Genomic DNA, 72089 nt, shown 5'->3' with positions numbered 1-72089 from the left:
TACTGGTTTTTTTGTCTGTCTGGATTTTTGGTTTTTGTTTGGGGGTGTTGCTTGTTTAGTTGAGGGGGAGGAAGAGAGAGAGAACATGAAGGTGGGTGGGTAAATAAGTGGGGAGGACCTAGGAGGAGCTGGAGAAGGGAAATTATGATCAAATATATTGTATGAGAAAATCTTCTTAGGACCTGCAGAGATAGTTCAGTGCTTAAGAGCATTTGCTACTTTTCAGAGGACTGGGGTTTGAGTCCCAGCATCCACATGGTAGCTTACAATTGCCTGTAACTCTATCTTCAGGGCATCCAACACCCTCTTCTGACTTCCTGGGGCACCTACACATGTGGCAGGTACACACACACAAACAAACAAACAAATAAATGAATAGATAAATAAATAGATAGATAAATAAAATTTAAAAAAGAAAAATCTTAATAAATAAAATAATATCAAATACTGGTAAGGGTGTGGAGGACTGGGTCACTTCATAACTTGCTAGTACAAATGTAAAGTGGTCCAGCCACTCTGGAAAATAGTCAAAACTAAAATATGCATTAACCATGTGACTGAACATTCCCACTGGTAAACATTTATCCCGAAGAAAACTTTGTCCAGAAAAAAACAGTGCTGCTCACAGCAGCTTTACTTGTAATAGCAAAATTGTAGACACATCCTAAATCTATCTCAGTGGGTGAATGATTGGACAAACTTCCGTACATCTGTAGAATGGAATAGTGTTTTGCAATCAACAGGAATGAATTATTGATATTTTAGCAACAACTTGCATGGACCTCAAGCTCATTATTCCCAAGCTCATTATTCACAGTGAAAAAAAGTTAACCTCAAAAGGTTATACACTGTATGATTCCATCCATATAATATGCTCGGAATAACAAAACCGTAGAGAAGAACAAATTAGTGGTTGCCAGGCAACAAGAACAGGAGGCCAGAATGAGAACTACATGCAAATGCAAAATTCTGAGACAGTATTCCTTAGTGATGATGGAACATGTCTGTCTTGATTGTGATGATCAGTACACAAATCTACACATATGATAAAATGTACCCTCAAACCCACACAAACAAATATAGGTTTAAATGGTGAAAACTAAGCCAAATATGGTGGCACATGCCTATTATCTGTACACTCTGGAGGTTGAGGCAGGAGGATTAGAAGTTGAAAACAAGCCTTGGCTACATATCGAGTTTAAGGCCTGCCTGGGCCACACGCAACCCTGTTTCAAGAAAACCAAGTAAAACAATAGTGGAAATTGAATATCTATAGTACAATGAACAGTAGTTAACTGTTTACAGTCATATTCAATTTCCTGGTATTTTATATTACATTATGGCACATAGGATGACTTGCAGTATTTTTGACACTTCCTGTAAGATTTCTTTCAAAGGAAAGAAAATTATAATTCTATGAGTTTGTCATTACAGTGAGAGAGATAAAAAGCATAAAAGCTCTTGAATTATTACATAATTTTTAGATTTCACTTAAAAATGCTGTAAGTGCCGGGCGGTGGTGGCGCACGCGCCGGGCGGTGGTGGCGCACGCCTTTAATCCCAGCACTCGGGAGGCAGAGCCAGGCGGATCTCTGTGAGTTCGAGGCCAGCCTGGGCTACCAAGTGAGTTCCAGGAAAAGGCGCAAAGCTACACAGAGAAACCCTGTCTCGAAAAACCAAAAAAAAAAAAAAAAAAAAAAAAAAAAAATGCTGTAAGTACTTCAAATATAAACTTGTTAGGCAAAGGATGTAGCTCAGTGGTAGAGCATTTGCTTAGCATGTGTGAGACCCTGGTTTCCATCCCCAGCAAAGGAAAAGAAATTATTTATATATATGATTATATATATGATTATATATGTGTGTATATATTCTATAAATATATATATATATAGCATAGAACAGTAAACATATTGATGTGCATACATTTCTGGACAAATGTAAATTACCTGTCACTGTAGAAGCCTTAAGACAGTGCCTTAGAGCATGAATGAGCAAGAGGAGCTTGAGAGCAGTGGACTGGAAATGCTCTGACAGGACATTTTCTGACTTTCTCCTCTCTCTGGTTCAATCTAATCCTCTGTCTTTGTTTTGCTTCTGTTGAGGGTACATAAAGGTTCATGAATTATACATTATATGATGATAAAATACCGTTCTTTGTCTTATTAAATGTTTGCTGTTTTGAATTCTATTTGTCTATTATAAAAAATTTCCATAATGCTTTCTTTTCCCAGAATCTGCTTAGTATAGCTTCCCAAATTTTATTTGTACCCTTTGCTTGTTATTTATGTGTGTCCTTTTCTTCCTTCTCTCTCTCTCTCCCTCCCTCTTTCTTTCTTTCTTCCTTTCTTTTTCTTTCTTCCTTCCTTCCTATCTTTCTTTCTTTCTTTCTTTCTTTCGAGTCATGCTCTCATGTAGCCTAAGCTGACCTCAAACTTCCTATATGGCCAAGGATGACCTTGAACTACTGACCCTCCTGCCTCCACTTCCTAAGTGCTGGGGACACAGGCATGTGCCACCATGTCTAGTGTTTTGTGTGTGCATTTGATAGAGGACAAATAACTGTATGTTTTCCACAAATGAAAAATCTGGCATTGTTTAAGAAAGAAACTTAAAGCAGGGTGGTGGCACACCTAAAAGCCCAGCATTGGGAGGTTGAGGCAGGAAGTCCAGAAGTCTGAAGGCAGCCTGGACTACACATTGAGACTCCATCTCAAAAAATATAAAAGAAGAAAGAAGACATTTTACCCTTTTTTGGGGGGGCGGGGTTCGAGACAGGGTTTTTCTGTGTTGTTTCGGTGTCTGTCCTGGATCTCACTCTGTAGACCAGGCTGGCCTCGAACTCACAGAGATCTGCCTGGCTCTGCCTCCAGATCTCCAGTGCTGGGATTAAAGGCATGCGCCGCCGCCGCCGCCGCCGCCGCCGCCGCCGCCGCCGCCGCCGCCACCACCACCACCACCCCCACCACCACCACCACCCGCTCATTTTACCCATTTTTAAAAGATTTTGAGAATTTTGTCTGTGTGTATCTGTGTGGAGCTATGCGCATATTGAGTGCATGTGTCCAGGAGAGGGCATCAGATCCCCTGGGGCTGGAGTTACAGGCCTGAGTGAGGTGCCCAACATGGGTGCTGGGAAACTGTGGGAGAGCAGCAAGCACTTTTAACCAATGAGCCATCTCTCCAACCCCAAGAAATTTTACCCATTTGTTTTATTGTGACAACTTACTCTTTCACGTAATCTCCCCCCCCCCCCCGCCCCATGTTCTGTGTCTCATATGTGTTCATGACGTTTTATTTCCTTTTCCATCTTTTACTTTTACTAGGATAATCCAGTTTTCAGTGGTCTGTTTTTCCCCTCTAGTGACTGTTTATACACTACTTTCATTCAACATTATTTTGCTCAATTTCTAATCTTTATTTGTATATTTCAAAGTATACTATTTAGGGCCGGGCAGTGGTAGCACATGCCTTTAATCCCAGCACTTGCAGAAGCAGGCAGATCTCTGTGAGTTCGAGGCCAGCTTGGGCTACACAGCAAGTTCCAGGACAGCCAGGGCTACACAGAAAAACCTTGTCTCAAAAACCAAAAAAAAAAGTGTACTATTTAAATTAGTTATGAAAATTGAAAAATACCTACATTTACCTCCCAGGCCCATTAAGACATTTGTCACACTCACTCGGGCATCTAAAATTTTGTTGAAGCATTTTGCTTGTGTTTGTTTGCAACAAAGCTCTTTGGTTTGCTAGATAAGAATATTCAGTAGCCCCAGAAACATTCCTTAAAGAGATTATGTTTTTAAAAAATGCCTTTGGGGTCAGCAAGATGACTCTGAAAAAGACACCTGCTACCAAGTCTGACAAGAGGAGTGGAATCTCCGGGACCCACACAGCAGGAGAGATCTGACTCCGGCAAATTGTCCTCTGACCTACAGGTGCGTACCATGGCATGCAGGCCCGCTCGCAAACACACACATTAAAATGTAACACATTTTTAAAATGAAAAAATAAATCCACCTTTGTAGTTTTTTCAAAAACAAACCAATTGGCCACTTCCATATGGTCTACTCCGACCTCTCTCTCTCTCTCAGCCCTAGTCCGTGCATCATTTGGTTCTTTTCTTTTGCCAAGATCTCAGTCTTACTTCTGAAATCAGTTACTGAGTTCTCCAACTTTGTGCTTTTTCAAACTTCTTCTGACTATTACAATTCCTTTGCTTTATCAAAGAAATTTTTGAGCTCATTTGAAAATTTCTACAAAAAAACCTTTCTGGGGTTGGGGCTGCTGGCAATCTTTTCACAAATTTTGGGAGAAATGACATTTTATTGTCTATTACTACACTACAAAATAGCTCAAAATTTAGTAGCCTGTAACATCACCTATTTATTACCTCACAAATCCCATGATGGTTCAGGAATCTGGGTAGAGTTCAGGGCCTTCCTACCTCAAGATCTTTGGCTCACAAGGCTGCAATCAAGTTGTCAGCCAGAGCTGAGGAAAGGCTCAGCTGGGGGGATTCCATACTCTTAGAGCAAGATTATCCTTGCTGTTGGTTAAAAGCACGTGTTGCACTGGGCGTGGTGATGCACACGGTTAATCCCAGCACTCGGGGGCAAAGGCAGGCGGATTTCTGAGTTCGAGGCTAGCCTGGTCTGCAATGAGATCCAGGACAGCCAGGGCTGTTACACAGAGAAACACTGTGTGTGTCTGTGTGTGTGTGTGTATGTGTGTGTGTGTGTGTGTGTGTGTGTGTGTGTGTGTGTGTGTGTGTGAGAGAGAGAGAGAGAGAGAGAGAGAGAGAGAGAGAGAGAGAGAGAGAGAGAGAGAGAGAGAGCACGTGTTGCTCTTGCAGAGAATTTGAGTTTGGTTCCCAGCACCCACATCAGGTAGTTCACAACTCCAGGGGATCTGATGCCTCTGAGGGCACTGCACACACCATAACACCATGCATGCTGTAGATTTGGTGAGTGCTGGAGATGTCCTAGTTTGCTTTCTACCCTATGATAATCACCATGACCAAAACCACCTTGAGGAGGAAATGGTTTATTTCAGTTTACAGTTCCACACACACTCTACCACTGAGGGAAGCCAGGGCAGGAACTCAAGCAGAGCAGGAACCTGGAAGCAGGAACTGAAACAGTAAAAGCCATGAAGGAACACTGCTTACTGGCTTGATCTATGACTTGCTTTTTCATACAACACAGTACCATCTGGGGCCTCCCACACCAACCACTGATCACCAAAATATCCTCACAGAACTGCTGACAGGACAAGCTGATGGGGTCATTTTCTCAATTGAGGTTCCCTCTTCCAAGACGTCTCCAGCTTGTGTCACATTGACAAAAAAAAAAAAAAAAAAAAAAAAAAAAAAAAAAAAACCCTAACCAGTCCAGCAGTCAAGAAAATGGAATGCTTTTCGGAGGACCTGGGCTCTATTCCCAGATTCCCAGGAAGCGCATGGCAACTCACAACTCTCTGTAACTCCAGCTTCAGGGAATCTGATACCCTCCTTTGGCCTCCTCAGGCATTAGGCAGGTATGTGGTATACATACATACATTCAGGGATAACATTCAATGTAAAATAAAATAAATAAACCAAAAAGGTATGCTTAAAGGTGTTATTCCTTGCTCACTGTTGGCTGGAGGAGGAGGCTCATAGTTCCTTGAGCCTCTCTGTAGAACTGCTCACAACATGACAGCCAGCTCACCTAAGAGCCAGCGTGTGACAGTGAGCGCTCAACAAAGCCACAGCCTCTTTGGAAGCCTGTCTAGGAGGTGACACTCCATACTTGCTGCCTTCTGTTCGTTGCAAGCACTTGGCTACATCCAGTGCACCCTTCAAGAGAGAGGTTGTCCAAGGACCTGAATGGCCAGAAGGCAGGGTCACTGGAGGCCATATTGTAGGCTGTCACCAAGATCTCCACAATGAGACTTCAGTTTAGGAACACATCGTATTTACTCTGACCATCTTTGATGTTTTTCATTGAAGTGTTACGGTGTTTAGCCTCCAAACCTTCTACACTCTAAGAATTATGTCTAAGAATTTGGTATTTCTAGTGCTAATGCAAATGTTAGTGTTTTAAAATTCAATTTCCAATGGTTTGTTGCTATTGTATACAAATACAATTAATTTTTATGTATTGACCTCATAACCTGTGACTTGATTAAACCCATATACTGGTTCTAGTAGCCTTTTTTGAAGACACCTTTTTAGGTGTCTCTACAGTGACTGTCTGTCTACAGAAATGGGGTCCTTTCTTCTTTCTGATTATGTATCTTTTCATTTTCTAGGCAAGGACTTCCTGTGTGGGCTATTAATCGCTATTCCTTCTTACATAAGAGGGTCCTTCTAGAATGACTTTTATCCTTCTGGGATGGGTTTTTGGAAAGCTCTTTCAGGGGCTGAATTGCTACAGTGCTTGCTGTGTAAGGTTGAGGGCCAAATCTGCATCCCTGGCCCCCACATAAAAAGCTGGGTGAGGAAAAAAAAAAGCTGGGTGAGGTAGCATGTGCCTGGGACTTCAGAACTGGGAGGCAGGGACAGGCGGATCCTTGGGGGTTAGCAGCCAGCCAGTCTACCTGAATCAGTGAGCTTCACGTTCAGTGAAAGATGGTGTCTCATAAACTAAGGTGATGAACCACTGAGGGAGATACCGGACATGGGCCTCTGACCTCCACGTGCACAAGTTTTCATGTGCACACACACACACACACACACACACACACACACACACACACACACACACATTAATTAAATAAATGCATCAAAGTTCTTTTAATGATGTCTGTTTACGGCTGAAAAGATCTTTATTATGCAATCCTTCATGAAAGTTTACTTAATGGCTATAAAAGGCTAGGCCAACAGTTCTTTCTTTTATTGCTTCAAGAATCCTGTTTCATTGTCTTCCAGCTGTCATTATCATTGACTTGTCTTCAATGTTCTGAAGTTTTATCACTCCGAGTATGAATTATTTTTATTTGTCATACTTCGGACTTCTTTGGTTTCTACATACGAAGTGTCTTGGGCTGGCAGCCTGAGTTCCGTCTCCTGGCACCCACATGGTAGAGAGAGAGAATTGACCTCCATCATGTGTCATGGCACATGCTGCCTATGCACGTGCGCGCGCGCGCGCGCACAGACACACACACACAAATAAACAAATGTAAAAAAGAAATCAAAGACTAAGGTCTTCCATAATTTCTGAAACTCTTTTTCTTTGTATATACTGTCTTTCCTCTGTTATTACTATCACTTCCTCCTAGAACTCCAATTGGAACACAAACTGGACTTCTCACACCATGCTCATTTCTCTTAACCTCTGATTCATATTTTCTATCATTCTGTCTTTTGTCTTCTGTTGATATTTTAAAACTATATTCTAATTCTCCAGGTTTTCTCTTTGGTGCTTATAGTATTATTGTGAGTTTCTAATTTAAATTACAATTTTTAAAGACTTGGTTTTTTTTCATATGTGTGTACATGCACATATGCCGTGTGTGTGTGTGTGTGTGTGTGTGTGTGTGTGTGTGTGTGTGTGTAAGTGCCCTCAGAACCTAGAAGAGGGCACCAGATCCCCTGGAACTAGAGTTATGGATGAGTGTGATCATATGGTGCATATCTCTGTGCCTAGCTTATTTCACTTGGCATAATGACCTCCATATCCAACCATGTTGCAAATGGCAGGATTTCATCCTTCTTACTACCCCTGAAACATTATGTGCATAAAGCATTTATCCATTCATTATTCAAACGGTTAAGACATATATTAAAAAAAATGGACCTCTGGCTTCTTTCCATTTACTGTCCATTATGGATAATACTACAATAAACACAGCAGTGCAGAGGCCTCTTCAACATACTGAATTCATTTCCCTTAGATACACACTCAGAAGTGGGATTGTGCTATCATATGGTAGCTCAATCTGTTCATTTTTGAGGCACCCACACTGTTTTTTATAACAGCTGTGGAAATTTCTATTATCTCCAGTAGTGTGCAAAAGGTTCCCTTTTCTCCCGCATTTCCCCCAGAACCTCTGGTATTCTAAGGAAAGTGTGATGATAGCTAGTGTTCAGTTTTGTTACTTTTTTTTAAACTCTTGTTTTTCTGATTTTTTTAAGAAAAAAAAATCTCATGTAGCCCAAGCTAGCCTTGAACTCACTTTGTACCCAACAACGACATTCCCCCACCCCCGCACTCCTGATCTCCTGTCTCCACCTCCCAGCACTGGAATTACTATTTACTTTATGGTGATTCCTTCAAGTCAATAGAATCTGTATCTACAAAGACTTGGTTTCCAGTCTGGTAGTTTTCTGTGGGGCCACACTGGTTTTGGCACAGGGTTATGTTGATCCTCCGAGACTGCGGTTTCCATCTGTCCACATCCATGGGAGAGGGCAAGTGCTTGACTTTTCTTGGGCATGGGCTTTCGTTAGCTGAACTTCCCAAGGGTGTGTTTTGTGTTTCCTGCCTTCATGTGTGATGGGATGGGGCTTCCTTTTGTCCCCTTGAGTTACTATGGGAGCACTTTGGCTGCACCCCAAAACCCAATTAATATGAGTGTTGATTAGCAAGGGGAGGGGAGAAAAGTCTTGTTAATTTTATTGGTATGGGGAGCATCACAAGGGCAAAATCTGAAGCAATGAACACCACATTTGTGCTGGCATGACAGGACACTTTGGGCTCCAAACATTACAAAAGCCCATCAAGTTGGACTTAACATATAGTTCGCTTTTCCTCACTTAATATAAGATCTGCAGCAGATGATCACTGCTGTATCTGTCCTGGACCCATAACAACGCTCAGTCGGTAAAAGAACTTTCAACTAAGCCTGGCAATTGAAGTCTGACCTCCGGCATCCACACAGTAGAAAGAGAAAATCAACGCCTGAAAGCTCTCCCCTGACTCACGCACAAGCACACACGTGTGCACACATGCATACATGCACATATGCACTAAATAAGGGTAATTTTCAAAAATCGTAGGCTTATTTTTATTTTACATGTATGTGTGTTTTACCTGTATGTATGTCTGTGCACCACGTGTGTGCCTATTGCCTGAGGAGACCAGAATAGGGATTAGCTCCCCTGGAACTTGAGTCCCAGATGGTTGTGAGATGCCATGTGGGTGTTGGGATTCAAACCTGGGTTCTCTGAAAGAATAACAAGTGTTCTTAACCACTGAGCCATCCCTCCCAGCTCCATTAATGTAATTTAAAGGAGAGAGAGAGAGAGAGAGAGAGAGAGAGAGAGAGAGAGAGAGAGAGAGAGAGAGAGAGAGAAGCATTTGGTCCCACCCACCCCCCTTTTTTCCTATCAGGAAAACAAAAATGCTTTCTCTGGTTAGGTATGGCTCAGTATGTAAACAAGCCTGCCACCAAGGCTGACAACCTGAGTACAATCCCCAGGCCCTGTGTGGTGAAAGGAAAAAAACCGACTCCAGAAATTGTCCTCTGACCTCCACACACACATATATGCTTAAGCATATGTGCAAACACACACACACACATACACATACACACACACTAAATCAAAGCAAATAAATCTAATGATGATAAGCAAAAGGCTCCCACTTATTAAAAAAGAACACAGAAAGCCTCCGGTAGACTTCATATGTCTCCTTGACTAGAACAGGACCCTGTGGCCACTCTTGGCTGCAAGGGAAGCTGGGAAAATGGAATTGACATTGTCATCATTTTGTGCCTGGAGCACTGAAAACTGTTGCCTTGAACAATCTCTGAATTCTGTCAGTGTAGAAAATAGGGAAGGATGTGCAATATGTCATGAACAGTGCTCTGCTCCAGCACTGACTTCTCCAAAACTATTTTGAATAACGACACCCAGACATAACACTCAAACAGCCCCATATTCCTGGACAGTGGGGCTATTTCCTCTACTGTACAGTAGTAAAATCCTCGTCAGTTCTCAGTCCTAATGATAATGTTTCTGCAGGTTGAAATGCTAACTATGTCATTTCTGGCATGGCAATTGTGTTTTTAAAGAAGGATTTTGATAGAGATTACAGAGATGTACCTGAGAGAGGTTCTATCGAGTTATATTCCTAAGAGCAGTGAATAGAACAAAATAGTTCCCCCACACGCTTCTTGACACTGGGGATTACTCCTCTTCCTTTTCTTCATCGGTCTTGTATTGTGGGGAGAAAAAAGGACCTTGCTCTCATTTGCATTTTTATTACTTTTTATTCATCATATTTATTCAAGGTGTTTTCCCTTTTGGTTATGATTCAAAAAGGGAAATAATTTCAGCCTTTGGGAACTGACTGAGATACCAGCGCTGTCTCTTGTGCTGTAAGGGTTAATCACAGCATCAGCCTGAGCTGTTCAGCTAAAGCTCCTGCTTGACACTGTCTCCTTGTCAAAGCATGAAGTGTATTGATTAATAGTGTCTCTGTGTAAGCAGGAGTCCAGAGAGTTTCAGGGCAGTCTGACCCAGCTAGTCAGCATTGTTTATTGATAACAATGAGATTGAAGAGGTGCACCTGGGCTTGAAGCGCTATCCCTCTACACTTGCCCCCCAACTTGCCTCTCCTTCCTCAGAGACGGAGATCTCCTGGTTCCATAGCAGGAATCTGCCTATATGACTAGCAACACAGAAACACCCTCAGCAAAGCCTTCATTTGAATCTTCCACTTCCAAAGGATGCTCTCCACACATCAGCGGGTCCTAATCCAGGAGACATCTGGCCTGGCCTTTACAGATAACAAGGCTGGGAAAAGCCAGCATCTGGCCTCTCCCGACGCCCTGCTGGGAGTTGTCTGCTATGATGGGTAGCCTGACTTTCTTACCATAATGTGCCCTTTCTTTGTGTAGATATTTGAGGGGTTGTAAACGTGGGATTTAGAGGAAAGATCATTCTGACTTTTTGGTGCAAGGATTGAACTCTTGTGTATGCTAAGCACAAACTGCCTCCAAGCTGCACCCCCTGCCCTGAAGCCTATTTAAGCATTACTGCTGGAGCAACTCCATTCAGTTTCTGTAAATGCTGTGTGGCCACCAGGAAAAAAGGCATATTGTCTGCTAGATGATTTCTTTCAAGGACGCTATTAAACAAGACAGAAGAACCATATTATTAACTGAACCCCCATCATACATTGCCTTTCTACATTTCAATGCCATTTTACTCAGGTTGTTTTGGTCTTGAATTCTACCAGTTTAAATATTTTGACCTTTGGTTTCGTATAATTTGCATCTGTTTTGTATATTTTCCCATTCTCTTACATTGACCTTTGTGTGACAGTGTGATTCTTTCAAATACCACAGAATTGACTTTTCTAATGTAATCTGTAGGGTTTTATTTTTAAATACATTAAATTTATTTTAATATAAATTGCATTTATATTTATCATCAAAACTGCTACATCGAGTTCACTATGTTTTATCCCTTTGCTACTTTAAATGATTCCCTACCCTTTTGTTTGATGAATTTTTTTCTCTTATACTTTTTTCTTTGTTTTTATCAATCATCTTCATTACTCAGGAGGCCATAGATAATTCCTTTTGGAGTTAGTAAGTATGTTCTTTAAGCCTTCTGAGTCTGGGAACAATATATACAAGATTTACAGACTCTATTTGTGTGTGTGTGTGTGTGTGTGTGTGTGTGTGTGTGTGTGTTCTTGTGTGTAAAGGTAGGTGTGCAGACATAATATGATGAATGTAATAAATCATATCATAAATATAGTTATTGAATGAATACTGCAAATGTAATCAGTGAATACCATAAATGTAATTAATATTATGAGTGTAATAAATAAATATCATGAGTATAATTAATATCTTGAATGTAATTCATGCCACTGAATTGTGAACTTAAAAATGATTACAATTGCAAATATGTTCATTTAAAAAAAATGAGGTGGAATGTAATCACCACACATTATATGTGTATATGAAATTGAAGACAGCGATGTTCTAAAATTGAAAGTGGTGATGGTGTCATGGGCCGATGAGGATGCTGGACTAAAATCTACCTAATTGTGCAAACAGGCAAATTGTATACTATGTGAATTATTTGTCAATAAAGATTTTATAAAACATAAAAAAAGGCAGGTGTGCATATGCCATGGTTTGAGTGGAGGCTAAAAGATGACTCCTTGTGGTGTTAATCCCCACCTCCCACTTTATTTTAGAGAAGCGCTCCTTGCGCTGGCTCGCTCTCTCTCTCTCTCTCTCTCTCTCTCTCTCTCTCTCTCTCTCTCTCTCTCTCTCTCCAATTTTCAAAGACTTACTGACCAATAGAATAAACTCCAAAGAATCAACATGATAGCCAGCATGCAGATGAGAATTATTTCTTAGTTAAGTGGCTTCTGAAAGACCCTTAATTACAAGCAGGTTAGTGGTGAAATCTGTAGTTTGGCAGTTGGGACCTTCATCAGTTTGCTACGGTCTACATTCACCAAGCAGAACTTACACTGCTCATGAGGATCCAGTTTGTTCCAAGGCTCTTATTCTCCCTATCCCAACTGACACGTGGATTGAACAATGCCACATAACATGCTGCCCCAGTACCTCCAGCTCCAACAAATACAAAGAGGGGAATCAAGCTTGGACGCTTCTTGGCCCAACCCAACTGACAGTCTAGAGTAGCGTGTCTGCAGAAGAGACCTACGTCCATAGAGAGCAGAACAAGCCGAACAGCTTCTGCAGAGACAGGGTCTCTTGTTTGTCTGCATCGGGCTTTGTGTGGGTTCTGGGGGTTTGAATTCAGGTCCTTACACTTTCATAGCCATAAAGGCACCCCTACACCTCCTTGGTTGGTTTTTTAGAACAGCATTGTGCTGTGGGATGGTCTGTATGTCAAATGTGTTGCTGATTGGTCAATGAATAAATCACTGATTGATCAGTGGCCAGGCAGGAAGTATAGGCGGGACTAACAGAGAGGAGAATTGAGAGAACAGGAAGCTGGGTGGGAGAGACACTGCCAGCCGCCATCAGGACAAGGAAGATGTAAAGTACCGGTAAGCCACAAGCCACGTGGCAAGGTATAGATTTATAGAAATGGATTAATTTAAGCTGTAAGAACAGTTAGCAAGAAGCCTGCCACGGCCATACAGTTTGTAAGCAATATAAGTCTCTGTTTACTTGGTTGGGTCTGAGCGGCTTGGGACTGGCGGGTGAGAGAGATTTTCCCTGACTGTGGGCCAGGCAGGAAAACTTTAGCTACAGCATTGCTGTGTAATCCAAGTTTCCCTTTATGTTGCAATCCTTCTGCCTCAGCCTCCTTCAGTGCTGGGATTATAGAGATGCGACACCACTCCCAATTAAAGTACTTTGATAGCAAAAAGGCTATAAAAACCTACTAGATCATGGCAAAATATCTCAGGAGCCCACACAAAGAAGTTTCCAGAAGCTATAACTGCAGTGACGGGAACATTAGTGTACATAATTGGAGTGGGCCAAGACACAACCAAGTTGGAATCTGTGAGTTGATAATATTACCAAAAAAGGAACCTTTTTATTGTTCATTAAAAAAAAAACAACTCCATCGTTTTCTTTTAGAGACATTTATGGCACCGCTAAATAAAATATTTAATCAGAACAACAACACTTTTTGATGCTGGCAATTGAACCTAGGGCCTCACATGCTGAAGCACAAATTCTACCATAGAGCTATACCCCAGCCTCGTAGCAACAATAATTAAATTTTAAAAAGCACCCCCAGCCTATATTGCCTGTTTGTCAGCATTTTAAAAATGAAATAGTACCCTTTGGTTCTTTGCTGTTCAGCCAAGTTGAGTTCATACTTTCTTCCCACCCTCTTCATTAATAAAGTTTTAGATTTAGATATGGATGAATTATTTGGACTCTTAAAAGTGCCTTTGTAGTTTTCACATGACTTCCCCAAGTTTTGAACATTTTTTTTTTATCCTTCATTGTTGTAGCATATTTTTGCTGGATTCTTTTCAAGACATGTGAAGCAAATGTTTTTTAACCCTGGCAACAGAGACAAGCAGAGGGCTCAGAGGGTCGGGCTGTCTGTCTAAGCTCCCTGGAGACTCTGAGATAAGTTAGTCACAACATCTCCCTGACCTTTCGCTTCTCATCAGTAGGCCATGGATAGTGAGGATTCCTGTCTGCTAGGGTTCTAAGTTGAGGGTGGATGACGCAGTACATGGACCAGCACTTACCAGCAATACCGGTCACACGTCTAAAACAGGCTAGCTATTATGAAACTGTGGAATATAATTTGACAGACCTTGCAAATCAGACAACAGCTTTCTCCCAAAAGATGCGACTCCATTTTCCTCTGGGAGCTCCTGCTGCAGAGAAGTATGTGAAAGCAATGCTCTCTGAGTCCTGCGAGCAGAGTGTTTGCTGTGTTGGAGCCCACCTGCCTTGCATTTACATGCTAGCTCCCTGACCCACTAGCCATGTGACATTAGAGCAGCTGTTCATCCTCTCTCGTCATGACTGTCATCCCTGGATCCCACACAGTGAAAGGTGAGAACCAACTTCCCCAAGTTGTCCTTTGACCTCTACATGTGTGCCATGCTGTGTGCATCTATACACATACACACATAAATAAAATTTCAAAGGTGGTACATGTGAGTAGGCCGGAGGACAACTTGCAGGAGTCGCTTCTTCTGCCTCATGTGTCCTGGGGATTGAACTCAAGTTGGCAGGCTTGATGGCAAGCACTGAGCCATCTCACTAGCCCAATTAAAAAAAATTTTAGCCGGGCGGTGGTGGCGCACGCCTTTAATCCCAGCACTCGGGAGGCAGAGGCAGGTGGATCTCTGTGAGTTTGAGGCCAGCCTGGGCTACCAAGTGAGTTCCAGGAAAAGGCACAAAGCTACACAGAGAAACCCTGTCTCGAAAAAACAAAAAAAAAATTTAAATGTTGAAAACTGGGGAGGCAGGGGGTAGGGAGCATAAGGGAAGGTTTTATATTTTCCATGCAATTTTTCTGGAAGCAAAAACTAGGAGCCTAAGCAATAAAGTCTACTGGTCAATAAAAAAAAAATTTTTTTTTAATGGTAGTGAAATGTCGCTGCATGTGGGCAGTCACGTCTCCCTGGAGTGCCGAGTCTTTCATTCTGGAGATACCATCTTCTGAAGCCCAGGGCTCTCTTCTTTGTAAACTGTCATCATCATTCCCGCTCTGAGCTGGAACAGTGAATGCCCCTATCTATGCTGGTGGCGGCTCTGTGTTCTCCGTATCGCTCATCTCTTTCATAATCTTCTCTACCTCTGAAAGCTGCAGGCCCTCCCGGCTTGGCCTTGGGCAAAAGTATTAATAATAGGATGGTGGACTCCTTATGCTGGGCCCAGCATTCCTGGGTCTCTGTGGCACCAGGGAGGAATCTAAGTCGCCCCCACATCACCTGAGGGAAGGGGTTCTGGCCTTTTCCTGGCCTTCATTATCTCTGTAGCAGCAGCTGCTGGCAGGTAAGTGCAATGTGTGACTCATCAGTGACAAGGCTCCTTGCTTGGTGGGGTGGGAGAGAAGCCAAACTCTGCAGGATCCCAGAATCCCATGCTGCTCAGAGCAGCAGCAATCTGGGGGCCTCTCTGTGAGAGCTGGCTACAAGGACAGACGCCCCCCTCAGGCCAGACCTGGACCCTCTGTGTTCAAAGAAGCATGTTTATGGCGGCCCATGACTGTGTGAGCATCGAAGTGTGCGATGATCTGCTCCAGAGCACAGGCACCGCTTGACTTTCTGTTCTTAATCCTTGTTTTTCTACCCAGCCAGTTATCTCATGGTAAAATCTCCAAGTGCCTCGGCAGACCTAATCATGGACTGCTCTCTCTCGATTTTCATGGGAAATTCCCCCTAACATAGTGGTACTATCAAAAACTGCTCAGTTGCCAGGAGTCTTGTATGCACAATTCAGACTTCATTGGAACTTTACCTCTCTTTGAGTACCTACCATCCAGGGCTTGCCTCACATTCATAAGGATTCCCAAACTTGCTACAGCTCTGAGTGGCTTCTCTTTGTTCTATACATGAGAACCATAGATTTGAATACCTTCCCCGATTGAAGATGAAAGTCACTTTGTTCCTACTGGCTAACCCTGGGCTACTTTTTCCTCCAGTATAGGGTCAATATTACCCAACAAGAAGAAAGCATTCATGACTAACACTGGTCATTGTGAAGCATTGGTCTGACTGATCTCATCTTAGACCCACCGTGATCCCCTGAGGCAGGTTCCAAGATTTCCACTTAGCAGATGTGAACACTCAGTTTGGACTAAGAAATGAGCCCTTTCTTTTTAGGAGAGTACTATTTTGTTGTTGTTGTCATTTTTTCGAGATAAGGTTTCTCTGTGTAGCCCTGGCTATCTTGGAACTCGCTCTGTAGACCAGGCTGGCCTCGAACTCAGAGATCCACCTGCCTTCGCCTCCTGAGTGCTGGGATTAAAGGCGTGTGCCACAGCTGTGTGGCCTAGGAGGGTACTATTTTTACAGTGGGGAAAAAAATCATTTGTAGCATGACGGGTAATGGGGAGATGTGTTACACTGTTCTGTCCACTATGTTGTCCCCTTTCCGTTCCTGTCACAAACACTGGGATAATCTACTTAGAAAAAGTTTGTTGCGTCGTGGCTTCAGAGGTTCCCCGTCTATGACCATGTAGTTCCACTGCTTTGGGGCCCGTGGGGAAGATAGTCACCATGCCAGGAAGCAGCTTGCAGCCAGCAAGTAAACAAGGGAAAAGGGGGAAGAGAGCAGGATCCCACAAGTCCTGCTGAGGTGAGCCCCCCAACAACCTAACCTTCTCTCACTAGGTCCCACCTTTGAAAGGGTCCACCACCTCCCAAGGGCTCCACGCTGTGGAGCCAACTTTACTTTTGGAGAATATTCCAGACCCAAACTAAAACACCTATGTAGCTGAGTATAACCTTGAACTTCTGATCCCCCTGCCTCACCTTTCTGAGTGCTAGGATTATAGGCATGGTTTATGTGGTGACAGGGATCAAAGCCAGGGCTACGTGCAAGCCAGGGCTACGTGCAAGCCAGGGCTACGTGCAAGCCAGGGCTACGTGCAAGCCAGGGCTACGTGCAAGCCAGGGCTACGTGCAAGCCAGGGCTACGTGCATGCTAGGCAAATACTCCAACAGCTGAGCTACACTCTCAGTCCCAGCAATCTTTCTTTAAAGACAGGTTTTCACTCTGTAGCCCTGCAACTGGCTATATAGACCAGGCTGGCCTTGAACTCACAGAGATTCGCTTGCCTCTTCCTCTCTAGTGCTGGGATTAAAGGTGTGCACTACCATGCCCATCCCCAGCAATCTTCTAAAACTATGAAGTAGTTTTGACTTTTTTCCTGGCTTGAAAGTAAAATACTTTTCAGGAATATTTTCTGCGTCTTCCATGTTGACAGACACCACTTGCAGCCCACATTGTTGCTGCTAATGCACCTTCCCTTCATTGTAACTCTTTTCCTCTTCTTCTCTAGGCCAGTGGTGGGACAGCCTTCTGTGCCTCTCAGTGAGTTATGAGAGAGTCTACTTTATGCTGCCGTCTAGACTCACTTCCTGCCTAGCTCACCATTGGGATTATTCTATTTCCATCTAAAAGACAGTGGGTAGTGCTGGGTAGACGGCTCATCAGTTAGGAGCACTTGCTGCTCTTGCAGAGAACCCTGGGTTCAAGTCCCAGCATCCACATGGTGGTTCACAACCATCTGTAAGTCCAGTTCCAGGGGATCCAATGCCCCTTTCTGACCTCTTCAGGCACCTAGCACACGCATATGTGCAGAGAAAACACTCACACTTAAAATGAATAAAATCCAACCAAAAAAACTAAGAAAAAGAGAGAGAAACGGGTCTAGCTACAATAAGAGACGAATCTCATAGTGTGGACTGTTGGGTCTAAATGTTGAGGCTCTAACTGCTCAGGCCTCTGCCCGGGGAAGGCCAGGTCTCAAACAACACAGTTGTTGGAGTAAGAATGGCACACCTTACAAAGCTTTCCCTCTGCCCTTCCCTTTCATGTCGTATTCCATAACGGGAAGTATGGATTTCTTTCTGTCCAACTCCAGTCGCCTTCAGGTTCACTTCAAGGCTGCTCACAATTTCACACTGTTCTCCGTCAATCTCACTATTTTGATGGGTTTCTATGGAATATTTTAGTGAAAGTTATGAAGTGTCTTACTGGGGGTTGTAAAATCCAATTTTCCTCATATACTCTTTTAACAAAGTCATCTGTAGCTCCATGGAATATCCATGAATACATTTTGTTGTTGTTGTTGGACATCTATCTGCTCCCATTGTTCTTTTGGTGAGGAATTCGTCATTCCCAAAGCAATCCATATGCTTCTGCACTCACATTTACCCACGAAATTCCCTTTGGCACAAATCCTCTGCATGTTTGGCCTTCAGCAATTCAAGAACAGGATGTTTCAACTATACCACCTTGTTTTAAGCCTGAGGACACTGATTTCATTTTTTTTTTTTTGGAGACAAGCTCACTCTGTTGTCCTGACTAGCTTAAAACTTTCTATGTAGACCATGCTGACCATGACCTCACAGAAATCTGCCACTGCTGCCAGAGAGCTGGGATTAAAGGTGTGAGCCGCCACATTTGGATATTTTATTTTTAACTAATTGTTAAACTTCTTTTTTTTTTTTTTTTTGGTTTTCGAGACAGGGTTTCTCTGTGCAGCTTTGCGCCTTTCCTGGGACTCACTTGGTAGCCCAGGCTGGCCTCGAACTCACAGAGATCCGCCTGGCTCTGCCTCCCGAGTGCTGGGATTAAAGGCGTGCGCCACCACCGCCCGGCCTTAATTGTTAAACTTCTTATGTGAGCTACTTTGCTGTCTCTAATTTTCTGTATTTGAAAAATCTCGTCAGCCTAAATTTTGTCAAGATGTGAGTGACTCATGACAAAATGGAGCAGGTGGTAATGGTGCTACCATACCTGTAAGGGAGGGTGGCCCACTTGGAGTGGGCATGGGACACACCCAGACACCAAGTTCTCAGCACAAAGGAGATTTATTACCCCAGAGGTGCAAGCAGCAAGCAGCAAGCAGGTGTCTTTACAGAAGTGGGTTTTAAAGAGAAAAGAGATGGCGAAGTCTCTGCTAGGGTGAGTTGGTGAATCCTGATTGGACATGTTAGATAAATAATGAATTTTGATTTATTGGACCTTGGTGTTTGGTCTCAGGAATGAGTCAGTGGCCAGATGAGGGATTAGACCTAGGGGGCTAGCTTTAGGAATGTAATCTAACAGTTTAGCAAGGTGGAGTTTCTCCCTAAATTTAGGGCTTACACTTCTAGGCTAGGCTGGAAACTAGTAAGCCCCAAAGATCCTCCTGTCTCTACCTCTGTCAGAGCTGAGTTTACAGAAATACATGGAATGCTTAGGTTGTTACGTGAGTTCTCGGATCCATATTCCTGTCTTCATGACTGAAGCAAGCTTCCCTGCCTGTGGAGCCATCTCTCCAAGCACCTCCTATTCCATCTCCTGTCCCACCCTCCAACCTTCACTTCCTGGAATGGTCTCTCCAATTAATCATACTTTAATTCTTTTCAAGGGAGTCCAAACTTAGATTAGAAATGCAACTGTATAGTTTTTGCCACTATTTTAACTTCCATTATTTGAAAATTTTATACATTTACAATGTAGCTTGGCTATGTCCTTGCATTGCCAGTTTTACTGTGTTGATTTTTACCAACTCTGTACTATTTTCCATTGTCATTTGTTTTTAAATTCTTAAACATTTGTGTTAAAATGAGCCTAGGTATTTTTTTCATTCAGAACGAATTTTGCTAGGCACTGTCTCATGTTATTTCTGCCAGCAGTAGAATACATCAGAGTCAAAGTTTGAAATATTCACCAAGTAGGCTAGGGCCAGGGTGCATGCCTCAGTCAGAGCATCCTGCCTTGTATGACCTCCCAATGCACTTTTTGTCTTTCTTCCCTTGACAGCCTTTTTCCCTCATATCTTTCCTGTTGAGAAATCCTATTTAATCTGCATGACCTAGTGAAAAGTCAGTCGTGCATGACCAAGTATAGAGTTCTTCCTCAATGGCAATTAAAACCCTTGAGCTCCCACAACAGGCTGCTTTTTCTTCTAGCACTTTCTATTTTCAATGATTTTTTTGTTGCTTACATTCCCTCATTAGCAAAGTGGATCTTGGGTTATGGTGGCAGGTGTTTTAATGGGAACTGAACCTAAGTCCTTGCTCATGCTAGGCAAGTGCTTTACCACTGAGCTACATCCCTGGTCCTTTTTACATTTTGAGACAGGCGCTCACTAAGTTGCCCAGGCAGGCCTTGAACATGCAGTCCTCCTGTCTCAGCATGTCAGTAACTGAGATCACAGGCCCGAGATCACAGTTGCCCTATCCCTGAACCTGATGTAACTCTTTAATCCTAGCACTTAGGACACAGAGGCAGGTGGATCTCTATGAATTTGAGGCCATCCAGGTCTACATAGAGAGACCCTTTCTCAAGAGATTAGTGGAGGTAGGGAAGGAGAGGAAGGGAGTGGAACTAGAATTAGAATTAAAATATAAATTTCATCTAGTTGGTATCCGATTATTTCTTTTTGAAGTATAGCACTCAGTACCAGTGAGGGGGTATAGCAGTCAAGTCATAGCCAATATTAATATGGGTATAATACTCTACAATTTTCTGGAGCCAAATCCATCAATATTTGTGAGGGACTGAGTCATTGGGGCCATGAAAATATGGCTCAGTGATAGAACTCTTATTCGGTATGCATAAGGCCCTGAGTTTGATTGCCAGCACTGCAAAAATAAGTAAATAGAGTAGTGTGCTCTAAATTCCATTTTCAGAAACCACTTTAGGGAAATACTCAGAAGTTTGGATGCCCGAAGTATAGACACAAGTCAAAAGAACTTTCAATTTGTGACATTTGTGTGGGGTGTGCATGTGTCATGGCACACATATGTCACAGTACACCTGTGAGATGAAAGGACAACTTGTATAATTAGTTCTTTCCACCAGGTGGGACCCAGGGATCAGCCTCAGGCTGTCAGACTTGGGACAGCCAGCATTTTCTAGCTGAGCCATCTTACCAGCCTTGAAACACAGCACTTTAAAGTGTCGTGGGTACTACTGGGGGCAGGGTCAGATAAATTCTAGTATAGATTTCAGAACATCAACCAATCATTAAAAATATTTTCAAAGAAATGTAAAGGCTTAGGAAATTGTTTCTAATAAAATTTTATGGGGGGGGGACTTAAATCTTTGACACATCCACTGTAGCAGCTTTTGGGGGGAGGATTAGCTGAGCTTCTTGTTTGGCCAGTCTGGAAGTCCTACTCCTTGTAAGTTGTACAAATTAATTATACAAATTCTTCCCCTAGAGGGAGAAAGTGGGACCCTCCTTGTGAAATGAACATCTCAACATGGTGTCATCTTGGCCAAATATTAGTGTCACAACCTAGAATCTGCCTGGACCTGCAGGGGGTAGTCCTACTATGTAAACCAGAGTCCCTATACTAGAGATTATTCTCATTTTGTTTGTATTTCTGTAGCTAAGCTTAATTTTTTTTTAAGAAGCCAGGTAGTGGTGTCGCACACCTTTAATCCCAGCACTCGGGAGGCAGAGGCAGGCGGATCTCTGTGAGTTCGAGGCCAGCCTGGGCTACAGAGTGAGTTCTAGGAAAGGCTCCAAAGCTACACAGAGAAACCCTGTCTCGAAAAACCAAAAAAAAAAAAAACCTTAAGGATTTATGTGTATATTTTCTTGCATCTATGTCTGTGTATCATGTGTAACCCGTAACTGTGGCTATGGATAACTGTGAGCCACAGTGTGGGTGCTGGGGATCAAATCTGGGTCCTCTGTAAGAACAAGTGCTCTTAAGCACTGAGCCATGACTCCAGGCCCTTAGCTAGACTTAAGAGTATTCTGTGATCCAACGTTTAGTTTATATGGATATAAACAAAAATCAGAATGAGTCAAGTAAACTTCTCTGAGCCTTTAGTAATTAAAATATTAAGTCTGATAAGGTATTTCTCTAAGAAAGAGGAATGGTATTATGCATTGTGTCCCAATATTACTGAGACCAGTGAACACTTTCTTACCCCACATTTCATGAGACATGTTCTACCAAGCACGTTTTGGTCTGTTTGACTTGGTATTTGGGCCTAAATCAGGAATACTGAGATGGCAAGGGAAGTATCTGCTGACAACTGGGATAGCCTTCCAGACACGAGGGCAGTGGTAGTAGGGATGGATGGAGGAAGTCCTCAGGAAGTCACTCTTGGCAGACATGCTGTCTAATACAGCTCTCCCTTCTCAAAGGGCGCATTTTGCTGGTATTCCTCCAATTTTCTGGGTTCTATTTGTATTGAGAACTTACCATGTGCCAGATATTGTCAGATTCTTGGAAGACAGAAAAGACAGTATCTGTCCTTAGTGCACAGTTAAGGGTATGATGCAGAAGGCAGTTATCATCACATACAGAAATGGTGAGGTGTAGGTATCCACAAGATGCCATTTTAAGACTGAAGGATAGAAGTTTTTAAATGATGAGAAAATGTTTGTTACCAGGATGGTTTATGAAGGCCAAGAAAGGGTGAGCCAAGAGGGAACTGGGTGTGGGGTGTGGGTAGAAAGGCAATGAGGCTGCTTGTGGAAAGCATGTGGCTTGCATAGCTATATAGTATAGGATATAAGGCACTGAACAGGGTGTTGGGGTGCAGCTCAGTAGCAGAGCTGCTGTCTAGCAAGTGCAAGGTTCCATCCCCAACAGGGAGGGCAGGTCAGAAAGATGAAAGGCTTTACATGGCACACTAGTGAGTTGGGACCTTACTCCCAAGATGAAGGGCGATTATTGAAGAATGTTCAATCTCAGAATCAGATTTCGCTTTAGAGAGCTCTCTCTGGCAGCAGTGTATAAAAGAGAATATGGAAGCTGATCAGAAACACAATTCAGGAAGTCTAGTAGGAACCATCAGGGCTTGAACTAGACAAGTATGGCTTAAGAAGATGGCTGAGAGTTGAAACGTGGCACAAAACCAGTGTGATGGCAGACCTGTATTCCCCACACTAGGAAGGCTGAGGTAGGATCATCCAGAATTCAAAGCCAGCCTGGGACACATAGTGAGACCGTCTCAAAAACAAAAACAAACAAACCTGGAGATGGGTGAGAGAACTCACATATTGGGTGAGGACAATGCAGATTTCTGCCTTGAACTACCACAGGTAATGGCAGAGCTACATCCATAATCCAGGCAAAACTGTGGGCCAGATGTGAGAAGGGATGCAGTACTTTGAAAAATAAATGTCCCCCAGTCTCAGGCATTTGAACACTTGGTTCTCAGTTGGTAGTGCTGTTTGGGGAAGTTCAGGAGGTGTGGCCTTGCTGGAGGAATTCTTCTGTTCTTGGGTGGGCTCTAAGAGTAAAAAGCCTGTGCTCCGTCTAAGCTGTTCTCTTCTACTTCACGCTTGCATTTGAAGATGCGAACTCTCAGCTTCCTACTCCTACCACTATGACCATGCTTGCTGCCATGGCCCTTGGCTACCACGGACTCTCATGCTTCTGGAACCATAAGCCAAAGTAACTTCCTTAAGCTGCCTTTGGTCATAGTATTTGATCACAGCAATAACAAAGTAACTAATACAGGAGATAAACATGTTCCGTTTGCTATGCCACTGAAGGACATGAGGAATGTTCAGGAGTTGGCTCAAACCCCAAGTTGAGAAATGTGGATTTGCCAGACAACAGAACTAAAGTTTGAAGGGAAGCTGTAGGTGTGTAGGAAGTGTGTAGATAAAGAAAGCAGAGCTAAAACCCCAGGAACTGTCACCTCTCACTCCTCTAACTCCTTACAGCACTTGCCTGTCACCTACATGAACGTGCCATGCTGCAGTGAACACTGAGCTCAGGGTTTACTGTGAACATAGTAACAGTAACAGCTAGCCCTGAGGGTCTTTTCATTCGAGGCAGTAAGAGAAGGTGTTTATATGCAAGGAGACTATGATCTAGCCACAGAGAAAGAATTCTGTACTACACTATTGTGCAAAATGAACGAAATCAAGAGACACAAATGGGTGGAGTGTAAAAGAGGCAACTAACTCACTGGGTGGAAATACAAGTTTCAAGGGGAAGGTGTGTTATTTTTCCATTGCTGTGATAAAATACCATGACCGAAGAAAATTATAGGAATGTTTTGAGCTTACAGTCCCAGAGGATTAGAGTCCATGGTGGCAAAGCAGAAGGAGCAGGCATATGGATAGAGCAGAAGCTGAGAGCTGAGGGCTTCCATCTCTATCTACAAGCAAGAAACAGAAAGCTCACTCAAAATGGCAAGTCTTTTGAAATCTCAAAGCCTGCCATCACTGACATACTTTCTCCAACCAGACCACACACCCTTGGGACCAGGTATTCAAATGCCCGAGATTATCGGGGGACATCCCCTTCAAGCATCACAGGAGCATCTGAGTTGGGCTTCATAAATTAAGTGGGCTGGCAGGGAAAGGGAAAGACAATTTGAGGCTGGAGATGAATACACTGAAAGATAACAACAGAATGTAGCAAGGATATAGGAACAGAGTGCAGGAAGTGATGGAGAGAAACGCTGGAAAATGGTCTGAGTGAGTCAGGTCCTTTGGAATCCTGCTGAAGTTTCTTAGGACTTCATGTGAAAGAAGGCGTGTGTGTGCATGGACACGTACCCAAGACTTCTGCCTATTTTCTAAGTTAAGGAACACCTTTAAGAACAAGAAGGAGCCGGGCGGTGGTGGCGCACGCCTTTAATCCCAGCACTCGGGAGGCAGAGGCAGGCGGATCTCTGTGAGTTCGAGGCCAGCCTGGGCTACCAAGTGAGTTCCAGGAAAGGCGCAAAGCTACACAGAGAAACCCTGTCTCGAAAAACCAAAAAAAAAAAAAAAAAAAAGAACAAGAAGGAAACATCAGAGAAAACCTAAAGCTCACCAACTGCAGTTGAGGGCCGTATATGCCTTTTCTCGGTTCTAGTATTTCTATTCTGTAAAACTGAAAAAAATCTTGTTAGTGAATCTTTAATTACTTGGCTTTATTATATCATTTGCATTGCATAGAAGAATATAAATAATTTCACTCTAATGCTCTCACTTGATGCTCTTCTGCTGAAAACACTGGTAGAAATCACACTTTTCTTGGCATGTTGAAGGATAATAAAGTATACTATTTATTAAGTTATTAGTGACTTAAATGTGAAAGATTAAATAAAAGACTAAATAATCAGATAAAGACTTAGTTTTAAAGATTAAAAATATTTTATTTAAACTTTTCTTCATAAACACTTTTAACTTTTTTTCAATTTAAAAACAGAATGGATAGCATAAACATGTTGAATAGATTATATCCACGGCTTGGGAAAAATTACCTGACAAAAAAATGTAAAGGCTTTCAAAACAGGTATAAAAGGCAAACCTTAAATTATTCTAAGATTTTAATATCGGCCCTAGGATCATTTGACTACTGGCCCCAAAGGTACCTAAAGGTCGAAATATTTTTCTATAGACAAAGTATGCCCAAGAGTATAGGGCATATGCAAATTAGGTAGAAAAGAACCTTTCTGATCACCTCTTAGGAACAACCCTTTCAGAAAACAAACACCCAATCCTTACTGATATACTGATTAGTAACTTTCAATGCAGTTGTTCCCAAAGAAGTCAAAAGGAACCCAAGAATTCTAAGAGGGAACAAAGCTGATGGCATTCTCAATGTTACTCACGTAATATTGGGAGTTATACTGATATAGTGAAAGGATAGGATTTCCATGAATTATCTATTCCAGTCCATGCCTAGGGGGTATTTGAAGTAATAAACTCTCAATAAACTAATTTTTCAGGACTTTAATTTTAAGATAAATCTCTTTTTAGAAGATATTTATTCCCAAACCGACTCTAAATGTAATTAAACAAATGTATGGTCTCTCAAAAATGTTCAGAATACCAAAAAAAAAAAAAAAAAAAAAAGGAAAACGTGGTAGGCAAACAAGCAAACTGGCACTGGCAGTTTCACTGCCGTACGGCCCTCAATTCTTTCTAATTTACACTACTGTCTATGTTGTTGTACTTCAGTCTAAAACTTTTAAATTATGTATTCTCCAAAGAGCTAGTCTCTTTTGAGAGATAGCTTATAAACTGAAATAACGATTTATATTATAAACTGAAATGTTATGACCTACACCCACATATACATATATAAAAATAGTCCCACAAAACGTTTGACATGTTTTTATGCAGCTCAAATAATTTGTTATAAAATATTTTAAAGCTTAGTTTCATGTAATTAAGACAAAACTCTCCATTTTACCACTTCTTCCCCACACAAGTGTGTGTGTGTCCTTTACTGTGACTCAAGCAAGCTTCCCAGAATGAGGTGTCCAAAGGTGCTGCTTTAAAAAAGATAGGAGAAGGGCTCAGTAAGTATTTCACAATTAGAGTAACACTCACACAAGGTAGAGCAATGAGGAGGACACAGAAAAAGCTATCAAAGAAAGTTAATCATTCTATAATGCTTTGCCTTTTAGAAACCAGTAGCATTTCTTCCAATACAAAACCTTCAACATGAGAATCTTGTATTTTATGAAAAGGCTGTAGTGCAAGGATTTTCTTTAACATCAAAACTTAGAAGGTCAAAGACATGTAAGAAAATAAGTGGTGCCAACTAAAATGCAATTAAAGAAAACTGGCTACTTTTTGTGAAGTCTAGTATTTAAAATGTAAAGTAGAAGATAACACATTTAAAGATCCTAACAGTTAAACCATATAGTTTCAAACCACTTACTGAGCTTTTCCAAAATAACTGTCTTGTTCATATACAATGCATATAGACAAAGTGGTTCCAAATGAAGCACAGAAAAGCTTGAAAAAACTCTATGAAAAATTTTCATAGTTTAGTATAACAAAAATAAATCTCTTGCAGCTATTAAACCATAATTTTAAAAGGGAATGTAAGTTATTTGTTGATTTATAATCTAAATTAGAACTACAGTTTCCTCATACATTCAGAACCCAAGCAATATCAATTAGTCTTAAAGCTCAAAACTGATTACTGCTAAGATTATAGTCAGACATGACTTACGTGATGCTGAACCCAGAATTAGTTCAAGTTAAGATTTCATGAATTTTCTGAAACAATCGTTGACCTTGGCCTTGTATCTTCAAAATGGAAGACCAAGAATAGTCAATTGTTTATGCAGATGTTAACCTACACAGGACTATGAAGTTGATCAAAGCAATTAAAGAGAACTGCCACTGGAGTGTAAAGCCTTTGATACGGGTACCCTGTCTGATATCCTTTTCTTGGTCATTGCCAACAAAAGATATCAAGAAAAATAATGAAGACATTATTTTCTTTAAAGAAACAGATATAGGCCGGGTGGTGGTGGCGCACGCCTTTAATCCCAGCACTCGGGAGGCAGAGGCAGGTGGATCTCTGTGAGTTCGAGGCCAGCCTGGGCTACAGAGCGAGTTCCAGAACAGGCTCCAAAGCTACACAGAGAAACCCTGTCTCGAAAAACCAAAAAAAAAAAAAAAAAGAAACAGATATAAAATTCTAAGTATATTAGAAAAAAATTTGATGGATAACCTAATTTATAGTTTCCAAAAGCAAAATAATCAAACTTATTTTTAAAATAAAAAAACCTTTACCCACATTCTAAGGGAAACTCAAATACCAAATTTTATTTTCAGAAATCAGAAATAAATGAAAGGCCACCTAATGAAAATGGAAGAATCACACACAAAAGAAGCCACTATTTTGATTCCTGAAAGGAAAAAAAAAAGGTTTCTTTAGAAAGTATACCTGACACTTTCTAAAACTCTAAAACCTCTGGTTTTAGTTTTGAAAAATCAGGCCTTATTCACACTATGAACTGCGGCATGGGAGGAGAGAGGGGGAAGAAATCAAAATCTTCACATTTCCATGACTTCACACTTTCATTTTATGTTCAATGGTGCCAGCAGCAAAAATAAAACAAAACAAAGTAACTACAAAAATTTATACAACAGCAGCCATAGAAAAGGCATTGCAATATTGCACCAAAATCCACAGATCTGGCAAGCTATGCCAGTATAAGATTTAATCAGCTACAGACTGCTCATGAGAAAATGGCATCAGTTTGAATAATCCACTCACAGATCACTCTTCATTTTGTCAGCTATATTTCTTTCCTTCGCATTTGAAGAGTTGAAATGTGCAGTTGATCCTAAACTATTTATTATAAATGCCTTTAAAACAGCTATTCAAGAATCATTCCAAACTTTCTGGTGACTATCCTTCATGCTAGTAGCTTCCAGAAACTAAAAAGACGCTGAGGGTTGATCTATCTCTCTAGTGCCACTGAATATTTTGTACAAACTGATCAAGCAGATATAACATTATAACTAATTTCTCATCCCTCAGTCAGAACTGAGTTCAAACTGTGTAAGAGTTGCTGCTCCACATTCATCACCTGCAGCAGTCTTACTGAATAGAAACAATGGGAGTTGCACTTACTTTTAAGGGGCTTTTACTTAGGAGTCTGGTATTACTTAACTTTTCTTTAAAAGTGCTTGCATGCTGCAGGGTCAGAGCTTGACACAGGCCACTCTGATTCTCACTAAAACAGGGTAACCAACATTAAGCAGACTGCAAAGAAAAATATTTTCAAACAAGAAAAAACATCCATTGATATGAAATATTAATCTTTAGTTTTGAAAACAAAATGTAAAACACTAGTTTTTTTAAATCCATACATGTTTCAGAAATATTAATTTAAATTTTACTGAACCAGTATGGACTGAAGATAGACTACTTTGATACTGAATGAGGACTCCAGTTATTTTAACTTTCTAAAAACATTAATACATTAAAGACATTACATCTAAATTTCAACAAGTATGGCAAACTGTATGTGCAAGTGCACTAGCTTAAAAATATAGACTCCTAACCACGCATAAAAGGATGTGTCTTATATATTTATACGATGGATGTGAGTATGGATATGCTTTCACTAACACAATGCAGATAAGAGAAGGCAGCTTAGAAATAGTGTTCTGATATAAAAAACTTTTGTAGAAAATTTAAATTTTTGCATTTTCAGCAAAAAGCCATGCAAAAAGGTCAAGAGTTTTAAACTTTTAACTAATAAACCAAAACATATAGCAGACTAAAATAATGTCCAAAAGAGTTCAGATAGAGAGGGACTGAAATCACATCCAGTGACACTTACTGGGTCTTCTCTTGGAAGATGCACAAATCCTACACTAACATCTGAAAGAAATGTTTAAAGCAGAAAATCAACTTCCCAGGTAAGTGGAGCAGTGAATAAACTGCTTCTGGAAGTAGTTTCAAGAGCTAGCGCTTTAAATGAACTTATTGCATGAGTTTGAGGCCACTGAAAGGAAAAGAAAGATGCTAGCACAGAATGAAAACTTACAATATTCGACCAATGGCTTTGATAGTAAAACTGGTGAGGTTTTTCTTTATGTTTTAAACTACTTTATCACAAATGCTTTATTTGCCTTGTTTTTTTATGGGAGAAAGATATCGTCAGTTGCAACGCCTAACCTCATCCAGTACATAGTCCGGAAAGTGTAGGTTGCACACCTGCAAACCATCCAGCTTGCAGGGCATCCGAGGGTACTCATCTTCCTTCCACTTATTTTCATCTGGGTCAAAGGTGAGAATGGAATCACTATAATGACCATTATAACAAAGGCCTCCAAGGACCATTATCTGTTTGTCCAGCACAGTCACACCATGGCCACTTCTACCAATTGGCATGGATGCCAAGATGGTCCACTGATCAGTATCTGGGTTGTACACCTCTGTGGAAGGGCAGCCCTGAGATTCAAAAGAGGCCCTCAAGATCACGCAGACACCACCAAAGACATAAAGCTTGCCGTTATAAGATATCATCTTGTGAAAGCATCTGGCATAATTCATCTTGCTCTTATTCTCCCAGCAGTTGGTGACTACTTGAGTTCTCCTGGTCCGCTGTTCTATGGTCCCTTCTTTACTGGGGTCAAACACACATACTTGTTTAGATGTGGAAGATGAAGTGATTCCTCCAGTGATAAACAACTTGTTATTGAGCACTGTTCCCTCATGTCCGTATTTGTTAACTGGATAAGGATCTACAAATTCCCATTTATCATTAGTGATATCATATCTCTCTGTTGAGTAGAAAGTCTCATCTCTTGTTCTGCCTGCCACAGCATAAATAAACTTCCCAATAACACCAACAGCAAATTCTGAACGGGGTACAGACATGTCTGCCATGCGCAGCCAAGAATTTTGTCTTGGATCATACCGGAACACTTTCGAAGAGGCATGGAACTCGCCATCTGGGCCCAGCTCTTCTCCCCCTAACAGGAATACAAAATTATTGACAATAGCAAGACAGTCGGGCCTGAGAGGTACTTGGGGTCCCTCCAGTTCCCACCAGACTCTTGGTTTCTTTAGAAGAAGTATTTTACTATTAACCATGCTATGTCCAATCATTCCTCGGAATACTGTAGTTTGAGGTTTGGCAGAACGAATACGGCTTGATTTCATGTCTAGCAAGGGCTGCTGGTGAACATTCTGGAAGTAATTCAATGCTTGGTCAACTTCATAGCGCAGCTGTCGAGAGTATCTATAAAATTCTGATGTTTTAACCTAGGAATACAAGTAAAAGAATTTAACCAAAAGAGGAACCGTGAATGTAAAACAAGCTATCAATGCCTACTAAGATGATCAAGATATTATCTTAAGACTCCTTTGCTAAAACTGCTTTTCCTGACAAAATTATTTCCTTTGTTTTCTACAAAGCTTTTTCATTGTGTTTCTTTTTGTAACTTGCATTTATAATCACGTACATATGCTCCCAAGCCTTTAAAAGATAACAATCTCTTTTTAAGGTATAATTTTTAAACAGAACAGCATTTATGAAAAAGTCTCTCATAAGACAGTATTATATTAGGCCCTAGACTACAAGTGGGGATCAGGTAAAACAAAACAAAACAAAAAAAAAAAAACAAAAAAAAAAAACAGGGCTTCATAGTAGAAAAGACCACATCTGCAGTTTTCTTTCTCTTTCTTTCTCTCTCTCTCTCTCTCTCTCTCTCTCTCCTCTCTCTCTCTCTCTCTCTCTCTCTCTCTCTCTTTCTTTCTTTCTTTTTCTTTCTTTTTTTCAGTTTTTTCAAGACTGGGTTTCTCCATGTAGTTTTGGTGCCTGTCCTGGATCTCGCTCTGTAGACCAGGCTGGCCTGGAACTCACAGAGATCCGCCTGGCTCTGCCTCCCAAGTGCTGGGACTAAAGGTGTGTGCCACCACTGCCCAGCTGCAGTTTTCTTAGCCAATGATAATACATACCATAAAACAAGTTCAAGTGAATCATTTGGAGAGTTATGGTAGTGAGTTAGTGAAAACTTTACATACATACACAATTCCCAGTAGGTTTTTGACACAGACTTAGTATGACATCAACAACTCCTGTAAGTAACAATTCAGCAGGCAATAGGTCAACTTTTCCTTTCCGTTTTTGAAAGTACAACTACCTTAAGATGACTACTATGAAGATCTTAGGAAGCACTTTTAAGTGCTATACTAAGCACTATTGGGAGATAGAAAGGTAAGTGTAAGAAGTGGCATATTTCCTCAAAGAATTTAGGATATATTTAGAAAAATGAAAGCATACATAAATGGGCCAAGAGAATCAGTTGACAGGTATAAAGTAGTATAGCACATCTCTGTATAGTAGCACTTTAGATATAGGTGTAAGAACATATCAAACCAACCTAAAATACCCAAGAAATACTTCGTAAAAGAGGATGCTGGAAATCAGCAGGGAAAAATTCTGTTTTTAATGACAAGGATGCAGTAAGAGGATCTTATTAAATCTGGACAGGAGAACTAAAACAGTATGGAGAGAGAAAATCTCTAAGATGAGGGCTAGAGATGTAGCTAAGTAGTAGAGTACTTGCCTACTTTGTGGCAAGGCCCTGGGGACCTTCTACAACACTGGAAACAATTCTACAGATGACTGTGACTAATTTGACACTGAACAGAGTAGAAAAGTGAGAACTTTAATGTGATTTGTGGGTTTAAACTTGAGGCATCACATGAGTAGTGGATTATCAATATGAGAAAAGCAGCTAGGCTTTGGGAGAGGTACTTAACTCCCTGGTGGGAAAATTGCTGGCAGGGTGCTGAAGGAGGAAACTTCTAGGAGCCTGTTGGAAATCTGAAATGATAGCTCAAGAAAAAGTCAAAAGCAGGTATATGAGCTTTCTCTCCTCCCTTCTTAGGTTTCTTTCATTAATCTACCCTGTCATTAATTCTCCCAGATAAGTCCCAAAAGATACCAGATATAATAAGCTATCAAAGTTAAATGTTTTCTTAACTGTATTCAATAGAACTGACTGCTTTTGTAATTCCAGGCATTTCATTTATGCAAATAAGACCATCATTTTAATATGGAGGTTCTCTCCCTGGACTTCACTAGACTAGCAAAGGCAGAACATCTTGTCTAACCCAGAAGATGGAAACACTAGCTGTGTTGGGCACTTCACCTGTGGAGATCTTGGAATAATCTTTAAAATTATTCCACCTGTGAAGAGAACAGTAACAACCCCTGATTTCCAGCTAAGAAAATTGAAGCTTAGGATATTAAGTAACATTCTCACTCAAGTTATTTACAGAACTAAAACTGGTAGATCCAGAATCTGAAGACAATTTTACTCGAAAGTCATGTAGTTTCCAGTATGTTGGGAATACAGCTTCCATTCTGCTTTAGAAAAATCTTTAAGTAATATGTTCATTAATAAAAAAAAAAAAACCTAGCTAGCCAGACAGTGGTGGTGAACCCCTTTAATCCTAGCACTCAGGAGGCAGAGGCAGGTGGATCTCTGTTTGAGTTTGAGGCCAGCCTGGTCTACAGAGTGAATTCCACAACAGCCAAAGCTACACAAAGAAACCCTGTCTCAAGAAACCAGAAAGAGAAAAACCCTAGCAAGAGATTGGACCTAATGATTCTTCTCAAAGAAAAGAAACTATAACTGTCCTTAACAAAAACTATCAGTCATGCTTGGTGGGTTGGTGCATGCTTGTAATTTTACTTGGGAGGAAGAGACAGGGGGATCAGAACTGTAAGACCATCTTTGACTACATAGCAAATTTGAAGCCAGCCTGGGCTGCATGAAAGTCTGTCTCAAAAATAAAAAAATCAGTTACTGGGATGACAATGATTACATATTCAGCTCAATTCTTTCTAGTAAAACAAGTGTAGAAGAATTCAGGAAATAAAAACTGTAAACAAATGATTGCAATAAAGAAGAATATGAAAAAAGATTCAATCCTTTACTATTGTAGTTCACATATTTAAAAAGCTTCAATCTCCACTGGGCATGGTGGTGCATGCCTTTAATCCCAGCACTCGGGAGGCAGAGGCAGAGGCAGGCGGATCTCTGTGAGTTCAAGGCCAGCCTGGTCTATAGTGTGAGTTCCAGGACAGCCAGGACAGTTACACAGAGAAACCCTATCTCGAAAAACAAACAAACAAACAAAAAGCTTCAATCTCTTGTGAGAAATAATGGGATAGTGGCTTAGCAACTAAAGATAGCATCATTGATTATATTTGTTAACATGGAAAGGTGCTCATAGAATATTCAGTTATTTAATTTTATTTTATTATTTTTGTTTGTTTGTTTTTCAAGACAGGGTTTCCCTGTGTAGCATTGGCTATCCTGGAACTCACTCTGTAGACCAGGCTGGCCTTGAACTCAGAGATCCACCTGACTCTGCCTCCTGACTGCTGGGATCAGTCAGTTATTTTATTGGTACTGATCATTGAACTCAGGTCTTGAATGCCAGGCAAGCATCCTACCAACTGAGCTATATCCCAGACCTTCACAGTATGTTCTGTTCACTGTCTGAAGAACAACAGTACCCTGGCACTATACCAATTAAATACATTTTTATATAAGCTTACTTATGTTACTATTAATTCTCTCTGGAATTTCACAAATATTTTTGGTTCTTTTTTATCATGTATCATATTTATAAATAAAAAAGGAGTTATTTCCATTTTAAAAATGGGTGTCAACGGTAAGAGCACTTGCCTAGCACATGTAAGCCCTGGGTTTGATTCCCAGGACCCTGAAAAAAGAAGTTGCAACGATCAAAACTGTACTTCAACCAGGCATGGGGGCACATGCCTGGAATCCAGTCCACAGTAGGCCAAGTGGAAGGCAGCCTGGATTACCTAGTGAAATTTTGTTTTGGTTTGTTTTGGGGGGCAGACATAGCAGTTGAAAATTTCATAAATAAAAATGAGTTTTTCTACTTTCTTTCTCTATTTACTTTTTCTATGAATTGCCTAACAGTATGCTTTATTTTTTATCACTTTCTTTTTGATCTGTTGGAATTAAAAGTCCATACTCTGTAAGTACAGACTAACAAGCATTAATGTAAGATTAACAAGAATTAATCATGGTGGTGCAAGCTATAATCCTACCAGTCAAAAAGATCAGGAGGTTAAGGTTATCTTCAGCTACATAGGAAAATGGATACCAGCCTAAGCTACATGAAACCCTATCCTGAAAGAGAGAAAGAAAGAAAAAAGGAGGGAAAGAGGAAGGGGAGAGAGAAAAAAACCAAACTACATTAACAGGGGCCACAAACCTCAAATTACATATTTGAGTGTCTAACACAACCAGTGGTCTGGGTGCCACACAAATTCCCAAATCATAGAATTCTGTCCAGCATAGTATTTAAACATCTTGTCAGGCAACCCAGTATGGAGATTAAGAATTCAATTTAGAAAATTTCTGATTTGGGAACACATTAGCTGTACAAACTTGGACCTTTTTTGTTTTTAATGTGCATCAGTGTTTTGCCTGTATGTATGAGGGTGTCGGATCCCCTGGAACTGAAGTTACAGACAGTTGTGAACTGCCATATAAGTGCTGAGAATTGAACCTGGGTCCTCTGGAAGAGCAGCCAGTGCTCTTAATCACTGAGCCATCTCTCCAGGCCCAACCTTGGACCTTGTTTCCTCATCTGTTATTATTGGGGTAACTTCTTAACTCTGTGGCAGGAGATGACTGAGATAGCTCATGAGCAAAGGATTTAGTTTGGTGTGTGTCATGTGCCCATGTATAGAAGTCATCAGCTGTTACATTAAAAGTTAGTCTGTAGAGTAAGGCAGAAATGAGAGGAACCTATTTTGGACCTAACCCTCTAGTAGAAACATGATTGGTGATATCCTAATAGAATAGTACTTTACAGAAAGCAGCCTTTGAGAAAGGAGAAAGCTTCACATCCTAGACAGGCAGCCTTCAAGTTTTTCAAAAGAAAATCAGAAACTTTGCAAGGAAGCTTAGGAAGGCTTGGAGGTTCTCTGAAGTCTAATGCTAACTCCTTAAATTGCAAAACACTGAGGAGAGAAAAAAAAAGTAACCTGGTATGGCACACAGAGTTATCTGGAATTCAGATGTTAAAAAACAAGCTCATAAAGCAAGTATTATGAAGTGTGGAATGAAACTGTAAGAATGCAGTAAAAGCCGGGCGGTGGTGGCGCACGCCTTTAATCCCAGCACTCAGGAGGCAGAGCCAGGTGGATCTCTGTGAGTTCGAGGCCAGCCTGGTCTATAGAGCAAGAACCAGGACAGGCACCAAAACTACACAGAGAAACCCTGTCTCGAAAAAAAAAAAAAAAAAAAAAGAGTAAAATGCTGAAACCTTACAAAGTACCAGATATTAAACAAAAAGCAGCTTAGAGGTTAAAGTAAAAAGTAAAAGAAAAAGTGAAATCTGCCCATGAACTACTTAATGTATTAACAACAAAGAGGAAAAGCCTCAGGTGGCACAAGCCTTTAATCCAAGCACGTGGGAGGCAGAGTTAGATGGATCTCTGTGAGATACAGATATACATAACAAGTTCCAGGCCAACCAGAGACCCTATCTCAAAGAAAAAAAATTAGTTGCATGAACTATGGTGTATACCATTATTTTTAATGGTTGTATATGGCATATGAAATGAACCCAAAATGTACTGACAGAAGTCCAAAATGTTAAAAGAGGAAAACCAAAGAACAGTACATATATTCTCAAAGAATAAAAATCAGCTGTTTTATAGTTGGAAGCACATATGGGAGGGGGTCTGCATATGTGTTCAACACACAACTACCACAGAGTTCCTGGGATCTACCCCATTTTGATTCTTATATGGGTCAGAATAAGCATTGTTACAGGGTCAGCCTTTTTTTGTAATCAGTTAAAAAAAAAAAAGGACCTATTTGCCCCAAACCAAGACAACTGGATCTCTGGAGTCAACAAGCCCTCTGCCACTGGAGGCCGTTCAGTTGTGAGTACCAGCAGCAACAGTAGATAAGGATTCTAGTGTCTCAGAAGGCTAGGCTAGATGACCTGACATCCCTTCCACATTCTAACCCTGGCTCTTACAGATTTCATCGAAGTGGCCCAGCTTACCTGCTTTGGGAATCATTTTCCAATCTTTCATTTTATACCCAATCTTCTAGTTTCTTTGTCCTCTTCCCCATTCACTCTATTGTGCTCCTTTGAAATCTGGGTTCTAAAGAGCTTACAAGATTCACTTCAATTCTATGTTCAAGTCCAATCAGACTGTTCTACCTCTAAGCCTCCAATAATGGAATTCGTGCCTTTTGAAACAGCTAATTCAAAGATCTTCCAACCAAAGATATTTAGTTCCAATTTCTTTCGGCTAAGGCAAGTTCTAGATCTGCTTTGCTCTTTTCCCGAAGCTTCTTAACTGCTGTGCTTTTTCCAAAATTACTCAGTATCAACAAGCACAACCAATTTCTTCTTTCATTGTGGCGGTAGAACTAATACTTCTACTAAATCTTGGCCCAAGTCATTTTATACACATACATACATTCTACTTTGAAAAACACATAGCAGTGAAGCCACATGAAAGAAATCCTTGAAAGTGTATTCATGAAGAGAGCTACCCCAAAAACAAAGGGGACTCATCTTTTCATAAGAAAGGCATTTCTCGCATCATTCATTCCTCATGTAACAGCTTAGCCATCTGTATATCAGGTGTTCTCAAAAGATAAATATAGAAAGAATGATAGAAAGAATCTATCTATCTCCCGATAGAAAGAATCTTTCATGTTTTGAATTACTTTGCTTCTCCTTTCATAAACATAAAAGCTGTCTTGTTTTAACACTTGGAAAGATTATCACTTTTCCTACTTTCATACATTAAGAATTGTATTATAAAAGTGGATTTTGTTTTAAAATAAAATCCTAGGACATACATCTCTTAAAAACAGTGGTCTGAATTCTTAGTTGGCCATTTCCTCCTCAAAACTTTTCAGTTTAATTTAATTGTGTGTACACATACATGCATACAGTTAGGGAAAAAAGAAATATGACATAGGATTCATTCTAACTGTGGCTCCTTAAAGATGTTAAAACAGCCAGCTAATAGAATCACTAGTTTAACGTACCTCCAAAACCAGAACAAAATTGTTTCTCAAAATATTATGTAATCAATTCATTTATTAAATAAGCAAAATTTTTTGGTTTTTTGAGACAGGGTTTCACTGTATAGCCTTGGCTGCCCTGGAACTGACTACAGACCAGGCTGGTCTCGAACTCAGAGATCTGCTTGCCTTTGCCTCCCAAGTGCTGGTATTAAAGGTGCGTACCACCACCATCAAACTTAAATAAGCAAATTTTTCTTTTGTTTTGTTTTGTTTTTCGAGACAGGGTTTCTCTGTGTAGCTTTGCGCCGTTCCTGGATCTCGCTCTGTAGACCAGGCTGGCCTCGAACTCACAAAGATCCGCCTGTCTCTGCCTCCCGAGTGCTGGGATTAAAGGCGTGCGCCACCACCGCCCGGCATTAAATATGCAAATTTTAAAGGTAAGTTTTTATATTACCTGTAATTTTGAAAAGTAAAATGAAAATGTAATATTAACAGGCATTTTCCTACAATTTACTAGGTTTAACTCAAAATCTATAATTTTAAAATAATTTTAGTTGATACTCAAGTATCAACTAAACTGGCTACAGTCTAAAAATTAGATTTTTAAGCAACAAATCTAAGATGCTATAAGCTGTTTCACTTTTTGAATAGTCCTAGTGATCAAACTCAAAGCCACACGTGCTAGGCAAGTTCCCTTCTACTAAACTATATCCCCAGCCATGAAATAATTTTTTAATGTCTAATATATTTCCACGAAACCAAAGAAAATCTTCTGTATTAATATTTCCTTCAGTGTCAGATTCTGAACCACATTCCTTTAGCTATTTTCTTCCTTATAAGAAACATTATCTACATGAACAGATACTTCTGACTCTCCCTACATCCAAAAATGCTAACTTAAAATCTCAGAACGTGGGTGCAAAAAGTATCATGTGCAAGCTTGAATCTTGATTTTAAGTTTCATCCCTACTTCTCTGCCATGATCTAATCTTCTCAAGAAAAAAAATCTAAAAACAAAGTACTACCATGGGGCTTGTGCTAAAACAAATCTGATCTTTTAGAAACCACAACTGCATTTCATTTAATTTTGGGTTTTTGGTGGTGGCAGTGGTTGGCGATATGACACGTCATACTATGTAATCTTGGCTGGCCTGGGACTCAACTATGTAGCTTGGGCTGCTCTTCAATTGGTGAAAAATCCTCCTACCTCAGCTTCCCAGGTGCTAGGAAGTGGCACCACATGAGGCTCATTTGATAAAAGTTTTGATTGTCAGTAAAATGTGGGGCTTTTACCTGTTGTATTTGACAACTACCATGTCAAAGTCTTTATGGAATCATGCTCGAGGGGATAAGGGTGTGGTTCAGTGGTAAAGTCTTAGCCTAGTATTCATAAGGCTCTGAGCTTCACCCTCAGAAGCAGAAAATATTCATGATCAGAAATAAAGCATATACTGATTTATGTGAAATAAAAAGCAAGATGCAAAAATGCCTTTTATTTAATCCCTTTGTCCTAAAAAAATAATGTGATGAAAAGTAACTGACTAGGTTCAAATCCTTTTGGCAGTAATATTGTGTTTACTCAGCTCTTGGTATCAGAGGGGGATTGGTTCCAGGATTTTATGCTGATGCTCCAATCTCTTATTTAAAATGGTACAGGGTTAACATTTAGTGGGCACACATGTTCCAGCATGCTTTAAACCATCTCTAGATTACTCATAAAAAATTAGAAGTAAATGTGCTTAGAAAGTTTAATTTCCTTGCAATTTTAGTATGACAGAGCACTGACAGAACGGTGCATAAAGGTAGGAAATTATTTTAAAAAATAGTTCTTAATATTTGAATAACTGTTAGACTATTAAAGATAAAATGATCTGAAAGTTTAAAAGGTTAATAGTTTTAACTGTAATTATACTAATATTTAAATAGCACAAGTTTTAGAATTCACAATTTATGATGGATCTTTTCCTATTTACAGAAATATACTCTACTATATAAATATTTTATTTATAAATATAGTAAAGCAAGCAAGCCAAATAAAAGGTCTAAGTCTAAAACTAACTTCTCAATAAGTCATGGAGTAGTCTTTCTTTAGGGAAATGTGTAATAAGTTGAAAAATTAAGACTTCAAGCCAGGGGGTGGTGGTGCATACCTTTAAACCCAGAACTCAGGAGACAGAGGCAAATGAACCTGAGTTCGAGGCCAGCCTGGTCTACAGAGTGAGTTCCAGAATGGCCAGGGTTACACAGAGAAACCCTCTCTTGAAAAACCAATAATAATAATATTATTGAATAATATTGAATAATAATATTAACTAATATTATTATTATTATTCAAGGCCTAAAATCTAAACAGTCCCCTTGCTCCTTCTTTCTCCTAACCTTTTCTCCAGTCATTTTGACATTTGATGGTTTTGGTTTTGGTTTTTGGATTTTTTTCCAAGACAGAGTTTCTCTGTGTAACAACCCACAAAGATCTGCCGCCTCTGCTTCCTAAGTGCTGGGATTAAAGGTGTGTTCCACCACTGTCCTGCTGACATTCAGTCTTTTTTCTTTCAAAGCAATGGAGATGAATCCTTACAGAGCAAGCTCTTTATACCTCCAGCTCCCTTCAATCCTTTTAATTTTGTTTTTCTATCATCTCTCCCAACTTATTAAAAAGGGTTACTTCTCTTACAGATCAACAAAAAGGCCCCAATTACCTTGATTTTGTTTCATCTTTCTTATTGAAAAGGGGAACATTGAATTTTCTTTTTTCTTTGAAAACATGTTCTTACCATGTTATCCTGGCTGGCCTAGCACCCACAGAGACCTGCCTGCCTCTGCCTCCTGAGTGCTAGGATTAAAGGTGTGCACCATTATGCCTGGCCCAAGATTGAACTTTTAAATTCCTGTTTTCAATAGGTTCCTGTCTACTAACTACCCCCTAACATACTGCCTTTCTCAGGGCTCTAACAGCAGTCAACATCCAGGCTTCTGACATTCTTGAAGAAACTATGAGCCTGAACTGATTCCAAGTCAGAGGTAGGGAAAAAGCACTGTGTATACACAGCAGACTTCAAGACCTAAAAAAAAATACTGTGGCTCATTTTTTTAGAAAAACCCCTGCATATATGTTAATCTATGGGGCCTGGGAGGAAGGATTAGCAAAAAGGACACTGAAGTAACTGAGAGCATGTTTAACACTGGCCTAGTTCCCAAAAGAAAACCCACCATTTTGGTTTTCACTTCAAGCACCAAATGAGCTAACTGTTCATTTACGTAATTTAAAGGGCTAGCTGCATAAATACTATTTTATATCTGAAGAGGATTTTAAACTTTTTCAAGCACAACTCAAGCTTATCGGAAAATCTGGTCAAATGTCTAATTTTCTTTCTTTAAAAATATTTTTGGCCAGGCAGTGGTGGATCGTGCCTTTAATCCCAGCACTGGGAGGCAGAGGCAGGCAGATCTCTGTGAGTTCAAGGCCAGCCCGGTCTACAGAGTGAGTTCCAGGACAGCTAGGACTGTTACACAGAGAAACCCTGTCTTGAAAAATCAAGAAAAAATTTTTAAAAAAATTTTACAGGGCTGGGTAGATGGCTCAATGGGTAAGAACACTTGCTATGAAAGCAGGGGGACCTGAATTCAGATCCTCAGCACCCATGTAAAAGCTCAGCATAGCAAGAATTGGGGGTCTGAGAAAAGCAGATTCCAGAGTTCAAGGGCCAGCCAGCCTCGCTAAAATGGCAAGCTTTAGGTTTATTGAGAGACTGTCTCAAAAACTCAGGTGGAAAGTGACAGGGGAAGACTTCCAACACCCTCCTCTAGCCGCTAGGTGCATGTAAACAGGCACCCTACATACATACACAAATACACACGTGCACATCCAATATACATACACACCCCAAGTATTATTGTCAAATACAGCACTGTTTCTCATATACTTCTAAAATTGTGAGGGTTACAGGTAAATTTCCACTTATTCCAGCTCTAATTGAAGTCATTAGATATAAACAAATCTTTTCAAGAAGTTTTGACTAAACAGTGCTAAAATTACACATAACAGTTGACTGCTGGATTTAAGTTTTTCTTCAAGCAAGTACCAGATCAGTCAGCATGTTCCAAAAACATACATGAAGGGATTCCAGAGATCCATAATAACAGCATCTACACTTATCACATGGGCTATACTTCAACTAATGAGAATATCATACCACAAGCATGAGATTAAGAACAGTAACTGTGATAACAGTCCAACTGTGAGTGCTGACGGAAAAGCTGTGTTGGGGATTAGTGTTTGGTGAAGAACACTGAGAGCTACTGTATTCTAAGGCACACTTTAGATACTCAAACCTTTACCCTTGAATTCTACCAGTTTCTAGGTGACTTCAGGATGCTTCAGGCTTGTTTTAAAATGTAGCTTTGATTTTTTGGTGTGTATGCTTATGTGCATGTGGTGGCCAGAGGTCAATTTTGGATGTCATTCTTCTGGTTTTGTTCACCTGTCTTCCAGACAGGATTCCTCGCTGGCCTGAAATTGGTAGATTAGGCTAGACTGGCCACCAGGATTCTGCCTCCTCTGTGCTGAGGTTATAAATGTGCCACATCATGCAGACTTTTTCTTCCTGCATGGGTTTTGGGGATCACACTTGGGTCCTCACGCTTGCATAGCAAGCACTTTCCAATTGAGTTATTTCCCCAGACACCAAAATGTAGGGGTTTTTTGGGGGGCGGGGGAATGTTGTTTGTTTTGGTTTTTAGTTGTTGTTTTGAGACAGGGTTTCTCTGTGTATCCCTGGCTGTCCTGGAACTCACTCTATACACCAGGCTCAAAGATCCATCTGAGTGAATCTCTAGTGAGCCTCCCTAGTGCTGGGATTAAAGGAATGTGCCACCACTGCAGGCTGATTTTTTGTTTGTTTGGGGATTGTTGCTGTTGTTTTTGAGATAGGGTCTTACTTTGTAGCTCCAGCTGTCCTGAAACTATATAGACCAAGTTGGCCTCAAACTCAGGGATCTGCCTGCCTCTGCCTGAGTGCTGGGATTAAAGGTATGTGCCACCACAACCAGCTCAATTTGTATTTTTAAAACCATGAACTCTAGGTGAACATTATAACACAGGCATGTAATCCAATTATTCAGGAAGCTAAGGCAAGAGGACTGCCACAAGTTAAGCTATCCTGGGCTAGATGAGATCCTGTCTTAAAATATCAAAGTGTTAGAAAGCTTTTTTAAAGCATTATTTTCACTGACTCTTGAATTAATTTTCACTAATAAAGACATATTTTATGCTATAAAAATTGTCAAAGTAGCAAATATTCTATTACATGTATATGGGTACGTGCATGCTATTGTGTATGGATTAAGGTCAGAGGACAACATTCTCCTTCCACCATGTAGGACCCAGGGATTGAACTCAGGTCATCTGGATTGGCAGCAAGCACCTTTACCCACTGAACCATCTTGCCAGCCCAAAGAAGTAAATAGCCTTAAAATAAATATTTATTATATATTACTAAGTCCAAATATTCTAAATTCTGGACACAACAGATACACATTATGGTCTTTTCTCCTTGCAACATTAGCTTTGCGCTTCAAAAAACTGTAGGGACTCATCATATAGCCCAGTGGTAGAATACATGCCCTTGGGTATTCTAACCAGAAAAAATTTTAATTTTTATATCAATCCAATTTTGAGGTAAAACAGTGAATTATGCTTAACCAATAAGGGAAAAAAAGCATACTATGGAGTCTGAATATCATGAGGTAGTTCATAAAATGTGTCTGGAATAAGCATGATGGGTTTACTTAAAGCAGAATACATCTATATAGTCTGCTTCTTTAATAAATAGGCAATCAAATAAACCATAAAACCCTAAATACAGAGCTGAACTAATCTGTTTTTCTATCCTCATAGGACTTAATAATTTTGAAGTTAATTCATATTAATACAATATCGAGAGGGTCAGCAGCATGCTGAGTCTTACCTTATGTATATTTATGATTTATGAAGATGTTCCAGGTTCAAAAATGTTAAAATAATAGCCAAGTGAAAAAAATTTGCCTAGCATGTGTGAGGCCCTTGCTCACCCCCTAGCACCACCAAAATAAAAAATGTTATGATGCCAGTAAACTATGCTTTATTATTTATTTTCTGGGTTTTTTTTGGTTTTTTGGTTTTTTTTTTTTGGGGGGGGGGGACAAGATACTACACTGTAGCGGAGTCTGGCCTCAAACTCAGGACAATCCTCCTACCTCAGCCTTCCAAGTACCATAATTACGGGAGTGAGCCACCATTCCTGCTATGTCACTATATGAAAGAAATCAACAAGTATGTTCTAATCAATAATTAAACAATCTTGTTACAAATAAGGTCTTTTGTGTAAAATATAAATTTGCCAAATAATGCATTTACTGAATATTATATCTATTTATGTATGTGTGGTCATGTGCATCCATGGTATATGTGAAGGTCAAAGGACAACCTTGGAAGTCAGTTCTCTACTTCCACCAATTAGGTCAGAGGGATGAGACTCGGGTTGTCAGGTTGGTGGCAAGTACCTTTACCTGCTCAGCCATCTGACAGGCCCATATCGTTTCTTATTTCTTAAGGCAGACAGTAGTGGCACACGCCTTTAATCTCAGCACTTGGGAGGCAAAGGCAGGCATACCTGTGTGAGTTTGAGGTCAGCCTAGTCTACAGAGCAAGTCCCAGGACAGCCAGGGCTGTTACACAGAGAAACCCTGTCAAAACAAAACAAACAAACAAAAAAAAAACCCAAAAGAACAAAAAAACCCAAACCAAAACAACAACAACAAAAAAAACAAAAACCACAAGACTAGTCAGGTACAGTGGCTCACAACTGTAGTGGTAGCACTCAGGAAGCTAAGGTGGGAGAATTGTCTCAAATTCAAATCTAGTCTAGGTTATATAGTGAGTTCCAGACAAGCCTGGGTTACCAATGAGACCCTGTCACAAAACAAAAATAAAACAAAGAGCATAGTTTAAATGATTTAACTCTTTACTGAAATTCATTGTGATAACAGGCCTTATCTTTGTTAACAGATGCAAAGGCCATCAAGGCTAGTAAAAATACAAGCCAATACCTGCTTAAGAAAAAATTAAAATTATAGCTTAGTTTCAAAACTATGAATCTTCCATAGACAAAAACAAACCATAGTTTAAACAAATATGTTTCAAAAAGACAAGATTTTACTTGGAATGTAGTTCAGTGGTGGAGTGTTTCCTTAAAATAAGCAAAGACCTGGGTTCAACCCCACCCAGCATCACAAAAAATTAAATTAAAAAAAAAAACCTCTGAAATTGTCTGATTTGATTAGACACTAAAAACAAAAATGTGCTTTCATACCTTATATTCTTTCAGGGTTATGAATTTCTTAGGTTTTTGTTGCTGTTGTTCACGCCAGCACTTTAGAATTTCACAATTCTACTAACAACTTCTAAATGACCAAAGGTGAATCACAAGTACACAGCATGCACAATGTACCTCCAGGGGCTCCCATTAGTCTAGCAGCTTTAAGAACGGTCCTGACATGAGACACAGGCAGATCTGGATTCCAGTCTGCACAGTGCTACTTGTTCTGGAATAAGATTCATAACCTTTCTGAACCTGTTTTCTTACCTATAAAATGAGGATAACATTTGGACTCTAAACTATGTGGAAAGCACTTAGAGGACACAACCTAGCAAACACACATATGTATATGCACACACAAAACACGGTGTGTGTGTGTGTGTCACAGTGTTCTAATAAACAGTACAGATGCCTTCGAGGAACTCAGGAAATGTGGAAGCCTTGGCCTGTGGTGGCTTCAGAGCACTCAGTATAAATTGAGGCAGTGTGTTGAGCTGAGAGAAATTCAAGGGATTACAGGGAATGATAATGCATAGAATAAACCTAGTGATCCTAGTGATTTCAACACAGCTAGAGTGCCTTATTCAGATTCCTGAGATCAGATCCAGTGGAGCTCTTCTTCACCGAGAAACAGAGTATTTCTTTTCCTTCTAAGATGCCATCGCTCAGATCTGACAGCTACAGCTACAGGAAGAAGTTTCTTCCCAAAGCTTTGTATAGCTATGCGCTGATTTTCCTGAAGACAGAAAAAGGATCCTGACAAAAAGAGATGCTATCCTCGTTAACAGCTAATCATCAACCACACTATGAATCTTTAGGTCCGGGAGTTATTTAACACTAACTGTATATAACCATAACTGAAGGGTGAGAATTAAGGAGAGGGGGCTAAATATGTGAGAAAATCAGTTTACTAAATGCATATTCAGAGTTGCTAATGAAAACTCACTTCCTTAACTTTAAAGCAGTATTCTGCTATAAAAATATAATCCAAATGACAAATGCAAGCCAAAAGATGCAATTTTACATGCCTTACTATCCACATTTGAAAAAGCACAAAAGGTGAAATTTTCTTTTGTCATATTTAACTCAATATATCCAAAGTGCAATTTCAACATGTAATCAATCTCAAAACTATTTAAGTCTGGGGATGTAGTTCAGTAGTAGAGCATCTAGCTAGCATCCACTAAGGTCCTAGGTTTAATTCTTAGTTCCAAAGTAAATTTGATATAATAAACATCCTTTCTGTTGCCTTTAAAAAAGATTTATTTAGCCGGGCGGTGGTGGCACACGCCTTTAATCCCAGCACTCGGGAGGCAGAGGCCGGCGGATCTCTGTGAATTCGAGGCCAGCCTGGGCTACCAAGTGAGTTCCAGGAAAGGCGCAAAGCTACACAGAGAAACCCTGTCTCGAAAAACCAAAAAAAAAAAAAAAAAAAAAAAAAAAAAAAGATTTATTTATTTATTTGTTTGTTTGTTTGTTTGTTTATGTGTATGGGTATTTTGCCTGAATGAATATATATGTGTACCATGTGTATGCCTGGTATCATGGATCCCCTGGAACTGGAGTTACAGACAGTTGTGAGCACCATGTGGTGCTGGGAATTGAACCCAGGTCCTCCAGAAGAGCACCCAGTACTCCTAACTGCTGGGCCATTTCTCCAGCCCCACTTTTTGTTGTCTTAATCTTTGAACAATGGAGCTCACCGATTTGGGTAGTGCTGGAGATTGAATATAGTGCATGCTAAGCTTGTACTACAGACTGAAGTCTCAGGCTCGTTTTTTTATTAAGAAGAAATCTTTTAATTTTAACCCTTCATATAGTTTTTAACTCCCAATAAACTGAAGTATTCTACTTTTTCTTTAAAGGAGGAAAATTTTATTACTCTAAAAGAAACTTAACACAGAACAGAGTGGATAAAAGTTTTGGTTTTACTCACAGAAATGAGCTGCTTGGAGTCATAATACAAAAAGAATGGTGATTTCTAAGTCTAATCTAAGTAGCTAAATGGTTTTCCAAGTTTTTCCTCTGACATTACAATATTTTCCTGTAATTGTTCATGAAAAAACATGATGCTAAAATGTAGATGTGTTAATAGGAAACAATGAGTATAAAGAAACTAAATTAACAACACAAGGAAATAATCAGATACATCTAGAATACATCTAGAATGTGAAACACATTGAGACAATGAATGGGCAGTCTAGTTTTTCTCAAAAAAAAAATAAAAAAGAAATGTGGAGGCTGCTGCAGATTAAGAAAGCTTAGATATGCACGATGGCCAAAAAGCAATGCAGAAACACTGGATCTAGTGGATTTGGAAGCAACTGCCAAATTAGCAATTTGATGGTGGGTTCTAGTGTTACTACTCCTAAGGTAAAAATAGTATTGTATTTTAGTAAGAAAAATCCTTATTCACAGGAGAAATACAGTTAAGTATTTAAGAGTGAGGTATTGTGATGTTTACAACTTATTTTCAAAGGCTAGAAAACAAATGTGGCAAATGTAACAGTTCTTGAATCTAGGCAACTGTTATATACTATACAAGTGTTCATTACACTATTCATTCAACTTTTCATGTGTTTGAACATCCTTATAACAAATGAGGAAAGGGGGAGGCAATTCAAAATTAAAACAAAGACAACCAAATGTACTGTGCAAACCTTGATTAAATTTTAGTTCATGAAAAGCAACCAAAAAAGACACCTTTGAAAATGGCCTAGATATTACATGATGCTAAAGAAATATTGTTAATTCTCTTGGGTACAACAATAGTATTTTGGTTGTGTAGGATGATATTCTTAATCTTGGGAAATGATAGATGAAGCAGTTATGGATGAATGGTCACAACATCTACAACATTCTTTTATTTTTTTGAAACAGGGTTTCCCTGTGTAGCCCTGGTAGGCTGGCCTCGAACTCAAGAGACCTGTTTGCCTCTGCGTCCCACGTGTTGTGATTAAAGGCATGCGCTACCACTGTCTGGCTCTACAACATTCTTTGAATCAGTTCAGGGAGGGAAAAAAAAAAACCCACATACTAAAAACTATACAATCTCGCCGGGCGGTGGTGGCGCACGCCTTTAACCCCAGCACTCGGGAGGCAGAGCCAGGCGGATCTCTGTGAGTTCGAGGCCAGCCTGGGCTACCAAGTGAGTTCCAGCAAAAGGCGCAAAGCTACACAGAGAAACCCTGTCTCGAAACACCAAAAAAAAAAAAAAAAAAAAAAAACCAAAAAAAAAAAACCCCAACAACTATACAATCTCTACCTATCTAGCAAATATGTTAACAATTATTATCTTCATGATATGTTTGTTTTGAAGTGATCATTATTTTTTCAGCTTTTTTTGTATGTTTAAGTAAATTTACAACTGAAAATTTAAAACACATAAAAGCTAAAATAAGGCCATATTAACATTCCCTGCCAGATGTGGCATGTGCATATGATCCCTGCACTTAAGAAGGCTGTGGCAGGAAGATTATCCTGAGTGTGAGGCCAGCCTGGGCTCTATAACATGTTTAAGTCCAGCCTGGGATAGAATAAAAGCCTTATTTGAAGAAAAAAATAAATTTTTATAAATTTCAGCAAATGGGATAAAAACCACAAATCAAAAATAGTTATACTCCCTTGCCCCTGGAGACTCTCTTACTAAAAAAGGACCAGCATGGATTTAGCTTTACACTTTTATGCCCACTCTAGGACCAGAGACCAGGCATAATGTTTTTAAAAAATGGCCTTGTTTGGGACTTGCAATGTTCTGAATACAAGAAAGATATATTGATACTATTTTCAAGGAGCTTGAAATATAAAACATATGTCTAAATTCTTTGTTTTGAGACAGAGTCTCTCTCCATCTGGTCTCTGCCTAAGTGCTGGGATCAAAGGTATATGCCACCATGCCAAGCCACATCTAAATATGTATTTGCCAACCAAATTCCCCACATTATTTTGGTTTCTGAAGTTGCATTTCTAGAGATAAGGCCTCTAATATGCATAATTCAAGTGCATCTCAACATTTTAAAAGCCACAGATTGCCTTGATAAATTTCAATCTCACACACTATTAAGGCAAGTTTACTAGTATTACTCAAGTAGAAGTGCAAGATTTTACATTACAAAAATGTTTCTCCTCAACTGGGTCATAAGTTTTCCTAAGAAAGTAACTGCAGAAAGAAGCCTTAATAACATTTGTATCCTGATAAAACCACACACTTAGTCAATGGTGATAACCACTGTTATGTCATAGGTGCAAAAGGAAATCAGCAAGTTCAACTGTTCAACAACTATCCAACAGCATTACCTCTTAGCCACTATAACAATTGCCTACCTTGAAAAATGATAATTGAAATGTAGACTAGCATAGCAGCTCAGCATTTACCAATCATTAACTGCTATCAGTTAACCATTATACTGTCCCACAAGAGATGAAATTTTATTTTCTATTTCACAAATACTTTCTACTTCAATCTTGGTTGAAACTGGGGGGAAGAGGGCTCTGTTTTAGCAATGAGAAAGCATCCTCATTTAATGTATAAAGACAAAACATGAATCCCAAGGGAAAGAGAGCAATAAAAACAATAGTAAAGATAGAAAAAAAATCAAAACATAAGCAGCAAATGGTTTACATAGTTGATGTGGGGCTGGTTCTTACTGAACAAAAACAAGTATATTCTTTAGTTTCAATTATTTCTGTCATATTAATACATTCTGAGAATAAAGATAAAATTCCATAAAATTCCCTTTTAAAGATAATGACATTTCATAGCAGTTCAGAAGGGGGAGAAAAAAGAAAAACATGCCAGGCTGCTGAGTGTTATTCAAAGGCACAAATTTGTTTATTTTTCAAATGGCATAAACAAACCTCCTTTTCAGAGATTATACTTCTTTTACACGATCTGTTAGCTAAAGCTGACTGTTTCAACATGAAGGCTGTCTGTCGATCAAGTTTTGTGTGCTTTCTAGAAAGAAAGAAGATGCAAGAGGTAAACAGAGCCCCAGAGGTAACCATGTGATTAGAAACCAATTAAGTTAAGCAATTACTGAAGCTGCTCTCTCTCCTTTGGGCAAGAATGGATCACAAGTGAGACTCTGATATAAAAATGAAGATGCTTGCAAAAAGGCAAAAGCTGTTTTAGAGAAAGTATTTTAAAATAGAACTATTTACATGGTAAAATGTACACAGGGATGCTTGATGAATGTACACAGAGGATTTATGGTTTACTAGTTTGGAAATGTCAAAATGTTTTTAGACATATACCTTGTTTTCATGGATAAATTTAGTTAGTATTCACAGTGAAATGGGGAACAGAAATAAACAACAGTATGGAAGACAATCACTCTGTGGCCTACTGGTCATCAAGAGCTATTGTATGTGCCCTTACTGCATTTTAAATAAGAAAATGCATTTAATGTATATGTACCATATAGAATTGTAAAAATCCTCAATGCTAATTCTAGCATGGATTACTTAAATTAACTTTTAAAAATAATCTAACCCAGTTCACATTAAGAAAAGCTAAAGCGGCTGGGTAGTGGTGGCACATGCCTTTAATCCTAGCACTCAAGAGGCAGAGGCAGGCAGATCTCTGTGAGTTCGAGGCCAGCCTGGTCTACAGAGCGAGATCCAGGACAGGCTCCAAAGCTACACAGAGAAACCCTGTCTCGAAAAACTAACCAAAAAAAAAAAAAAAAAAAAAAAAAGAAGAAGAAAGAAAGAAAAAGAAAAAAAAAGCTAAAGCAAATATGGCAAATATGTAATATTTGCATCACATTATAATCCAACCTTAAAAGTACTTTAAAAGTGGAACTATTCTACTACCTACCTGGTTTACCCTTCACTCACAAAATGTATTTTAAAAATATCTAAATGCATAATATATAACAAAGTCGGCTTCTTATATATAAAATATTCTTATAAACTCCTTTTTTGACTCCTGACCAACTCTGGGAATCTTATCTATGACAACATCTTTAACTAAATGAGGAATCCTGTCTACTGCTTTCAAATGCACCAACCTTCTCAAAAACGCTGGATGGAGTCATCAAACAAAACCTGATGTTCTGAATGATGGTATCTGTATGTCTCCATCGTCGTCTATCATGTCGCAGCCAAGACTGCACAGCCTCGTACAGCTCTATTTCTGGAAACCTGCTCAGATGATCATTATCCAGATAAGACATGAGCTTCTCAAAGCTCAAATAGGACAGGAAGTCAGGCCTGGACATGAGTGGCACAAAGTTGTCTAGCAGAAAGGCGTCCAGCTTCTCCCTGACTCCCTCGATGTTAACACCAAAATCATCTAAGAGTCTCATAATTTCTGCACAATTTTCTAAGCAGATTTTGGCTAAAAGAAAAGAACAGCAGAACTTCACCACTTCTATAAGCTGAACATACATAGCCGCCTGAAGGATTTCATGAACAGTATTCATACTCAGTTCTATAGTTCCATAATACATAAACTGAAGAACGTGGCTGAAACCGGTAGCTGTTAGACCTTTCAGGTGAATTTTGTCCTGATCTCGTTCCCTCATGTCTGCTGTGAACATAATTCTGAAGTAATCACTCTGGGTGGCCAAGAGTGCTTTATGGGCCTGGAACTGATGGTCTTCAATAACCAGAGTGACATCGAGAAGCAATCCCTCCTCATACAGTGCTCTGAACCCAGCAGAGACACTGGTGTCATGGATGGAGGAACAGAAACCTTCCACGTCCCCTGCCATGAATCACCTGTAAAAAAGTAATTAAAGAAAATGGTATTAATCATGACCATGCATTCAGAAGGTATTATTAAGAGCTATAACAGTTTCTATCACATCTTAGGTCTACTGGCAAAGTCTTAAAAGTGTACAAACCCTTAGAGAGAAGGCAACCTTCTATGAAAGTTTCCAAGCTAATGCTTTTGGCTTCCTACCTGGGGAAGAGAATCTACTAAAGGTGTACCTATCAAACAATGGTAACCTGTTAACTTACAAATAATACATACCCATCTGACTTACTTTACACAATCCATCAAATATATACATGTTCCAAAATTAGGAATACAGAAGATTTCATAAACAAATACCTAGTCAAAAAAAACACAGAAAATAAATTATACCCAAAAACCCCCCCAAACTTGAAAATTCCTAGAAATTCACCCAAAGAAAGTAATTGGATAAACATGCCAAGTTGTAGAGATAAAATTCTTCCTAGTATTATTTATAATAAACTATTATAAAGTATCTGGCACAGTAGCATGTATCTGCAGTTCCAGCTCCTCAAGAGGCTGAAAGAGAAACATCACTGGAATCCAGAGTTCCAGGCCAGCCTGGGCATGATGAAGGAGGGAGAAAAGGAAGAAGGGAGCAGGGTGGAAGAACAGAGGGAGGGGATAAACAAAGCTTTCGGAGAATTCAAAGTCAGCCTGAGTTACACAGCAAGCTCCAGACTCAGTCTTGGGCTACAAAGACAGCCCTTCCTTTTCCACAAAAAATACTCAAAAGCTTGACACTTGTGGGGCATGTGGCACATACCTATAATCCAACCATTCGGGAAGCAGAAGCAGGAAGATTGCGTAAGTTCCGGCCAGCCAGGGCTACCTAACTAGAAACTCTCTAAAATAAAAAACAAGTCTGACAACAGATATAAATATGGTTCAGTCTAACGGTAGATTACTGTAACAGATAGGAGTGGTGGTAGCAATCTGCCTATTCTGACAAAGGATGTTTATTAGATGTTACCACGATATACTGAGTCTATCTTCATAAATAAAATACATATGTATTTGTTCAGATGAGAAAAAGTCTGGGAGAACAGATAGTAAAATGATGAGCCTGGGTAGTAAGTTTTAAGAGACATTTCTTTTCTTTTATACTTACCTCATTAACCTCATTTTTTTTTTCCAGAGCTGAGGATCGAACCCAGGGCCTCGCGCTTTACCACTGAGCTAAATCCCCAACCCCTAACCTCATTTTTTAAAACAGATGAATGCTTTTATATTGAAAATATATAATTTTTAAAGGAAAGTAAACACATTTCCACATAGTTAAGAAATGAAGCCAGGCATGGTGGTGCATGTCTTTAATCCCAGCACTTGGGAAGCAGAGGCAGGAGTTTCTCTATGAGTTCGAGGCCAACCTGGTCTACAAAGTGAGTTCCCGGACAGCTAGGGTTGCTACTCAGAGGAAATCCTGTCTCAAGAAGAGAAGGGGAGGGGAGGGGAGGGGAGGGGAGGGGGAGGGGAGGGGAGGGGAGGGGAGGGGAGGCAAGAAAAGAGAAGAGAAATTAACACAGTACAATTAGAATTAGATATAGGAGGCAGGGCATGGAGGCATGTCTTTAATCCCAACACTCAAAAAGGTAGTTGCAGGTGGATCTGAGTTCAAGGCCAGCCATGCCTACATATCAAGTTCCAAGCTAGCCAGAGCTACAAAATGAGACCTTGTCTCAAAACACAACAAGGAAAAACCACCAAACTAGATCTATGGCTAGGGACATAGCTTAGAGGTAGAGTGAATATTTAGTATGCAGGCCCTGGGTTCAATTCTAAGCATTACAAAAATATTAATAAGAAAAGTAAACTAGGTGCAAATAAAGCAAAAAATAAAGTAATTTAGTCTATTCTGCTTATGAATTGAAGTAATTTTCTTCTTCTCATTAACATCCACCTCAGGACATCTTCTATCTTATTCTTTTCTTTGCATGCTCACATAGCTCCTAGCTTCCTCTCAATGATTTCTCCATTCCTGAATGCCCTCACAACTCCTTCCACTGTGCCCTGTGGACCCTTGCTTCATTATACACAAATTCCCTTAAATGTACATGTTGGTTCAAAGTTCCTTCGCCATCCTCACTTAAACTTCTTCCCTCAAATTCCCACCTTTCACCCATCTTATAAAAAAAAAAATACTCTTCCAAGGCATACAGACATTTCTAATCCTTAACTTTCTATCATCCTTTTCCTAAATAAAATTTAGGACTTTTGAGAAGATAAAAATCCATCCTCTGTTGTCTCTTGTTACATACCTCTTGATCAATCACTCTCCCACCTAACTGACACCTCACTGAATTACATGTACCCATTCAGCATTCACAAAAGACAACCCACACAAAAACTGAGTCATAGCTCCCAGTAACCCTCAACTCCTTCCTATATACTCTCCCTTATTCCACTGCAAATCCTTAAGATGTACCCTCATCCAGAACTAGTACACATCTGAAATCCAAACTATCAACTTCCTAATTAACATTGCTCCTTTTAAAGAAAGAAACCATACAGCCCAAGCCAGTCAAAGACTCAGGCCTCTTGCCTCCCAAGTACAGGATCATAAGCCTCTACCACCACAGTAGTGGTATTCTTCCTCTTTCTTGACTTGCTCTATCATATCTTAACTTCATCACTCTTTTTGCATCTTATACTTTCCCATACCAGATCAACAACTCCTGCCAGGGCTTCCATTTTTCTTGTCTCTTTGTCTCACATACCCTCCTGCTAAACAAAAACCATGCTGATTTATTTGTCTTTTACTCTTAAGGTACACCTTCAGTGTCTGTGGAAAGTTATTTCTTTGAACGACTGTAGGCCATTCCCTACTGATGAGTACTGATACACAAGCAAAGGATGTTACCAAACTAAGCATAGCTGAAATGGACAAATCTCTGGAACATTATATCCATTGGAGAAGGAGTGGTTTTGAGACAGGGTTTCAGAGTCTCACTCTGCAGTCCAGGATGGTCTTGAACTCACAGCATCTCTCTGTCTCAGACTCCCAAATCCTTCTCCACATAGTTAAGAAATGAAGCCAGGCATGGTAGTTAGTACACACCTTTAGTCCCAGCACTCAGGAGGCAGAGGCAGGAGGATCTCTGTGAGTTTGAGGTCAGCCTGGTCTACAAGGTGAGTTCTAGGACAGCCAGGACTGTTATACAGAAAAACCCTGTCTCTGTGTTCCGGAGAATTACAGATGTACACCATATGCCCCATAGTATAGCCACTTTAAAAACAGTCTAGAACTCCTCATGATTTGGAATTGTATGTCTGAACTATCTGCTGAAATATTACCTACACATCAGGCTTGAAATACACAATCAAAAGATGTAGTAGCCAATATCTGTGGCTCTGAAACCCTGCCAAGTGACAATGCTGGGACCCAATCTCAATTCTTTTTCCTCTGGTTGGGTGTTTCGAACAAAAGTCCTTACAACGAAGCAACTGGCAACATGTCTGACTCCTGTCACCTGCTCTACCTCCTCCTCCTAGAGACAACGCCTGCCAATCTCACTGTTCTCTTACCATAGTTTCCCTTTTATTTACTGAAAGGCAAAGCACCTGTGTGCCAGGCACTACATTACATATGGCTATATGTGCCAATCAGGAAACCTTTCTGTACAATGGATGTGGTTAAGGAGGAAAAGGCAGCACTCAAGCCACACTAAGGTACCATTCCTCCACTCTCAGGAGGTGATTACTAGATTTCCTACTGCTTCATTATGTTGTCTTTCGCACTATGTTTTAGCTTCTTGACCCTTTAACTGTTTAATCAGTATTGAACCTAGGCTGAGCTCATGGAACAAAAGAATGTAAATAAGAAAAAAGTCTGAGCTAGGTGTGGTGGCATATACCTGTAATCTCAGTAGAAGTGGAAGGTCAGGAGTTCAAAGTCATCCTTGGCTACAAACTAAGTTCAAGACTAGCCTGGGCTACTCCAGATCCTGACTCTTTATAAAAAAAAGTCTGAAAGGATAATATACCAAAAATATTAAAAATGGTTTTCTTGGCATGGTGGTGTGTCAGGCAGTTTCACTAACCGCTAATCTATTTTGTAATTTATCTGTGTTTTACAAAAACCTGTTAACAAAATCGTTAAGTGTCTCTAATTGCCTTATCTGTTTTCTTGAACCCTTCTGCAGCATGACTTATGTCACTGGCTCATGGCTGGCAGCAGCACATTATTCTGAATCTCTTCCTATGCTACTCATTCTTCATTCTCATTCATGGGTTCATTTTTCTCAAACTACCCCCCCTTGAGCACTGGTGTCATCTGCAAATCAGTTCTTGCCCCCTTTCTCTCATCAAAACACTATCTAAACAATTGCACCTGAATCCATGATTTTGTGGGGGGAGGGGGTTGTTTTTGTTTTGTTTTTCTTTTCCAGACAGGGTTTCTCTGTGTAACAGCCCTAGCTGTCCTGAAACTCACTCTGTAGACCAAGCAGGCTTCAAACTCACAGATATCCTCCTGCCTCTGCCTCCCAAGTGCTGAGATTAAAGGCATGTGCCACCATCGCCCAGTGATCCCACGATTTTGAAGATCTACTTTCACCAATATCTTGACAATCCTTATCTCAATCCTTACTCTATTCTTCCATATAATAAATCAATTGCATAGCAGACAATTCCGTACACTCTATTTGGGGTGGTATCATCTTGGGACTTCAAAGTCAATATACCTAAAACAGAATCCTAATCCTATCCTCACCTACTCTGTTTGGTTTTTTGTTTGTTTGTTTGTTTGTGTTGTTTTTGTATCTTCCATCTTATCAAGAGACATATTCTAGGTGCCCCTTCCCATTTTTTTTTTTGAGTCAAGGTCATACTCTATAGCCCAGACTAGCCTGGAACTCATTATGTAGTTCAAGTTGGCCTTAAACTCACAGTAATTCTCTTGCTTCAGTCTCCAGAGAGCTATGGTTATAGGCATGGACTACTATGCTCAACTCCATTAATCTCTTAAACCATCTTCAAGGCCTACTGATTCTACCACATTAAATGTTCACTAATCAAAGATAGTAATGGTATGCACTAAGTGCAGTTAAGATTAAAATGTTTATTTAGTATGCCACTAATTAAAAATTATACAATTTTAATCATGTTTTTGTTTGTAGGCAGGGTCTTACTATACAGCCCTGGCTGGCCTTGAACTCATTATGAAAACCAGGCTGTTCTTGAACCTGCCCCTCTGTCTCCTGGCCAAACATAGCTATGCATTAAGACCTTGTCTAAAAATTAAAAATTTTTAAAAAGGCAAAAATAATCTTTTAAAAAAAAATCTTTAAATCTTTTTTGAGACAGGGTTTCTATGTAGCCCCAGCTGTCCTCAAACTCACAGAGATCCTCCTGTCTCTGCCTCCTACATGCTGGGATTAAAGGCATGCACTATCATGCCTGGCTAAAAATATTTTTTAATGTGAAATTTTGTTTGAGAAACATAGGATAACAGAGGGCTATCTTTTATGTGTGTGTGGGGGGGGATACTCTAGACAATGTAATATTTATCAGAATTATTTAATTTGCATATTAAAGATTAAAGTAAGCAGGCAAAGCGCACACTTATAATTCTAGCGTGCATGGGGCTGGAGAGATGGGTCAGTGGTTAAGAGCACTGACTGCAGTTCCAGAGGACCTGGATTCAAGTCCTGGCACCCACATTGCAGCTCACGACTGTCCGTAACTCCAAGATCTGACATCCTCACACAGTCATACATGCAGCAAAACACCAATGCACATAAAATAAAAATAAATAAATTATAAAAAATAATAATAATTCTAGAGTTCAGAAGGCTGAGGCAAGAAGTCTGAGGCTAGCTGGTTACATAGACAGTTCGAGGCCAATCTAGGCTACTTACTAATATAATCCATCAATTTTGTCTTACCTGAATTTTTTTGGGGGGGTTGGTTTTTTGTTTGTTTTGTTTTGTTTTTTGGGTTTTGTTTTGTTTTGTTTTTTGGGTTTTGTTTTGTTTTGTTTTTTGGGTTTGGTTTTGTTTTGTTTTTTGCTTTTTCAAGAGTTTCTCTGTGTAACAGTCTTGACTGTCCCTGGAACTCCCCTTGTAGACCAGGCTGGCCTCAAACTCACAGAGATCTGCCTGTCTCTGCCTCCCAAGCGCTACGATTGAAGGTGTGCACCACCACCACCCATCGAAAGATTTATTTACTTTATTTTATGTGCACTAGTGTTTTGCTTACATGTATGTTTATGTGAGGACACAGGGTCCTCAGAACTGAAATAACAGACAGCTGTGAGCTGCCATGTGGGTGCTGGGAATTGAACCCAGGACCTCCGGAAAAGCAGCTAGTGCTCTTAACCACTGAGCCATCTCTCCAGCCTCTTTTCTTTCCATTTTTTGAGATACATTTTCTCTGCGTCACTCTGGATGTCCTGGATCTCAATCTGTAGATCAAACTGGCCTCAAACTCAGAGACCCACCTGCCTCTGTCTCCTGAGTACTGGGATCAAAGGCATGTGCCACCATGCTAGGCTTGTCTGAATCATTTTTAAAAATTATTTAGCTCAGAAGTTTCCAAGTATTACAAGGTATATGTACAAAATAAAATACTAGGAACAAAAGTAACCTCAAATACCATGGTGTCTGGATAACCACTGATTAGTAAAAGGCTACCACCACACTAATTACCAATTTTCAAAATGAATATCAAGTAAAACACCGTAACAAATTAAACTGGATGAAAATTCCGGTATTTCTTTATTTTCTCAAGGTCATGGTTACTAACTCTCACTGATCATCCATATATACCAGTCACATTCAATGAGAATTTAACAACAGAAGCCTAGACATTACTGTAGTTGGAGGTTTTCCTGTGTCCTGCCGGGCACCCTCAAACCTGCAGCCGCTTATAAAATAATCATTCAGAGGCTTAATATTATTTATAACTGCTCGGCCATTAGCTCAGGCTTATTACTGATAGCTCTTACACTTAAATTAACCCATAGTTTTTATCTATGTTTAGCCATGTGGCTTGGTACCTTTTCTCAGTTCTGCCTTGTCATCTTGCTTCCTCTGTGTCTTGCGGGCAACTCCTGACTCAGCCCTTCCTCTTCCCAGAATTCTCTTCGTCTGCTTACCCTGCCTATACTTCCTGTTTGGATACTAGCCAATCAGCATTTTATTTATCAACCAATCAGAGCAACACACATTCACAGCATACAAAAAGACATCCTATCATTCATAAACTATGAATAGACTATTAGTGTTATTTTGCTGTTGCCTAAATTATTCTATATTTTACTTCATATCAGAGAGATCATCCCTAAGGGCTGAAGCTCAGTGCTTGCCTACCATGCACAAAGCCCTGAGATCAATCTTCAACACTGCTTAAAATTAAATGAAGGAAAAATGATCCAGTTTTTGCAATATTTAATTAATACATAGAAAGGTTTTAAACAGCTACGTTCACCTTTATGAAAAGAACACTATCTAAATGGGGAAAAAAGATCTTTTTTAAAGGTTTATTTTGTGTGTACGAGTGTTTTGCCTGCATGAATGTAAATATGTGCATCTTGAGTATGTCTGGTTCAGAAGATGGCACTAGATGGGTGAAACTGGAGTTACAAATGACTGTGAGTCACCATGTGGGTTTTAGGAACCAAACTAACTTTCTGTAAGAGCAAGTGCTCTTAACCACTGAGCCACCTCTCCAGCCTCTAAAAAATTTTTAAAGTAGATATGTGGACTGCAATATACCTCAGCAATACAACTCAGCATGTGCAAGGCCCTAGGTTCAACGTCTATCCTGGGTTCAATCCTTATGCACCAAAAATAAAGGTGGCATTAAACCTTCTTTGGGTATATTTTTTGTTTTGTGGACAGGCTATGCACTTCAGACCTGCCTCAAGCTTATGGTCTCCTTGGAGGAGATATTAAAAAGTAATCCAGACCCAAGTGTGGTGGGTCATGCCTATAATCTCAGCTACTTGGAAAGCTGAGGCAGGAGGACTGCCACAAGTTGCAGACCATCCTGGCCTGTAGTGTGAGACATGGTCTCAAAAAAAAGAGTAATCGAAACACCAAACTATAGCAGAAATATCATATGGCAATGGAGCAATACAAAACTCTCTATCAAAAAAAAAAACACTGAAGACATGAGCAGGTCACCTGTCTTGAGTACTGGGTACCTTCCTGTTTGTCCAGCCTGCCTAGAATTCCTAGCAGGTAGACTCCACTTTGGTTCTAGCCCCAATCACATATGGTCAGATCCTGGGAAATATGAATCAAGATGAATATCATTTTGTCAAGAAATCTGGAAAGGTAAGGGACAGGAGAAAGGGAAGAAGGGCTGTACACTGACTATGTATGACTACAACTAAAAGAACAGCCCTAGGCATCCACTTGTGGCCTAATTATCACTGAAATGCAGTCAACTGAGAAAGAAAGCCTAGACAAGAGTACAACCAGTGCTTCCTAACACCTTCATTTCCCAGTCCTCAGATCCAAATCTGAAAGAAATCTTTATGTTCTTGAAATAAAGTCTCACTTTTTATTACCTGAGCTGACTCCTACTTATAGCCAAGGGTCCTAAGTCAGTCTTAGGACAGAAATAGCTGATAGTTAATTAAGAAGATTTCTTAGCCTTCTGTCTTTGTAAAAAATGAAAGCATTAGACATAATCTCTGAACTTTTGAGGCATAATACTCCCATTTGTTTTTCTGCTTTTTATATGATTATATAGATATGCAATGCTCTTACATACATATTAAAACTAAAGCTGGGCAATGGTGGCTCACACCTTTAATCACAGCACTGGGAGGCAGAGGCGATCTCTGAGTTCAAGGTCAGCCTGCTGTACAGAGCAAGTTCCTGGACAGCCGGGGCTACACAGAGAAGCCCGACTTTGAAAAACAAAATAAATAAATGAATAAATAAACAAACTATAGATACTTTCAAAGTTCCACCAATACTTTTATTAAATTAACCTGATCTAAATCAACTTCTAAAAGTAATTTCTGACAGCTGGGGCATATGCAGTAATTTATTTTCCACCTAGGAAAACTCAATGAACTTATCAATAAGACTAACAGCTTTAGATCAGGATCAGTAACTTATAGTTGTATGAAAAGCATGTATGGAAGCAGAAACTATGAAATACTCTATAATGAACTGACAACACCATACAGTCTCTCAATGAAAGCACGAGTCAAAGTCTAGATCCAGAGTCACATTCAAGAGATCAAATTGTGATCCTACCTCCACTGGCTCTGTGGCCTAATGTCCTCATCTGTAAAATGAGGGTACTAATAGTAATAGAATCTACATTATTGGCTGCTCTGAGAATTAAATGGCTTAATGCACATACAGCACTTAGCATGGTGCATGGACCTGAAGTACACTATTAGTACTGCACCCTTTCTTTCTCTTGGTGCCTACCCAAGCCCAATAGCAAACTTGACACTTTTATTTAGGAGTTGAATAATAAATATAATCCTGCTAACCTCATAGGAACCTTCTCCCTAGCAACAACATTTTGAACCACAGCTCAGCTTCTCAGAACCCAGACTAACTGTAACTTACTTGATAGATGAAGACACTAAGGTTTACAGATGAACAGACTTTATTCAAGGTCAAACATCTAGTTAAGTGTTAAAAAGACAGGATCCATATCTTAATAATGGAAGGGAAGAGAGGGCATAAAAATAACGTAAAAGAATCTAAGTTTTTAGCTGGATGGCAGTGGCGCACGCCTTTAATCCCAGCACTCGGGAGGCAGAGGCAGGTGGATCTCTGTGAGTTCAAGGCCAGCCTGGTCTACAGAGCGAACTCCAGGACAGGAACCAAAACTACACAGAGAAACCCTGCCTCAAAAAAAAACAAACAAAAAAAAGAATCTAAGTTTTTATATTGAATTTGTTAATTATCTTAGACATACTATATTAAATAAAATATATCAAAAATAACTTTACCTGCTTCTTTCTCTTGTGATAAAAAACAATAGCTAACACAATTTTAAAATGCATTATGTATCTGGCATATTCTACTAAACAGCATGGATTTATAATATCAACGTTTAAGGCATCAAATAAACAAACTTACAAATGAACACGTGAAACAAAACCAACTTGTTCACAATCCATACCCTGGACACTACAAAGAAAAAAAAAAGACTTAGAATGGCAAGGTTTAAATGCAAACAGAAAAAAGAAAACTGTAACACAAAAACACACATTTAAATAAATTAAATAAGAAAAGCAAAATTAAGACCATAAAAAAGGAAATATGCAAAACTTTATATAAAAATTCTCTACAGAATTATATCAATTTTAGAAAGAAAGTAGTAATCATAAGAAGTATAGCACAAAACCCAAATTTGAACTCTATGATCAATGAGGACTGGGAAAATATCCAGTCAGGGACTTTTGAGAAAAAAATATTACTAACATATAAAATGTTAAATATTCAGAAATTCTATAGCCTCACTTCTCATAATGGATCTTCAGATCAGGGCAAATTACGGCTTATAAACCTACTATGTACATAGTCTATACCTGGCCTTCAGAATTTAAAACAGATTTTTTTTTTCCAAAAGAGGAATGAAACTAAATTAGACTAAATTACAAGGCACGCTTACACTACTAGGAAAGAAATACTGAACTGTGTATCTTGCTTTATCAACTTGGCACTGACAAAAGGCTAGGGGAGGCTAGAGATGTAGTCCATACCTCGGTGGTAGAGGACCCTGGATTCAGGGTTCAATTCCCAGGACATACATATCTATACACACACACACAAAGGGGCGGGGGAGAGGAAAAAGGAGGTAGGGTGAGAGAGAGACACTGACTGGTTCATGTCTTTGTGCATATGCTATGGTCTGAAGAGAACTAGGATCAGTCACCTGAAAGGACTTGTCAAGGTCAAAATTATTCTCAAAATATTTCAAAAGCTTTGGGGCTAACAACAAAGAGTTCTAAGGATTAGGATATGTAGCTCAGAGGTAACACACTTACCTAGCATGGATGAGTTTCTTAAATTCAATGCCCAGGGCCCCCCACCCCCTCTAAAAAAAGTTATATTTTTCACCTTTCCTTTCTGATTTTCAGAGGTTTTAAGGAGAATGAAGAATGTGAATACCTGTTATGTTTTTAATAAAACCAAATGTTACAGAAAGATTTGGAATAATATGGTCAGCAATAATCTAATTGTCAAGGACTGTTGTTTTGTGTTTTTTGAGACAGGGTCTCACTCTAGCCCAGGCTGACTTTGAACTCATAGCAATTCTTTTTCAATCTCCCAAGTGCTGGGATTATTGGCATGAGCCACTACATCTGACTTCAAGATCTTAATTTTCTATAAGATGCGCATTTTTCATTAAAAACCATAACTTATATAACTTTAAGGGGGTTACTTTTTAAAGAATTACAAATATTTTTAAATTCCCTAGTATCGGTTTCTACATAAATCAATACACATAAACCAAAGTTATTTAGAATCCAAGTAAATTTTAAGAAATATAAAGAGGTTCTGGGACCTCTCAAGTATCAGTGAAGGGAAGGTAAGAGAGATAAGTGACCACACAAAACACACACATGCACACACACACAGCCCTCTGCCTTGGAAGACTATTACAGCTATTTATTCACAAAAATTTCTAGCAGTTCAAATTCTCTAGTGACCAGTAAAGAAAGAAGTCTGGTGGGGGTAAAACTGGAAGAAAATTAAAGGCATAGAAATTAAATGCTTCCCTTGTAGTTAGAAGGCTACCATTCTGATTTGAAGGCAAAATTCTAGACAACTAAGTAGAAGATGTTTCAAAATCAACTAACCTCCATGTTTATGACATAAGTAGTAATTTATTGCTTTCATATTCCTCCCAAAGCTGACTGAAAACTACAAAACCGTAAGCTGTTCAGTATAAAAGTTAGACTCTCAAAAGGTTAATGTTCATCCTTAATGAAAAATGTAAATGATTTCATACTACCTTCACTATCAAATTGTTCTCCCAAAAATGACACCTATGCAAATTGAAAGCAAAGTGAAAAGCTTAGTGGTTTTTAAAAAATAGAATTTCCAAATCATAAAATCTCACACAATTTCTCTAACTTATCCAATAATTTTAAATTCAACAATCTCAAAGCAGCCACTTCTCAATATATTGATGGTAAAAAAAATTTAGAAATTGGGATTTTTTTTAGCTCTAATAGGCATTTGTTTTACCCTCAAATATATACTACCACTCAAACTGGGAAAGAACAGAAGCTGAATGTGGGAGAAAGGACTGCATATTTGTTTAATACTGAAACTGTTGTCATCAAAATATTTTTATAACTCACTACTGAATTGTGAATGGCAACTTAAACTACTAAGAAAGATCTGGTCCTCTAGCCTCAAGAATGGCACTTATTATCCAAACTACTTCAGTTTACAGGTATGTTTAGTATTTAGTCATCCTATATTATAAGAAAACTAAGGAAAAAAACCACTCGTTTCAATGCTATTTTTCATCTTTAATGTTCCTTTACTTATTCCTTACTACAAGATGTAGTCCAAGAGTGATGTCATGGAAAACAGCTTCCCTGGCCTTTAGAGATTGGATCCAGTGAGAATTCTAGGAAAAGTCTCTGTTGGGAAATAAAATCCCAAATCTTCTAAGCTGCATTTTAACATGAAATCACAAATCATGTACTGTTAGCATTTTCATTCTCCGCCAAGAATTATATAACCAACACAAATCTTTTTGGAAGCTCCTGATGTTATAATACAGATTTCCTGTAAGTCCATGATGCAGTATTAACTAAATGTAAAGATATTATCAAGGACAAAAGATATCTTTTTCTATCTGTTCTTATTTGCTTCAATGATTCAGCTAGATTCCCCACCCCCCATACTTGCAGACAGAGCCCAAGGTTTCACACATGGGGTGTAAGTGCTCTATCCCTGAGATATACACTCCAGCCTGATGAGCTTTAAGGATATCAAGGAGAGAAAACTGAGCTTACTCAGTGGGTAAAGGTGGTTGCAGCCTAATGATCTGAGTACCATCTCAGGGACCCATATGCTAGTAGAGAACCTACTCTTACAAGTAGTTCTCTGACCTCCACATTCATGTTGTGTAGCCTGTGCACGTATGCACATACAGTAAATAAATAAGCAATTAAATAAATGTATTTTTTAACTATCCTATGGCCAGTGAGATGACTCAGTGAATAAAGGAGCCTGATGAGCTGAGCTTGATCCCTGGGCACACATGGAGGAAGGAGAGAACCAACTCCCACAAGTTGTATTCTGACCTTCACATTCTTGCCATGGCTCACATGCATGTGCATTCGAATACACAAAAGAGAAAAAATTTGAAGTGCTAGGGAAATAACTTAAAGGTAGAGTGTTTGCCTAGCACACACAAAACCCTACGTTCAACCTCTACCTCCAATTACTAAAAAGAAGAACAAAGTCTTAGAATATTTTTTACTTTTCATTATTCCAAAATTAAAAGTTCTGGGCTGAGCATGTCACTCAGTCACAGAGCACTTGCCTGGTACATGTGAGGCTCTGCAGAGTTCAATCCTCAGCTCCCTCTTCCAAAATACAGTTAGAATTTTAAATTCTGGGCTACTGAGATGGCTCAGCTGGTAAAGGCACTTGCCATCAAGACTGACAATCTAAATTCAATCCTTGGGAACTAAATGGTGGGAGATGAGAATCAACTCTTACAATTGTCCTCTGACCTCCATATGTACATTCCCACATGCATAAATTCAATCCTTGGGAACTAAATGGTGGGAGATGAGAATCAACTCTTAGAATTGTCCTCTGACCTCCATATGTACATTCCCACATGCATAAAGACACAGACAAAAAATAACTTTTAAAAATTAGACCTTGAAAGGGTATCTACTGCACATGTGGTGGTGCATACCTTTAATCCCAGTACTTGGCAAAGGCAAGCAGATCTCTGTGAGTTCGAGGCCAGCCTAGTCTACACAGTGAGTTCCAGGACAGCCAGGGCTATGTAGACAATCTGTCTCAAAAACACAAAGCAAAACAAAAATGAAAGGCCACCTACTTCTTTTTTTATTGGGGGGGTGTTATTTGGAGACAAGATTTTACTTTGTAGCCCTGGAGAGCTTTGAACTCAGAGATCCACGTGCCTTTGCCTCCCTCATTCCTGGCCCCTGGTAGTCTACATTTTAAACATCTTGTGGTATGGGTGCTTTGGCTGCATATATGTCTGTGTACCATGTGAGTGCCTAGTGGCCATGGAAGCCAGAAGAGCCTGAGGATCCTGTGGAACTGGAGTTACAGATGGTTGTGAGCTGCCATGTGTGTGCCGGGAATTGAACTCTGGTCCTCTGGAAGAGCAGCCAGTGCTCCTGAGCCATCTCTCCAGCCCCATGGTCACGTACTTTTGAGCCAGCACTAATACAAGGTATACCTAGGGCAGAAATGACCTATGGGAGTCTTTCCATTGGTTCCTAAAATGGCAATGATAAGCTCCTTCTACTCTTCCTTCTGTTGCTGCTGTTCCTAGAAAACCAGCCTCACCCCACTTGCTGTTCCTCTTTGCCTAGCATCACTCTATCCAGATATCTATGACTCCCTTTAGATCATTAGGCAAGAGTCAACTCAATGAGACCTTGTCCCAAACCCCTCTTAAAATAATACAGCCCAGTGGGCTTGGTGGCATATACCTTTAGTTCCAGCACTCAGGAGGCAGAGGCAGGTGGATTTCTGTGAGTTCAAGGCCAGCCTGGTTGACATAGTGAGTTTCAGGATAGCCAGGGCCACATACAGAGACCCTGTCCCAAAAAAGCAAACAAACAAACATAAATAAATAAAAATTACAAACCCCCTCTACTCTATCAACCAAAGAATCTCCATCTCTGCTTTATTTTTTCTAAGGTCTATTTAATGCTGAAGTAACTCTCTTTAGAGACGGTCTCATACTCCAGGCTGCCTCTTCTGAGGAAGATTCTCAACTGATCCTCTTACCTCCACCTCCTAGTACTGGAACTACAGAAATGGGCCACCATACTTTCATTTTTCATTTTCTGTTCAAAATTTTTTGTTTTGTGCCAGGTATAGTTAGTTACACATGCCTATAATCCCAGTACATAGGAGGCTGAGGCAGGAAGATGACCTTGACTTTAAAGCAAACCTGGACTACAGTAAAAAACTGTCTAGGGGGGATCCAAAACAAAACAATGTTAAAAGTATTAACACTTAACTTGAATCCCCAGCACCTAGAACAGTGTGTGGCACATAGTAAATGCTTAATAAATACTTGAGCTATGAAGAAATTTACTTCACAAGCCTCCATGTTCTATAGCCACTCTCAATTTAAAGATGAAAAAATCCAAACTATGAGGTCAAGTTACTGGCCTAAGGCTACGATACTATGGAGCTAGGGTCTTCCTGAGTTCTATACCTTCCTAATTAACTACCATTACTGCAAGTCCTCACCAATGGCCAGCTTTGCTTGTTCTTCAATTAAAAAAACAAACAAAACAAACACCAAAGGAGCTACAGCATTCTAGTTCTGAAAAAATGTCTGGTAATAAATTAATCTACACCACACCCCCAACACAGACCAAGATTCACTGTCCTCACTTAACATTCCATCATGAAACATTTACAATCTGAAAGCTCAAACCTGCGGGGAAAATTATTAAAGGTACTAAAATATAACACTTTTTCCTTTCTCCCATCTCTCTTGACTTGCCATGACGTGTTTTTATTTGTTGATATATGTTGTCCTAAGTAAAGAAAAATTAAGATTTGAAATTATTAGCACAAATTTTACTATTCATTTATATTGTACAATGCCAGTTCACAAATATTATTAAACCAAGTACGGGATCCCCGCTTCTGAATACCCATGAATTCAGTCAAGCCAGCCTTGGTTCCATGATTTCAGCCCCAAGTAACCCACAACAAGGCAGAGAGGTCAAACTCTGAAATTCTCAATAAAGCAGTAATCTGCCAAAATTATCTTCAGGACAAGGGATAAATCCAAAATATAAAAGCAGCCACTTTAAAGTTGGCTATTCCTTTTCCAAATTAATCCTGCCCATCTTGCATTATTCTGTCTTTTTACAAAACACACAAGCACGCTGTGAAAGACAACTGGTACTGGACTAGGGAATTAAAAATTTAACGTCTAACTAAGAAAAAATACATTTATTGCCAACTAAAAATAACATACTCCAAAATATCCTTTCATTTCTTATTGACTATTTTTAAGCCAAAACATCCCACAATTTTGAAATTCTAGCAAATTTTATTTTCAAACCACAAATAATACTATCTTATTTTTCTGCCAAATTAACCAGTAGTAAAGAGTGTTAATTAACATCCTTTACCACTGACAAACTGGGACTCAAAGCACCTACCGAGTGTTGCAATTGAAAATGAGAACTGAATTACACAAATATTACATTTAGTGCTAAAAAGTTGAAATTCCCTATATATTTCTAGATCTATTAAGCATTAAAGAAATATGAATGCATTTGTAAGCTCTTCAAAAACAATTTTCAAATGGGTAGAAGCATTCAGTCATCCTGTTCCCTAGATATGAAAAGCAAACATTGAAATTAGAGCATATACATCTAAAAACCACTTTTAAGATGACAACGGCAAACCAGATTAATGATTAAAAATATATAAAGACTAACAAATGTAAGGTGTTAAATATTCTGAGTAAGAAAAGGGCCTAAGAGGCCTAGAAAGATGAAAAGCCCTACAGTAACATTAAATCTGATTTGAAGAATACCGTTATTTTAAATAAGCAGTTAGCATTTTGTAGGAGGAAGGCCAACCAACGTGACTATTAACCAGCTATCGATTACTGCACTGTTTTGCTATTCTGTACTTATTTACTTAGAATATAGAAATTACGAGGCAGCAACAGTTAGCCACATTAAGCACTCTAGCAAAGGTTACTTAAAGAAATGACCTTATATTTTCTACGACACTTTACAGCTATAGATTATTTTCACATATATGACCTCATAGAGTCATCATTACCTTCTGATGTGGCTATTACTGACTAGATTTCATAGATAAGAAACTGAGGTTCCATACGAGATTTTCTCAGTCACCCAGTCGGACCCAGACGTTCTGATTTCACGCTTTATGCCTCACATTTCGCATAGCTCTATTTCAGGCACAAGTAGGATTTTTAAAGGGAAGGAACCGGTTGGGGGGAAATAATCATGGTACCTGCAGCTCTGTGCTGCAAAAAATGGCTGAATTATGCTTCTTCCTTTTTTTTTTTCTCTCCCCCCCTCTCTCTCCCCCCTCCTCCCTTTCTCCCCCTGGAAAAAAAATTTACATTTCAAACAATTTAAGTAAACTCAAAGACAAATTAGGTCCCAGCGTCTACCAAAGGTCTGAGTGCGGTGGGGACCACGGAACCCGTGCCTTCCTCGGGGCCGCGGGCAAAGCCTGGGCTCCGCAGGCCGGCGGCCAGGGGCGGCTACGCACCTCGGGGGTCCTGTCCAGCCTCTAGTGGACGGCACTCTGCATCAGGAAGAAGCGGGCCAGTGGGCCGAACGGTGGGAGGGTCGGGCGCCGGGACGGACCTCGGTAGGCTCCTTGGACCTCTACAAGGGGCCGCTCCCTGGCCGGGCCGGAGCGCTCCGGCGCGGGGCGAGCGTGAGAGCCTGAGGCCCCTTCAGAAGCAGTCCTGGGAAAGAAGACAGCGCTTGAGTAGCGAGTCCAGACAGTTGGGCTAGGCGGTAGGCGCGCGGCGTCGGGGCCGGGGCCCAGACTTGCCAATACCGGGGAGGGGAGGAGGAGCTCGCGACAGCCCACAGGGTACGGCGGGAGAACCGGCTTAGGGCCACGAACCGGGACAGAGCAGAGGGGGCCGAGGGCAACAGCACAAGCGCCAGCGGTAGCGACGTCGACAACGGCGGCGTCTCCGGGTTTCTGCCCCGAAGCGCGCGGAGCCTCAGGATCACCCACGCCGGGGGTGGAGGAAAGCGGGAAAGGGGCGGGAAAGGGGCGGGGCGTGCGGGGCCACGAGCCAGGGGCCGCTCCGGGCCTCGCGCCCCCTGCGGGCCGCGGGAGCCGCCCGGGGCCCGCCCAGGGAGGCGGGGCGCGCAGGCAGGGGGCCCGGGCTGCGGCGTCTAGGACGTGCGGAAGCCGGCCTCTTGGGGAGAGAGAGAGAGAGAGAGAGAGGGTGGGAACGGGAAGCCACGGGTTAGAGAGTAGGCCTGGGAGGCCCCCTCCACCCCGGAGGGTGCCCCGCAGGGGCCAGCGCGCCGCCTGGCGGGTGTTTACCTTCCCCCTGGTCTAATGCCAATGCCGCCATCTTTCAGCCCAATGCGCGTCACTTCCGGCGCCACGGAGCGGGAGCGGGTGTGGGAGCCCGGTGGAGGGAGGGTTGTCCCGCGCCCGCAGCCCGCCTTGTCCCTGAGGGCGAGCCTACCACAGTAGCAGCAGGCAGGGGGCACCGAGGAAAATAGGTAGCGGGGCGCTGCAGGCCGGAGCCGTTGAGGCTTCCCCTCCGAGCACCGCCGTCGGGGCTAGAGAGGATCGGCCGTGCACCTTCCCAGGCGGCCGTGTCACTCCGCCTGCCGAGGAGGTGGGCCCTGAGGCGCTGCGGCGAACGCGCGGTGCGCAAGTTGAGGGCTAGGACACCCGGAAAATTCCATTTTTTGCCCTCTTGCACACCATGGGATGAGGGGAGCTCTGCCAACAGTACCTGTTATAAAAGTGACTCGAGAACAGCGAATGACATCATTTTTGTAAGGCAGTTTGCAGTGGAACGTTGCGTCACAGTTGCACTTGGTTTATTGCGTAGCAATTACACGTTTCACATATAAATGTCTCAGAGACGGGAAAAGTCATAGAAAATGGCATGTTTTCACTACAGGGAGAAAAGTGCGATCTAAAACATCGCGTTTGTTTTGCGTCAAAATAGGCAAGAACGAACATTCAGAAGGCACCAATTTCTGTTGTTCGTTTGTGTGTGTGTGTTTACAAGTCTGCTATAGAATTTTAGATCATGGCCGTTAAATATCATTTTTTCTTGATTTAAGAATATGAAAGTACACCATACGACTGTTTTGTAAATTTATTATGCATCTCTGTGAGGAAGCCACTGGCCCTACAAACAGTTTAAAATTAAGGCACCCATTAACCATTTCTGATCTTAACGTTTTTGGTTTTTTTTTTCTTCTCCTACCTCTACCTCCACCTCTACCAGGAAAATAAATTTATTTTTTATCTTATCTAAATAAACTTATCTTATCTAAATAAACTTATCTAAATAAACTGACACCCGCAGCAGTAATTCCTGTTTTCAATTACAGCCAGGCATTGCTCAACAATAGTGATGAGTTCTGAGAAATCAATAGGCAGGCAGTTTCACTGTTAGACAAACCTAGGTGGGTGCCTAATGTGGTGGTGTGCACTTTTAATCCCAGCATTTGAGGGGCAGAGGCAAGAGATCATTCATTGTGAGTATGAGGCCAGCTTCGTCTACACAGAGAGTTCCAGGCCAGCCAGTGGTTGGTTACCTAGTGAAAATTTGCCTGGAAAAAAAAAAAAGCTGTATATATAGTTTTTCTCAGGGACTATGGTTTGGTATAACTGGCAGCAGATGGTTTATTTAAACCAGAATCAATCACAAAAGGAATAATGTGTTGTGCTATAGTGTTAGGATAGCTGTGACATCAGTAGGTAGTGGGGGGTTTTCAGCTCCATTATAATCTTTTGAGACCAGCACCATAAGTGCAGTATGTAATTGAAACTGCATTCTTTCTTTCTTTTTATTTATTTATTTGTTTGTTTGTTTATTTGCATTTATTTAGTAGAGGGGGGAGCCATGGAGATCAGACAACTTGGAAGAGGTGGTTGAGGCGGGTCCCTCTTTCCACCATGTGGCTGCAGGGGGTTGAATTTAGGTTGTCAAATTCAGGTTGCAGTACTTGGTAGCAAGTGCCTTTACCTGCTGAGACTTGTCACTGGCCCTAGCTTTGGCTTTTTTTCAATATCCTTTGACAACTCATAACTCCTTTTCTCCTCACGCTGGAAAGTAACTGGTGTTCCTTCCTTCTGGAAGGGCCCCCGAAAGGCAGCAATTCGAGGCTGTTTCTACCTCCCAAGTTTTAGGGTCACAGTGTGAGCACCCTGCCTGTGTTGTCTCTTCTTAGCTCTCTAGCCTAAGTGTTGAAGAATACAATACACAGTCCTCAGTCTGTTGCTGTCTGGCTCTCTGATAGTCCCGAGACATGCTAGAAACTCGGGCTGGAATTAGAAGGTGGCCGGCCTCTACCTGGGGATTGTGAGGGTTGGTGACAGTATATTCCCCTTCCCCCTTCCTTTATTTTATGTTTTAAGAAGTTGGAAGCCTGCAGCGGGAGTGTGTACTTGCAGCACCAGAACTAACAAGGTTAAGGAAAGAGGATGCAGAATTTAAGCCAGCTAGACCCTACCTCTGAAAAGAAGAGAATCCCTTGAGCTCTTATGATGCCTGACTCACGGGAAATTGGGAGACATATGAATAAAGGAGGATTCCTGGTTAGTGTTTAAGCAGCTTGGCTGTGACTGGTTACCTTTCGTTAGCACTGGCTCCTCTTTTTTATTTTCCCAGGCCTTCAGGTTGTCACACTTCTCCAAACTTTTCCAACTCTCTGCCCACCTCTTAATTCATGAACCTGACC

General features: G+C 40.2%; 1 protein-coding gene across 5 annotated transcripts; it reads right to left on the bottom strand.

Annotated features, from left to right (window-relative positions):
* Nucleotides 1-25161: 25161 nt before the first annotated feature.
* Nucleotides 25162-70026, bottom strand: Klhl15 (kelch like family member 15). Of its 5 annotated transcripts, none has more exons than XM_052732648.1 (4): nt 69703-70026; nt 68902-69103; nt 50730-51441; nt 25162-30566 (listed from the first exon to the last, which is right to left on the bottom strand). In XM_052732648.1, the coding sequence occupies exons 3-4, from the start codon at nt 51432-51434 to the stop codon at nt 29457-29459; spliced, it is 1815 nt and encodes a 604-aa protein (XP_052588608.1). In that variant the 5' UTR covers nt 51435-51441; nt 68902-69103; nt 69703-70026; the 3' UTR covers nt 25162-29456. The 5 variants fall into 5 exon arrangements, with proteins under 5 accessions (XP_052588608.1, XP_052588598.1, XP_052588589.1 ...); XM_052732638.1 differs by lacking the exon at nt 69703-70026 and adding an exon at nt 69199-69430; XM_052732629.1 differs by lacking the exon at nt 69703-70026 and adding an exon at nt 69268-69430.
* Nucleotides 70027-72089: the final 2063 nt, after the last annotated feature.

Source organism: Peromyscus californicus, unplaced genomic scaffold, assembly GCF_007827085.1.
Source record: "Peromyscus californicus insignis strain IS unplaced genomic scaffold, ASM782708v3 Scaffold_10__1_contigs__length_136768540, whole genome shotgun sequence".
In the NCBI taxonomy this organism is placed as follows: Eukaryota; Metazoa; Chordata; class Mammalia; order Rodentia; family Cricetidae; genus Peromyscus; species Peromyscus californicus.
Note: the sequence above shows the minus strand (reverse complement) of the source record. Positions and strands in the feature narration are given on the sequence as shown.

Coding starts and splice junctions, on each gene's coding strand:
- Klhl15 (XM_052732648.1), bottom strand. CDS start 51,434: ATGGCAGGGGACGTGGAAGGTTTCTGTTCCTCCATCCATGACACCAGT. Junction 30,567..50,729: donor CATCCAGCGTTTTTGAGAAG/GTTGGTGCATTT, acceptor TTGTATTCCTAG/GTTAAAACATCAGAATTTTA.